Source organism: Apium graveolens, chromosome 7, assembly GCF_009905375.1.
Source record: "Apium graveolens cultivar Ventura chromosome 7, ASM990537v1, whole genome shotgun sequence".
NCBI lineage: Eukaryota > Viridiplantae > Streptophyta > Magnoliopsida > Apiales > Apiaceae > Apium > Apium graveolens.
In genome coordinates this window covers 157,260,325-157,332,413 of record NC_133653.1, presented here as the reverse complement: position 1 = coordinate 157,332,413, position 72,089 = coordinate 157,260,325, and the positions used below count along the sequence as shown (strand labels likewise).

Sequence of the window (72,089 nt, the reverse complement as noted above, 5' to 3'; positions counted from 1 at the left end):
AAAAATGCTCCCATGCCTTCAAATCCCTCCATGCCTAACATGTCTATGTCACCTCTGCATGCTATGCCTGTTATGTCTCACCAGAATCCCCATGCACATTTTGCAAACATGCCATATATTAACAATCCTTATGTTACTGCATTTAGTATGCCTCAAATGCCATACAATGTGCCTACGTGGAATAACATGTTTGCACAACCTATGCCTTATAAAATTCAATCAAATGTGTTAAATGATTCTGTGACTAACCCTATACTTCAACCAACCACATCTGAGACCAAGGTTGACCCAAAGTTACCTAAGTCAAAAGATGCAGGAGGAATGAAGTCTAGGAAAAAGACTAACAAGGCTGGACCCAAGGAAACTTGGGTACCAAAATCAACTTGATTGATTTTGTTGTGTGCAGGGACAAAGAAGGAATCTATGGTACTTGGACAGTGGTTGTTCAAGACACATGACAGGAGATTTCACCCTGCTCACAGAGTTTAAGGAGAGAGCTGGCCCTAGCATAACCTTTGGAGATGACAGCAAAGGATTCACTATGGGATATGGCTTGATTTCAAAAGAAAATGTCGTCATTGATGAAGTTGCATTGGTTGATGGTCTCAAACACAACTTATTGAGCATCAGTCAACTATGTGACAGAGGGAATACTGTTTCCTTCAATTCTGAAGCCTGTATTGTCACAAGTAAAAAGGACAATAAAGTGGTTCTAACTGGAGTTAGAAAAGGGAATGTGTACTTAGCTGATTTCAACTCTACAGATGCAGAATCCATTACTTGTCTTCTCAGCAAAGCAAGTCCAGTTGAAAGTTGGCTATGGCACAAGAAGCTGTCCTATTTGAATTTCAAGACAATGAATGATCTAGTCAAAAAGGACTTAGTTAGAGGAATGCCTCTAGTGGAATTCACAAGGGATGGACTGTGTGATGCTTGCCAGAAAGGAAAGCAAAAGAAAGTATCATTCAGTAAGAAGCTTGAATCTGCAATTGATGAACCACTACAACTTCTACACATGGATCTTTTTGGACCAGTCAATGTATTGTCAATTTCAAGGAAAAGATACTGCCTAGTGATTGTAGATGATTTCTCAAAGTTTTCATTGGTTTATTTTCTTGGATCAAAGGATGAAGCTAGTGAAATCATCATCAATCATATCAAGCAAGTCAACAATCATCCTGATTTCAAAGTAAGGAATATTAGGAGTGACAATGGAACTGAGTTCAAGAATTCAACCATAAAGTTGTTCTGTGAAGAAAGTGGGATCATGCATGAGTTCTCAGCTCCAAGAACTCCACAACAAAATGGTGTGGTGGAAAGGAAGAACAGATCACTAATTGAAGCTGCAAGGACAATGCTTGAAGAGTCAAAACTCCCAACTTATTTTTGGGTTGAGGCTGTTAACTGTGCATGTTACACTCAGAATATTTCTCTAATCAATCAGGCAAAATGTATGACTCCCTATCAATTATTCAAGAGAAGAAAACCAACTTTAAACTTTCTACATGTCTTTGGTTGCAAATGCTACATCTTAAGGATTCAATCTGATCACAAAGGGAAGTTTGATGCAAAGGCTGATGAAGGAATATTTGTTGGTTATTCTGCTGGAAAATCATATAGGGTCTACAATCTAAGAACCAACATTGTTATGGAATCTATACATGTTGTGTTTGATGATAAAAAGATTGATGGACTAACAGATGAGGGACATCATGAAGGACTCAAATTTGACAACAATAAGATATACTGTGATGATAGTGAAGATGAGAATGATGAAGAAGGCATCTCAAGAAGAATTCAGAATCTGCCTTTGGATAATGCACAGAATGCTGCATCCGTTGAAAGTCATAATTCAGCTTCCGTTGAAAGAAGCAATGCAGCATCCGTTGAAAGACACAGTGCATCATTCGTTGAAGTTCATAATGAAGCATCCGTTGATCACAGTCTGTCAACGGATAATCAATTCACTTCATCAGTTGATAGAGCTCCCAATTCCTTTCAAAGGATCAGCAACTCAGGGGGAGTTTCAACAAATCAACATTCTATCTCACATCATGACAATACTGAGGCAACCTCATCTAGGGATAATCTACCACCTCAAAGGAAATGGACCAAGAATCACCCTTTTGAACTGATCATTGGTGATGCTACATCAAAAGTACAAACTAGAAGAGCTACTCAAGATGAATATCTGTATAGTAGCTTTCTATCACAGGAGGAACCTAAGAGAGTGGAAGAAGCTCTATTGGATCCAGATTGGATTTTAGCAATGCAAGAGGAGCTAAACCAATTTGAGAGGAACAAAGTATGGAAGCTGGTATCCATGCCAAAGAACAAGAGTTCTATTGACACAAAATGGGTATTCAAAAACAAGATGGATGAAAATGGCATTGTCATAAGGAATAAAGCCAGATTGGTTGCTAAAGGCTATTCTCAACAAGAGGGAATAGATTTTGATGAAACATTTACTCCAGTTTCCAGACTTGAAGCCATCAGAATCTTTCTAGCCTATGCAGCTAATGCCAATTTCAAAGTCTATCAAATGGATGTCAAGAGTGCATTTCTAAATGGGGAATTGGAGGAAGAAGTTTATGTAAGCCAACCTCCAGGTTTTGAAGATCCAAATTTTCCAGACTATATGTATTATCTGTTGAAAGCACTCTATGGACTAAAGCAAGCACCTAGAACCTGGTATGAGACTTTGTCAAAGTTTCTTCTAGATAATCACTTCACAAGAGGTACTGTTGACAAAACTCTCTTCGTTAGAAATGTTAATGGCTCTAAGATACTTGTACAAATTTATGTAGATGATATTATATTTGGATCTACAGATGATAAGCTTTGTAAAAAGTTTGCTAAATTAATGCAAAGTAAATATGAAATGAGCATGATGGGAGAGCTAACTTACTTTCTTGGTTTACAAGTTAAACAAGTTAGTGGTGGAATTTTCATTAGTCAAACTAAATATATTTATGATCTTTTAAAGAAGTTTGACTTAATGGATTGTTCACCTGCAAAAACTCCCATGGCCACTGCCACTAAGCTTGAATTAAACAAGGCTGAAAAGTCTGTGGATATTACAAGTTATAGAGGCATGGTTGGCTCACTTTTATATTTAACTGCTAGTAGACCTGATATAATATTTTCTACATGTCTCTGTGCTAGATTTCAAGCTGACCCTAAAGAATCTCACTTAGTGGCTATTAAAAGAATTTTCAGATATCTCAAGGGGACTCTAAATCTAGGAATTTGGTACCCTAGAGAGTCTGGTTTTGATCTAATTGGCTATTCAGATGCAGATTATGCAGGTTGCAAAATAGACAGGAAAAGCACAACAGGCACCTGTCAATTTCTAGGGAACAAGCTTGTATCATGGTTCAGCAAGAAGCAGAATTCTGTTTCAACATCAACAGCTGAAGCTGAGTACATTGCTGCTGGTAGTTGCTGTGCACAGATACTATGGATGAGGAATCAACTATTTGACTATGGTCTGACTGTTGACAAAATTCCAATATTATGTGACAACACAAGTGCCATTGCCATTACTGAAAATCCAGTGCAGCACTCAAGAACCAAGCACATTGATATCAAGTACCACTTCATTAGGGAACATGTGATGAAAGGTACAGTGGAACTTCATTTTGTTCCAAGTGAAAAGCAGATTGCAGACATATTTACCAAGCCACTTGATGAATCAACATTCACAAGATTAGTAAGTGAGTTAGGTATGCTTAATTATTCATAATCTATGTCATCTATATAATCTGTCTTGAAGCTTGAAATGAATTTGCTGCAAGAACAAAGCTGGCTTTAATTAAGACTTATCCTATCAACGGATATTCTCTAACCGTTGAAAGCCAAAATTGTTCTATCAACGGATGTTCATTATCCGTTGAAAGACAAATACATTTCTGGTAATTTTATCCTTCAACGGATAAAATGGTGTTGTTCATCAACGGATAACTATTTCCCTTATCCGTTGAAGTGTCACGCCAGTTACTATAAGTGAGTCACAGCCGTTGATTCTTTAACTCAACCGTTAATACAGATATACAGTGTTGTATATATTTGTATTTAAGGTAGTTTTCAGAATTTCTACAGTTTTATTTATTCTTGAACGGCTGTAACTTACTTAAAAGTATCATTTAATCATTTTATTAACATTTTAATTCAAGAAAGTATAAAAGCCCAATTGAACTCTTATTCTCACTTTATGCTTTCTTGCAATTCTTATTCTCTTTCTCTCTAAATTCTCAAGTTTTTCTCTGCAACCTCTACTCACAACAATGGCACCAGTAGTCAAAATTATGTCTCAAACATGATTTGTTTATGAAAAGAATAATTGCATAGCCTTGGTTGAAAAGAATGAAGCCCATTCTGATTATCACAAGATGATGGACTTTATCAAAAACTGCAAACTAAGCTATGCAATGCTGGAAGCCCCAACCATCTACTGTGAAGTGATTGAGGAGATTTGGACAACTGCAGAGTTCAACTCCATAGATATGACTATTGCCTTATCTCTCAAAGGTAAGGACTATTGCATTAATTGTGATGATATACAATCTTGCTTTAAGTTGCCTGAGAATAATGCCATGACACCACACACTGATAAAGATGTCTCTGCTATGCTAGATTCCATAGGCTTTGCTTTTGATTCTGCTAGTTTAGGTAGTATTAGAAGGAAAGGCCTTAGGAAAGAATGGAGCTTTCTTGGAGATGCCTTTATTAAGGTTTTCTCTGGGAATATTAGCAATTTTGATGCTATCACTTCATCTCTTGTTAATATGCTCTATATGCTAGTTTCTGATAGGTACTTTAATTTTAGCAACTGTGTTATGCTAGAATTAGGTTCCAGATTAGGTAACAAAGCTAATAGACCATATAACATCTACTATGCTAGATTCTTTATGTTATTGGCTAACCATGTTGCTGAAGGTTTGGTTATATCCAATGAGAATAATAAACTCAAATGCTGGGCACAAGAGAAAAGGGTCCTTGCAGACCTTTTGAGAATGAACCTCAACAGCCAGGTGCCATTGGTATACTTGCCAATCATGAATGCACCACAGGTAAGTGAGGTAAATACTTCTATAACTCCTACTCTTTCCAACCCCAATGTTTCTTTGCCTTCTAGTGTGGCTATGGAACCTGTGTCTTTGTCCAAACAGGCTCCTACCAAAGCCACCAAATCTAAAGTTTCCAAAGTCAAGTCAAAGAAACCTACCTCTGTTGTTTCTCAAAAGACAACAGTTGTAACAACTACCAAAAACCCTGAAGGGAGTGAACAGGGTGTGAGTGGTGAGGGGAGGGGTGAACATCAAAAAGCCCCCCAGGATAAGGTGGGAGAGGTGAGTGGTACCCAAACCAGCCAAGCCACAGTCTCTCAAAAGACTGTGGTGGTTCAAAAGGAGTCCAACATATCCCTAGTTGCATCCTCCCAAAAGGTTGTAACTATTGAAAATAGTCCCCAACCAGGGACACAGAACAAAAGAGGGAGGGACACTGAAGCCACACATTCACCATTTAAAGCTTTTTCAAGGAAGAAGAAGGCCAAGACCCTAGTTTCCACACAGGGGACACACACAGCACAGATACATCCACCTGTATCTGTGCCTTCTCAAATTCAGCTTGATGTGATTCCAGCAAATGTGGAATCACAGCCCCATTCTCTCAATATAGAAGCACACCATTCATCAAACTCTCCAACACCCTCTCTGGATGTGGATATGATATTCACATCAATTCCTGATTCTCCCTCATTAAAACTCAGGGAGGAGCCCCACTCAAAACCTGGTGATCATCATCTTTTAGATGATTTGTTGGATCATCAGCCAATTCTTTCAGATGTAGTTGCAGAATCTGTGTCACCACAATTAAAATCAATCCACACAGATTCAACAATTATGTCACTTTCTATATCTACATCTTTTCCTTCTTCAACGGATATCTCTCATCCGTTGACAAGTGGTTGTTCTTCAACGGATAAGCTTAATATCAGTTATCCGTTGATACCATCAGTTTCCACTTCAACGGATATTCCCTATCCGTTGATGGTCTCTACACACTTAACAGAAACAATTCCAACTGTAGAGGACATGGCAACTGTACAATCACTTTTAGGTTTGAGGGAAGGGAGTGATCTTTTGAGTGAGAGGCTGGGTTGCTCCCAGGCAAAAGGAGAGGTTGAGAGTCACCATATGCATGCTATTTCTTTCAGCATGGCAAAAGTGAGTGAGAGGAGTGCCACCTTAGAAGGTGAGGGTGAGGGTGTGAGAGTGTGTGTGAGCCAGGGGGAGCCCCTGATGCAAGAACAGAGAGAAATTGAGAGAAAGGCAGGTACAGAAGCTATAAGGGTGGATCCAACCATTGCTAGTGAGTTAATGAAAGTGGATGATGCAGACAAGGGAAGACAATTTCAGCAACATTACAAAGCTGTCATTGATAACATTTCCTTGGATGCTGACACTTTTACTCACCCTATTTCAGCCTATCAATTATTGGCTGCACAGGGCAATGTGGAGGCATAACAGACACTACACATTGTACACACTTCAGAATCTCTTCTCAGAGACAAAGCTGCTGTCAACAGGCTGCCTTCTCAAGCTGGTGAGCCATCTGAAGAATTTGGAGTAAATTCTAATGATGATGACCCTAATTTTTTGAATGAGAACATAAACTTAGGGGGAGTAGCAGGCCCAAGTTCTGTTCTTGATCTTCCTGAATGGGCATGGGCAAAACCATCAACACCAGGAGAGTTTGGTGTCACTTTGGTCAGACAAGTCATGACAATTCAGAAGGCCCTTCAGGAGACTCAAGATGCTGGCACCAAGGTAATTCTTCAAGCTCATCTGGACTCTCTGCATCTCTTGCAATTGCAGCATTACCAGCAAAATCTAAGTGTGGATGAGCTCAAGCAGGAAATTGCTGATCTGAAATCCTATAATGCTGAGAAATTGGATTCAGTTATACCCTATGGTACCATGCAAGATTTGTTGGGGAGACTGAAGAAAGCATCTGATGCTGACAAGAGGCTGGCCAGATTGGAAGATAGGGTTCATATCATTAAAGACTCTATGGTCACCATTCTTCAGAATCAACAAACTCAAACAAATCTACTCATGCAGCTGGCCAAAGCACAAGGCTTGACCCCTACCCTTGATGAGAACAAAAAGGGGGAGAATAAAGGAGAAGGGGAAGGAGAGCCATCTACAACAGTTCAGATTTCTCAAGTGCTAGTTCCTGTCATCACAACTTCTCAAACTATTCAAGTCAAAGGAAAGCTAGATGGAATTGATCTTATCCAGATAACAGCAGCTGAATTGCAAGTCAAAGAGCAAAGGAAGAAGATTGATGAAAAGATGCAACTAATATTTGGTTCTACAACTTCTCAATCACAATCTGTGAAGCATAGCACAAAAGTGGAATCAATTATTATGGAACTCAAGCCAGTAGGGAGGCATAAGGATGGAGAAACTTCTTCCAAAGATCTGCAACCTATGGTTCTCAAGCCCAACAACAGATCCAATAAGGACTCCACAAAGAATCCTCTAAAAGAGGTGGATTTTCCTCTTCCAAAAGCTGATGAGGACAAGCTTTTAGGTAGAAGTATTGCATATCTCAAAGAGACCATGGATGAGGCTGTAAGGAGAAATATGGCTATTATCTTCAGAGAGGGAAAGAGCATATGTGTGATGCAAGGACATCCCAAATTCTCAATAGCCAAGAGGGAAGAAACCAAAAGGTTGAAGGAAGAAGCCAAACAGCTAAAGGCTGACAAAAGAGCACAAGCAAAGCTTGAAAAACAGCTAAAGTCAAGTCAGGCTGAAGAACAGAAAGAAATTGAAGATAAAGGTGAAGATGAAGCTATGAGGGACATGGTTGGTACTGAGATGGAGGAAAGAAGTAAGGAAGAATGGCAGAAAGGGAAAAGAAAGAAGGTCAATGCAAAGAGAAAGAAAGTAGATAAGACTGAAGAAACCCAATCAATATCCAAACCACTACCCTCTATTCCTGAACCCATTGTACCTGGCCCCTTCATGAACATTCATGGTGAAACAATCATTCCCAAGGAGGAACCAATTGATTGGGACACCATCAAATTGCCCACCTTCCTAACCTCTTCTCCACCATCAAAGAAGCAGAAAAGAAGAATCAAATCAACACCCTCTAAAGCCTCAATCAAATTCACACAGAAGCCTAAGCCTAAACCTCAAACCTCTAAAGATGATTATGTTCACATCTGTGACATAAAAGAATTTTTAGACATTGAACTCTATCTGGATGAGCTGGAGGATGTAAGGGGAATAGCTGCCTACAGACAGCTACCAGAAAGACTAGTGTTCAAATACAAAGGAGCTGGTGAAAGAACATGGCCTCTTCACAGAATTCTGAATGAAGGCTACTCTACCTTGATCAGAGTCTACTCAGCCATACAAAGGGATTCTGGCTTTACCAGGACTGCCAAGACTGAGATTCTCAACAAGATTGCCAATATAAGGAAAACTTGGAGGGAGCCCAATGCTTTGCCTAGAACTTTACTCATTCAAGAAAGAGGAATTACAATTCACAAATCACCTCATTGGTTGATGGAGTTCAGAGACAACAAAGGAGTCAGAAGATTTTTCAGAATTGAAGATCAGCTAAAGATTGCCAGTAATGAAACTCTCAAGGATATGCAATCTAAGTTAGATATCAATGAAGAAGATGAAGCTGAATTCTACAGACAACTTCAACTTCAAATAGAGGAGAATGACAGGAGGCTAGGAAAGAAAACCAGGGATCAAAGGAAAAGAAAGTAATTTGCTCAGGCTAAAGGAGCACCCTTGGAAACAATGTAACTCTTCAATTCCATCTCAGCATATACATTTTTGTAGCACTTTTGAATTTCTGCTTTATTATAGTTTATATATTTGTTAAGTGTTTTGTTATCATCAAGCTAACCCAAATTTATGCCTACAGTTCTAGTAGACATAAATAGGGGGAGATTGTTAGGAATATGTGTATTAGGTTGATGATAAGTTAAGCAAAACACTTAAGTAGAAATCTAGTGTTTGTAGCCTCAACGGATAAGACCATCTTGGCTATCCGTTGAATGAGTAGCTTTACTTAGCAATAAGTTTAGTATTGTAGCACATTTCACTCTCTGGTTTCAAGCTGTAATTCTTAGATGTTGTTAGGAAATAATCAGTCATGTTGACTACTAATGGATGTACAAATAGGAGGGCTAATTGTAAATATTTCATGCCTTGTAATTTTGTATAAGTGAAGAAGTGTCAACGGATATTGAAGACCTTCAACGGATAAGAAACAAAGCTTCAACGGATGTCTCTAATGCTTCAACGGATAATATCCATCAACGGATAAGTGCTTCAACGGATAAAGACTTCAACTGATAATGCATCAACGGATAAAGCTTCAACGGATAAAGCCTCAACGGATAAGGCATCAACGGATGAAAGCTTCAACGGATGCTTAGTTCATTAGCAGTTGATAGTGACAATTCACAAGCTGACAGAGGCACATGGATTGACAGAGATATATTGGAATGTGGAAGCCTCTAGGAGGAATCAAGAAAATGCAGCATTTCCATTCTGATGCAAACAAGGAAGTATTCAAAGATTTACAGATTATCCTAGATTGCATTGGATAGAGAAATGAAGAAGAAACATGTGAAGAATCTTTTCAATTGTATTTTACAGTTTCTCTTCACTTGTAAACTTGGTGATATATAAACCAAGTAGCAGCTAGTAATTAGATATGAATTTTCCTGAGCTGTTTAGAAATATCAAAAGAAAAAATCATCTAGTTTGTACTAGAAAGCAGCTGTGATTTAATTCTTTGAATCACAGATTTTCTGAAATAACACATCTCTGGTGGAACAACTAATCCACCAGAAAAGTTTTTAAGTTCTCTGTGCTTATTATATTTGTGTTTGAATATATATCTGTCTGCATCAGCTTCAAGCAATTCACACATATTTTATCACTCAAACACTTAGCCTTAGAAACTGCTCAAAACTTGAAAAAGTTTTGAGATTTACATTCAACCCCCCTTCTGTAAATCTCATTGTTAGTCCACTGGGAATAACAGAAGGACATGAAGAAAGTTAAAAGAGCTTATCATGAGATGTTGTTCATCAATGGAGAGCCATAAATTAATCTTCTAAAAGATAGTGAACCTATCATCAGCACTGATAGTGAGGGGGAACTAGTCTTTCATATTAATAAAGCAAAAAGATTAAGATCAATGATTTCAGAACAAGCGGATTAGAAGCAATACATCAAGCCTTAATGGATGTCAAACTCTCCACATGTAAGAAGGACAACATTATTTTGATCCCAATCATAAAGATACTTGATGAAGTGGTGGAAGAAGAATTAATCAATGACACCAAGAGAGTACGAGGACATCCTAAAAGGATAACAGTCTTCTTAATGTCTAAAAGATTTACAATGTTGTTTGATCTTGTTCCTAAGTGCTCTAAAGTCAAATATCTTCAGATGATGCTTAATGAGCTGAATAATCCACCTCCCATTAATACACTGGAAATAGAAGCTCGTGATTTGGTCCAAGCTAGACTGGATGACCATCTGAATAGAAGCAAATGATCATCTCTCCCAGAATCAACAAAATCAACAGATTCTAAAAAGGAAGCTCCCAAGAGAAAGTCTATTCAGACTCAATCCACTCAAGAAGGAGAATACAATCAAAGAAAGAAGCCCAAGAAGACAAAGACAAAGAAGACCTAGATAATTTGTTCAGGCCAGAGGAACACTTCTTTGTAATTTATAATCTAAGAAATTTGGAATTGAATATGTAATCCAGAATAAATTTAATATCTTTATCTATTTTAAGGTTGTACTTTTTCTTATTGTCAGTTGAGTTATCCTTAGGGATTTGCTTTTCGAACTCTAACAATCAAATAGGGGGAGATTGTAAAGCATAATAAAATGTAACATGTAATCAAGGAATTATAACTCAACATGAAAAGGAAACAGATAAAAAATATTAAATTATGAAGCACAGGAACCCTAATGATGAAGACATGATACATACAAAGAATCAAGAGATGCAAATGACTCTCTAAGTCCACACTCTAGTCATGGGAAGAAGTTCATTAACATGTTTAAGCATCCATAAAGAATAAGAAATCAAAGGACTTCAAGTATTAGTTACATGGCTTGAATTGAAATATTGAAGATCAGGGGTTCAGTGACTGAAGCTAGAAATAACCTTCCAAGATGTATCATCTTTGCAGTGCAAAATGAATTGAATTATATCAACTCATGTTAGTTGCTTGTGAACCAGACCAGTGCACTAAACATCAACAATACAGAAGAGATTTAATTCAGAAACACAAGGAAAAATAGAATTGATACAGCTATTAGAGAAAAAGAAATTTACTAAGGAAAATGTATATAGTCGCAGGTTGACTATATAGTCACAGGTTGAAGTTGTTAGAAATCCTTTTAAGGCAAAATCAATATTGCAGTCGCCAGTTAAATTTCTGAGTCGCAGGTTGAGGTGTGAGTTGTAGGTTAAGATGTTAGTCGCAGGTTAAGGACTTAGTCGCAATATAAGTTCTTAGTCGCAAGTTGAGGAGTTGGTCGCAGGTTGAGAACTTAGTCATAATGTGAGTTCTTAGTCGTAGGTTGATTCCTTAGTCGCAGGTTAACAAATCCTCAGTCGCAGGTTAACAAATCCCCAGTCGCTAGTTAGCACTTCGAGGCTTTTCAGAATTAAAATGAAGCAAATTCAAATGAAACAAGTGGTCCAAATTAAGCCACCTGTCCAAATGAATTTGAAGACTACAAAGCAGCAAAATGAATCTGTATTCATTTGGTTATCTTCTTCAGTTCAATAGAAAGTGTTTACGGGAGCTCAATTAAAGAACCTCACTTATTAAGCTTGTAAACATAGTGGTGTGTTGCTGAATTTATCGTAGCTAATCAATTTATTGATTAAATCTTAGCAACCTCAAGGTTTATATTAATAAGTCAATATAATCCTCGAATTGTTTTGTGTCTATTTTGATTCTGTACGTATAACGAAGAACTTGTAAATAAATCGAAAAAGACTGTAGGTATCGTATTCAACCCCCCCCCCCTTCTACGATAGTTTGGGACTAACATTCTTATTTCGAGTTAATTAATTATGCATTCCTAAAGTTATTTGCATAATCTCGGATTTGCATCGTTATGAACTAAGTGAGAATCTTGGGCGTGACAAGACAATTAGTGTTGTGGAAGAGAGATTTTACTGGCCTCAACTGAAGCTTGAGGTAGAATAGTTTGTTCACAAGTGTTATGTGTGTCAAACAGCAGAGGGACAGTCATATAATCCTTGCCTTTACATGCCTTTACCAGTTCCAAATTCTATCGGGGAGGATCTTGCTATGGATTTTATTTTGGGACTCCCACAAACGTAACGTGGAGTCAATTATGTTTTTGTTATTGTTGATAAATTTTCAAAGTTAAGATATTTTGTTCCTTGCAAAAAGACCTGTGATGCATCACATTTAGCTCAATTATTCTTTCGGGAAGTGTTTCGTTTGCATGGTATTTCAAAGATAATCATATCTGATAGAGATTCAAAATTTCTTAGTCATTTTTGGATCACTATATGGATATACATGGATACGAGTTTGAATTTCAGCATTAAATCACACCCTCAAATAGACAGATAGTAAGAGAACCTTAATCGCACTTTTACAAATCTAATTCGTAGTATTTTTGGTGACAAATAAAAGAAATGGGATGTAGCATTAGTGCAGGAAAAATTTGCATCTAACAATGCAATTCATTCAGCAAAAGGGTTGTCTCCTTTTTCATTGGTTTACAGGAAGCCACCATGACATGCATTGGATTTGGAAAAATTGCCCAAGACCGGTTCGAATGTAGCAGCACAAAATTTGGCAACATAAATATGTGATGTGCATGCTTAAAATCAAAGATTGAGACTCACAATGACAATTATAAGAAAGTGAAACAAAACGGCAAGAAAATATTTTGAGAAGGAGATCATGTGATGATTTTTTTTAAATAGGAGAGGTTTCTCGTAGGGGGTTTCAACAAGTTTAAGCTAAGAAAATATGGTACTTAGAAAATACTGAAGAAAATTGTTACATATTGAATTCTCAATGATCAGAAAAAGTTCAGGATCTGGCTTTTCGGATGTCATTATGATCTAATGTACCGTTAGGAATTTGGCATGTCATCAGTATTTGAAGACAGTCAGCATTAGAGGATTTGTTCTGTTCCTTATAATGTGGGACAGATATCTGTTAGGTCTGAGTTATAGGACTTTATCTGTTTAGTTTAAGATATGTATCAGTTTCAGTTTGTTTTTGATAATGCATATCTTAAATTAATTTGTTGTAGATGTGTAGTATATAAACACAGTTTAGGTCATCACTTAGTATAATACACTTGCAAATTTTTCGACCTAGCAGCTCTCAAGAACATCATTATTTCTTGAGAGAATTTTGTAACAGTTTTTATTAGAAATATAAAAAGTTATTATATTTTATTACTTGTTTAAAACATTTATACAATTTTATCCAACCCCCTTAAACAATTGTATCTTTACTGGGCAACAATTGGTATCAGAGTGCACTGATAAATTTACAATCAAAAATGATCTAAACATGTCTCTGAACAAGTATGAAAGCATTAAAATTCCCATTCTGAAAAAGACTGAATATCCAACATGGAAGGTAAAGATGCTCATGTACTTGGAAGCTACAGATTATCTAGACGTATACAATGATGGACCCTTCATGCCAACAAAACTGGTGCCTGCAACTCCTACGGTTGCTGAACATTATCAACTGAAGGAGAAGACAAAATGGACACCAGAAGAGAAAGTAGTTGTGCTGAAAGATGGAAAGGTAAGAAACATTTTGCATAACAGTCTTGATTCTGTGATGTCAAACAGGGTTATAGCCTACAAGACTGCCAAAGAGATCTGGGATGCTCTTGAAACTCAATGTCAAGGAACCATGGCCATCAAGAAGAACATAAGGGATGTTCTGATTAAAGAATATGAACACTTTGAGGCCAAGCCTGATGAAAGTCTCACTGAGATATATGACAGATTTCTGACCCTGCTAAACAATCTGTCTTTCATGGGAAAGGTGTATGATCGAGATGATTCAAACACTAAGTTTCTGAGAGCCATGATTGAAGAATGGGAGACTCAGACTTTAATCATACGACATCAGTATGATCTGGAAGTAATTAATCTGGATGAAGTCTATGGCATGCTGAAAACTCATGATTTGGAAGTTCAGCAAAGGAGAGAGAGGAAAAGCAATAAAGGGAAATATGTTGCATTAAAAGTGAATGATAAAGCTTCAAGAGAAAAGTCTGTTGGAGCTGCAAGAAAGAAGAACAATTTGCCAGAATCAGATACTAATGATTCATCATCAAAGCCTGATGATGATACTGATTCTGAAAATGATAAGAACATGACAGATTCTGATGTCATACAAATGGCCGCATTACTGGTTAAGGGCTTCAGGAGGATGTAATTCAGGAAGTCTAAGAACAACAGAAGCTTCAGAAAGAAGTTTAATGGAAGTGAAAGGAAGTCAACTGGGAGAAAAGATGGAAAGGACTCTAGAGTTGGGAAGGTAGACTGGACAAAGATCAAATTCTACAACTTTGATGAACCTTGTCACTTTGCCACAGAGTGCAAGAAAACAAAGCATGACAAAGGGAAGAGCAAAGCCTGATCACATCAAGAAAGAATTAGGTGGACTCCTCTGATTCTAAAGATGAAGACACATGCTATGCACTGATGGCCGGTCTTGATGATCCTGCTGGTTCTGAGCCTAAGGTACAAACTCTTTTCTTCTCTCTTGATACTGAAAACATATCTGAATTGAAATCTATTCTTAAATCTTTGCATGGTAATTTTAAGAATAAGACTCTAGAAAATGATAGACTTATAACTGAAATTGTGATCCTGAAGTCTAGGAATGAACAGTTAGAGTCTGACTTAATAAATCAGATAGATTTGAAGAAAGAATGTGAGAGAGATAAACATTCAGTTAAGATTCTTGAGGCTAGATACAGTATGTTAGAAAAGGATCTAGAAAATGAGAGAAAAACTCTTAAAGCCTGGACTATTTCAGGCAAAAAGGTTCATAAAATAATCTCAAAGAAAAACTGGAAAGAATGCTTAGGCTATAAAGATGGAGTTAAGGATGTTGACAATGAAAATAAAATCACTCTTAAAACTCCTGTTAAGTTTATCTCTTCATAAGCTGATGAACCCAAATCCACTTTTGAAAAGGGTTCAACATCAGTATCACAAGAAAAACTGGTAAGTGATAAAACTCTAAGAAAGGAAAGCAAGGAAACTATGATGTCTGTTAAGAAAGAAAAGAACATAGGACTTTTGTCAGCAAGATAATTGAAAAAGAAAATATCTGAGGCTACTGATAAATTTCAAGCAAAAAGTCCTAAAAGAAACAGGAATGGTAAGCAAGTGATTTTTAAGGATTCAAATTACAAGGTTGTTCCCAATGCTCCTAGGAAAACTTGTTTTAACCGTGGAAATACTAATCATCTTGCTATTGATTGCAGGAGGAATAAGAAAAAGAAAACTGCTATTCCTGAGTCTGATGTTAGGGGTAGATCAGTATTTTATAAACCATAAAATCCTTGTTTTCATTGTGGTAGTAGTTTGCATTCGATTTATACTTGTAGTTCTTATCATAAGTTGTATCATAATTATTATGAACCTTTGCATAAGTATAATAAAGTTGCTTTTGTGCTTAATTTTGTTGGTTTTACTAAATTTGCTTCTGACAAGACAAATCCTGAGAAAGGAAAAACTGTCAAAAGTACTCCTGACACACAAAGGCTTAAGTTTTCCAAAAAAAGGGCCCAACAAGTGTTGGTCCTTAAAAATCCTTCTAATTAATTATTCTACTGATTGCAAGGTAACAAGAAAAATACACTTATCTTGGATAATGGATGTTTAGGACACATGACTGGAAATAAATCCCTGCTGTCAGAATTTGAGAAGAAGGCTGGCCCAGATGTATCTTATTCAGATGGAAATGTAGGACATACTCTGGGATATAGCAACTTGATAATTGGAAAGGTAGCAATAGAGAATGTGCCTCTAGTGGATGGACTGAAGCATAATCTTTTGAGCATCAGTCAAATCACTAACAGAGGTTATCATGTGGTATTCTATGACTCACACTGTGAAGTTTTTCATAACAAGTCAAAGAAAATTGTCTTGACATGATATAGACATGGTAACATTTATGAAGCAAGGCTAAATGAAAGTCTTGAAAAGGAAGCTAGTTGCCTTATCTCTAAGGCATCAGTATATGAGAGCTGGAACTGGCATAAGAAGCTCTCACATCTGAACTTCAATTCAATCAATGAACTTGCCAAGAAGGAGCTTGTAAGAGGATTGTCAAACATGCTATACTCAAGTGATGGACTTTGTGATGCTTGCCAAAATTCTAAACAAAGAAGAGTATCTTTCAAAAGCAAAACAGAATTCTCTATCTCTGAGCCATATCATATCCTGCACCTGGACCTTTTTGGACCAGTGAACATAATGTCCATCAACGAGAAAAGGTATACACTTGTAATTGTTGATGATTTCACTAGATATACATGGGTTTATTTTCTACACGGGAAGGATGAAACTCCAGAAATTCTTCTGGACCACATAAGGCAAATTAAAAATGGATCTACTCACAAAATGAAAATCCTGAGAAGTGATAATGGCACTGAATTCAAGAACTCAAAGATGGAGGAATTCTGCAAGTACAAAGGCATAGAGCAACAATTCTCAGCTCCTGGTACACCTCAGCAAAATGGGGTTGTTGAGAGGAAGAACAAAACCTTGATTGAAGCTGGCAGAACTCTGCTAGAAGAAGCAAAACTACCCACTTACTTTTGGGATGAAGCAGTAAACACAGCATGTTATACTCAGAATATCACTCTGATAAACAGACATGGTGTTACTCCTTATCAAATGCTAAAAGAAAAGAAGCCCGGTCTCAAACATCTTCATGCATTTGGATGTAAGTGCTTTGTTTTGAGAACTCATACTGATCAGCTTGGAAAGTTTGAATCAAAGGCTGATGAAGGAATATTTGTTCGATACTCACCATCAAAAGCATACAGAGTGTTCAATCTGAGAACATACACTGTAGTAGTCTTCATAAATGTATCTTTTGATGATAAGAAGATTCCTGGTTTTGAAGAAGACACTCATGAAAGCTTAATCTTTGCAAATGAAAATGCATTGTTGGAATATAGATCAAACTCTAATGAACTGTCAAATCCTAATGATCCAAATCCTGACACTCCTTCAGATTCTGAAGATAATCACTGTACTAATGATCCTGCACATGGTGAGGGGGAGCAACGGTAATGGTCAGCTGATGGTACTAACACTGAAGAATCATCTCAAGATTCTTCTCAATCTAATCTCTCAGAATCCAATGTTGATTCAACATCAGATGAACATGAGTCAAGTCTCAATATCTCATCAGGAGATAATACAACAGATTCAGGGGGAGCCTCAAATGCATTTGAAGAGGCATATAATTCAGGGGGAGCATCTAGCTCCAGAAGGACACTTCCCAGTGCTAGAAAATGGACTAAAGATTATACTCCTGACCTGATAATTGGAAATCCTGATGATGGTGTAAAGACAAGAGGTGCAACTCAGAATGAATGTTTATATCACAGTCTACTTTCAAAAGAAGAGCCAAAGAAGGTAGAAGATGCACTCAAGGATGCATATTAGGTCATGGCTATGCAAGAAGAATTGAATGAATTTGAAAGAAATGAAGTGTGGAAGCTGGTGCCTAGACCTAAGAACAGGTCAATTATGGGCACAAAGTGGGTCTTTCGAAACAAGACTGATTCTGATGGAACAATCATCAGAAACAAGGAAAGGTTGGTGGCTAAAGGATATTTCCAACAGGAAGGCATTGACTATGATGAGACATTTGCTCCTGTTTCTAAGTTGGAAGCAATCAGAAGCTTCTTGGCATATGCTGCTCACAAGAAGTTCATGGTCTTCCAGATGGATGTCAAAGTTGCTTTTCTTAATGGAGAACTTGAAGAAGAAGTCTATGTTGAACAACCACCAGGATTTGTGGATCCCAAACATCCTGACTATGTTTACAGACTTGATAAAGCACTCTATGGACTGAAGCAAGCACCTAGAGCATGGTATGAAACCCTTGCTCAGTTTCTACTTGAAAGTGGATTCAAAAGAGGTACAGTAGATAAAACTCGATTTCATCTGAATGAAGGTAAAGATTTGCTTTTAGTCCAAATTTATATGGATGATATCATTTTTGGATCAAATAATCAAACACTGTGTGATAGGTTTTCAAAGTTGATGCAATTAAGATATCAAATGTGTATGATGGGAGAGATGAGCTACTTTCTAGGCTTGCAGATTAAACAGACTGATAATGGTATCTATATCAATCAGTCCAAGTACACAAGAAATCTACCGAAGAGGTTTAATATGCAAGAAAGTGCAACTGCAAATACTCCTATGTCAACTGCTACAAAACTTGATCCAAATGAAGGTAGCAGTTGATGTCACATCTTACAGAGGTATGATTGGTTCTCTTTTATATCTAACTGCTAGCATGCCAGACATTATGTTTGCCACTTGTTTGTGTGCAAGATTTCAGGCAAAACCAAAGGAGCCACATCTAATTGCAGTAAAGAGAATTTTCAGATACCTCAAGGGTACTGTTTCACTTGGACTTTGGTATGCAAGGGAAGCTGATTTTGCATTATGTGGTTATTCAGATGCTAATTTTGCTGGATGCAAAATAGACAGGAAGAGTACATCAGGAAGCTGTCAGTTCTTGGGAGACAGATTAGTTTCATGGTTCAGCAAGAATCAGAAATCTAATTCTACTTCAACTGCTGAGGCTGAATATATTGCAGCTGGGAGTTGCTGTGCTCAGTTGTTATGGATGAGAAATTAGCTCATGGACTATGGATTATCATTCTCAAAAATTCCTATCTATTGTGATAATCAAAGTGCTATTGCTATGACAGGAAATCTGGTGTAACACTCTCTTATAAAGCATATTAGAATCAGATATCACTTCATAAGAGAGCATGTCATGGAAGGAACCATAGAGCTTCATTTTGTTCCTACTGATCAGCAGCTGGCTGATATCTTCACAAAGCCATTACCTGAAGCAACATTTACAAAGCTTGTGAATGAACTTGGTATGGTTAATTGGGACAAGTAAATTTTTATTTCAATTTATATTTGATCAAATCCTGATGTATATTGATCAAATCCTGATATGTCCTAAATGCTGTGTTTTTAGATATTAAGCCAGAAATATTTGATGTATTCTATTTTATATGCATTATAAATAAAGTTAATTTATTTGCTAATTGTGCATTTCTGAATAAATATATCACTGTCATCATTACACATCAGTCTAGGGAGACACTCCTTTTAAAAAGAAATGTTTTGGTTAAATCATTAAGTTAACTCTACACTTAATAATTAATCAGTCCTCTAGTCCCTTGATATTCCTTTGGCTATTTAACCGTCATTTCATCTCAGTCAAATCATCTTTTATTCTTACACAAAACTATTCTCTCTCTCTCTCCCTCTCTCTCTCTCTCTTATTCCTCACTATTTTCTTCCTTCATAAAAATTGTTCTTGTAAACATCTTTATGAACTATGAAAACTTCAACATCGAGTTCAGTTGTAATGACTGGGAGCAGGAATGGCTCGTCACTGCCATTCCCGATGAGATATGGAACTTGGTTCCACAAGAGATTCAAACAAATCTCTTGTTCTTTGAGATGGACTATCAACTCCATCTTGATCGCTTGGAAGAAGAATGGAGAGAGGCTCTTCTTCAGCAAGAACAGATCATCCATCTTACAATGCTAGTTGTCAACAGCAGGAGTAACTAATCGATAGCCTTCCTTCTTATACCAAGGTTGTTAATATTCACCATCTTAGACTAGGATTATCTTGTAATCTTTTGCATGTAATCTACAAATTTCATGAACTGTACTCTTTTGATATATCAATGAAATTTCTTTTGTTTGCAAGATATAGTCTATGCTTATCTCGAATTATATGCATGTGAATGTTCTTATTGAAGCCTGTTAATCTTTACTTCATCTACTTGAATTGTATTTCTTGATGAATGTTTTGATTAAAATTATGGTTGCTAATAATTTGTGATGCTTTGAAAAACAAATGTTGAATTTGAATCAACATATCCTGAGTTAGTCAAATCCTGACAAAAGAAAGGTCTCAAATCCTGATGACAGGTCAACACGTTCTAATTCAGATTATTAGTGTTAATCAATCTCTGAGTAAGTTTTACTGTTGCATTTAAGTGTCTCACTTAATTAATGATTAATGGTGGATTATCAGATAAACAAATTTCTACGGTTGTGTCTTGATATAACTGTATGTATTTTGTATTTATTTCCGCAATTTACTCCACCATCAAACTCAATTACTCAGTAATTGTATCATGTTCGAAGTCAAATTCACTAAGTTACCTCCTTCATACGAGTGTGTTATACTATTTCTGAATAGTGAAGCTATAAAACCAGAAGAAATTATGTGACACAATTCATCATACACATAGTTTCACTGTGCACATCTCACACTTACTCTCTCTCACAAGCTATTCACATCATGACAACGTCAGAAGTTTCACCACTCTTCAGTCAAACCACAATCATTCATGGAAATACATTTGGCACTAACAATTACTTAGCTCTGCTTACACATCAGCAGCTACCATCATCTTTTCATGATATTCAGGATTTTCTTCTTCTATGTCCAATTGGGGTATGCTCTCACAAATCCTGTTAAGGTGTCATACACGGCTGTCATGCAAGTCTGGAATACAGCTGTGGTAAATTCAACACATACTGGCTTTTCCTTTGAGTATAAGGACTAAAGATATGAAGTTGATGTTGACATTCTGCTTCAAACCTTGAGATTGCCTGCTCTTGATGGTGCTCCTGATACTCATACCAATAAGCAGTTGTTTGATATGCTAAGGACTTTAGGCTATCAAGGAGAAATCACAACCATTGGAAAACTGGTCAGAACTAAACTGAAAAGAGAGTGGAACTTTTTCTTTGACTGCATCAGTAGCCAGTAGGTGTTTCTTGAATAAGACAACAAACTATGATGCTCTTCCATCCACTTCCCTGAGAATTGGGTACTCTCTTCTTAACTCTGGTAATTTTGATTATGGTAATACTATATTACAGTTCATAATTTCTAGGAGAGCAGATGCTTCAGGAGTAATAGGGTATACTAGGTTTTTGCAACTAATTTTCAATTTTCTATGCCCTAATGCTATGTTTGATGATGATGAATTACTCCCTGTTTTTCAAATTTCTGAAAAAGCAATCACTGATCATATTAAAAGGGATGAAAAGAACAAATTTTCAGGACCACCCTTTCTTCCTAGAGAGGTCAGGCAATTTTTATTAAGAAATAGACCTACTCCTACACAAGTGAGTACATCCTGATGCTGACACCTCTGTCACAGTTCCTGATGCTAAGACTCAATAAATCACCCGTCTTGTTTCTAACCCAAGCATTTCTTCTTCCAAACAGTAAACACAACAAGTCTCTAAATCAGCCTCCTCTGTTGTCTCTCAAAAGACATCAGTTGTAACAAAGAAAAGGTTGTTTAAGAAATCTGTCACATCTAGACAGAAAGCTAAACAAGTATCACTGAGTGAGAGTGAGAAGAAAGAAGACTACTTTCCAATCAGGAAAAGAAGACTGATCATAAAAGAAGATTCTTAATCAGATGATCAGATGCCAATAAGGTCCCTGTCAAAAATCAAGAAGTCCATTGATCAAAATCCTGATGACTTGATTGACACTACTGGAACCAAGGAGCCAACTACTGATGTTAATGTTCTACTTGACAAGCTTCCAGTAATTGAAGCAACTGATGAACAGAAGAAAACTACAAAGAGCCAGTTGAAAAGAAAAAGTGAAGAAGTAGTTGGATACATCAGAAAGAAGAAGAAGACTTAGCCTCTTGACAAGGATGTTAGTACACACGAACTTAGGTCTCAAAGGGATTTAGCAACTACAACACATCCAGTCACACAAGAACCATCTTCTCAAAGGGAAGATGCAGACAATGAGGCTACACGGATTATTGTTAATATTGCTCAGAGTAACCTTTTTGCTGACTCTGTTCAACTACTACATGAAAAGCAAACTCATCAGGAGATACTGTCAAAGGTGGATGCAATCATAAATGATCCTATTTTTGAGAAGAGCACACACAAACCTTCACCAAACATTGCTGAAGCAGCTCAAATGTCTCAGACTTCACAAAAACCATCAGTTCAAAGTACTGATGCTGGTGTTTCACCTTCTCCTGACAGATCAAATCCTGATGATACAACAGCTCCTACTGAGTATCATCCTTCAACTGCACTAGCTATAATTTATGATCCATTACTAGTTGCTAGTTTAAAAAAGCTTCCTGATATGTTGTTTGTTCCTCCACTTTCATCACTTCCACTTGAGGAATCACCTTCAGGTATTGCTAACTTCTCATATATTCTCATGTATGATTATAAATAGTCTCTTATTTGAGGTTACCTCTATTTATATGACAAGCATACAACTCTTCTCAGCCATCTCTTATTTCTTTGCTATATGTGTAATTGAGCCTTTCTGTGAGACTGTGTGAAAATATCATATTTAAAATAAAAGAGGAGAAAAAAATATTTTGAGTGGCAGTCTCCTGTACTGGCAAGAGGAGAGGTAGTTTTGAGACAAGAATCTTATAAGTTTTTCTTTACTTATAAAGTTTCTTCTGTGAGAATAATGTTACTCTTAAAAGTAATATGTTGTGTGAGAAGTGATAAGATCACTTGAAAAGAACAGAGAGATTTAGGTGTTACCATGTTTCTGTTTCAGGATCACATCAGCCACATGCATCTCTTGCAAAGAATCTGGATAAAGGCAAGGCAATTATGCCTGGTTCTGCAAATTCTTATTATGGCTTGTCTGATTCTGATAATAAAAGTGATACAAATGATTCTGATACAGCTCAGCTTAAAACTGCGATTGATGCATCTAAGAAGTCCAATATTGGCTTTCTTCGTACTTCACTGAAAATCCTTCTTATTACAATCCCGATGCTGAGTATTTTAGACAGACAGAATGGGATTATAAATGGAGACTTGCAAACACTTCTATCTTGTCTACTATTGGCCTGCAACACATTCATCGTGCCTATGATGAAATTCAAACTCCTAATCTGAAGTTGCATCTTAAGGCCTCAACCATTTCTGTTAAAGGAATTCACTCTGAACTTGATGAAATGAAGAAGTCTCATGTTGGTGTCAAAGAGAAAATTGATGGATTTTTGCTTCACACACCTAACTCAGCTGAAATCAAAAGTGTGAAAAATACCATCAAAGATGTTGTTAAATCTCAAGACAGCATGGCCTCTAGACTTTCCTCCTTAGAAGAGATAGTTTCTTCTATAGGTGACAAACCGGATGCTCTGTTTTCTCTTCTTTCAAATACTGATGCCAAAAAGGGGGAGAAGATAGTTGCTACAAAATTTACACCAAATTCTATTCAGATAAAGGATAAAGATATTGATGATGATGATGGTGATAAGAATAATCCAGTTACAGATGTTCAAATTGCTTCTACTGCTCAACAACTTCAACATTCCAAGAAGAATGATCCTTCAGGACAAAGGAAGTCTACTGGTGGTTATAAAGCCATGCACAAGACTACTGCTGGTGCTCTTGAGGATGATGATATTATAATCTCAAATTTAGCAGATGTCAAAGGGATGTTCTTTCCTTACAGGCATAAGGAAATATGTGAAGAGATTGTCTTGTACAACAAAGACAATAAGTTTGAGCAAAAGAATGCTAGGAGTGCTCTTGGGTATATAACTGAAGAATTTCCTGATCTAACACCTGAAGAAGCAGTTATGCAACAAAAGGAGCTTTTAGCTCAAATTGAAGTCGAAGCTAACACTTCTAAAGAAAGAGGAAAAAGAGGTGGTAGATCTGCAAGAGCAAGATGAAGAGGAAGAGGAAGAGGATGAAGAACTTCTAAATCAAGTCAAGTGACTGCATTCAACTCTACTTTTCTAAATTTTCTATCCAGAGAAGGTAATGTTCCTGTATAAGGAAATGAGGAAGATAAAGAAGTTCAGAATCCAGAAGAGTTGATTATACCAAGAAAGAAAAGATCAGCCACTGACATTGATCAAGCTAATACAGTAAATCAGAATGTAACTCCTAATGCAGACACAAATCATGAGATAAAAGTGGATCCTGATGCTGTGAACCTGATAACTGATTTTAACTCTGATGAAAAAGTGATTAAAGCATTAAATGAGTCAGCTCCTTCTCTAGTAATCACTCCTCATATATCAGAGGCTGATGAAAGAGAAAAGATTGATAGAAGGAAAGCTGATCAAGCATGCAAAGAATATTTGAAAAGAGTTTTAAAATCAAAGAGGGAGCTATGGCATAAGGCAAAAGGGAAGACTGATGATTTTTCTTCAAACTATGCTCCTCTCGGCAAGAAGAATAAAAGATGGAAAGACATCCATGTATTCAATTATTCTAAAGGGTTCAAGCATGTTGAATTTATGTCAGCTGGGTTAAAAGATTCTATCTCAGAATAGGAAAATGTTGATAAGTCCATCAAGAAGCCTTCTTGGGTGGTATACAATAAAAAACTGAAACTTATCAAATCTCGAACCAGAGGAGGCATTGGTCATTCCAATATGGAGATCTTATAATTTGATCTGTTAGATACAGATACTCTGACAGAAAATCTTGGTGAAAGAATTTCTCCTTCATATCTTGAGAAAGGTGAAGCTGTGAAGATTGTTCATAGAAAGATAAATGATAATATTGTCATAGAAGAGATTCTGTACTTTTTCAGGGATAGTAAAGTAAAAAGCTTTACATTGCAGCAACTCTTATTGAAGACTGTGACAGAATTTAAATACATTCACTATCTTCTTAGAGTTGAGAACTAAGTCACCAGAAACTCGTCTTCTATGATACTTGAAGTGATTAGAAGAAGAGTCATGACAAAAGATGATAAATACAATGGTGATTATTTTCCTTAGTACAGAACTTATACTGGTCAAGAAATGCCGATGAAAAAGGGAGCTGCAGTGCTACAAGTTTTTCTCAACAGTCCTCAGTTATCCTTCAATCCTGATCATGAAGATGTAAGTTTGAGCTTCATGTTGATTGGTGATCTTGAGATAAGAAAAAGCTCAATTTCTAAGTTAAGATCAGCTATCTATCAGCTTGGAGAAGACACTGAAGAGAAGAGAGAGTTGAAGAAAAAGCTTGTTAAAGTCCTACGAGATAAGGAGGAAGAAAAATTAAAGAACTTTCTTGGAACAACTGTCAGTTATCTGAAGATACTGAAGTAAGCTTTACTCCTTGTACATTTTGTAGATTAGTTTTAGCATCATTGAGAATGGAATTTATGCTTCATTGTATTAGACATAAATTGGGGGAGATTGTTACATATTGAATTCTCAATGATCGGAAGAAGCTCAGGATCTGGCTGTTCGGATGTCATCAAGATCTGATGTACCGTCAGAATTTGGCATGTCATCAGTATTTGAATGTCATCAGTATTTGAAGACAGTCAGCATTAGAGGATTTGTTCTGTTCCTTATAATGTGGAGAAGATATCTATTATGTCTGAGTTATAGGACTTTATTTGTTTAGTTTAAGATATGTATCAGTTTCAGTTAGTTTTTGATAATGCATATCTTAGATTAATTTGTTGTAGTTGTGTAGTATATAAACACAGTTTAGGTCATCACTTAGTGTAATACACTTGAGTATCACTCGACCTAGCAGCTCTCAAGAGCATCAGTATTTCTTGAGAGGATTTTGTAACAATTTTTATCAGAAATATAAAAAGCTGTTATATTTTATTACTTGTTCAAAACATTTATACAATTGTATCCAACCCCCTTAAATAATTATATCTTTACTGGGCAATAAAAATTAATGATAATGCTTTTGTAGTTGATCTTCCTGAAGATATGAGTATTTTCAACGTAGCGGATCTACATGAGTTTCATGCTGATGTTCCTTTTTACATATGGGAAGGACTGATCTAGAATAAGTGGTCATGGATTTTGAAGAGAAACTTGACATGAAAAGGTCTACAAGAAAAAGGTAGCACAACGACATGATCATGCGTACGAGCTACAAGATCTTTCCAAAATGAGAACAAAGTCCGGTAGCTAAGAGTGGTCGTCTAAGAGTTTGGAGTATAAGCATGCACGCAACTGAATGATCATGCTACTTATATTTAATATTTTATTCTAAATAGGATTTGTTTTTTTAATTATGTTTTAGGGTTTAATATTCCTACATAAATAATATTATGTTGGAAAATTGTTATCTTATTATTATTTTATCAAAACCCTCGAGATTTTTCTATATTTCTGGTAGATATTAGAGTTATCTTTTCAAATTCATGCTTACGGATTCATGTTTGTTCTTAGAGATTAACGTTTGTTAATCCTAGTTTTTCCATTCCGCATCAGGAGATTAATGTTTATTATTAGTTTCTTAGGAGTGTTCTAGTCAAACAAGCTCAAATAATATGCCACGGATGGTGTATAAAGTTGAAACTCCACTTTTACTATTAATAACAAATATTTAAAAGTGGGTTTAAAATATAAGTTTACACATATTTTAAAATATACTTTGTACCCGTGCGATGCATATGATGATTATCATTTTTAGATATTTTTTTGAATATTTTTTCCTTTTTAACAAAATTTTAGTATAATATTTTATTCCCTAAATTTTTTTGATGTTTTTCGAAAATAATATATTTTTCAAAAAGTTATACTTTTTGTACTTATATATTTAGTTATTATTATTTTTTTATATTTGACCTTAATAGCCTAAATATAGCATATGTGTTATAATTTATTTATTTTCTTCGTTGCTTGATTTTTTCACATTATAAATTTGTAAGGAGAATATTTTATATTTTATAATTTTTTTATTCTAGTAATAAATAAAAAAAATACTTTATATCTAATTCTCATAGTACCTTTTTTACTAATCAACTGTTATATAAGTTGATTTTAAACTTAATTGCAGATTCTAGCATCAAATAAGTTGAATTCCATCTTGGAATGACATCTAAGCACAAACGACTTTTACTTTAAATTTTTTTTTCTTCAATACATTCTTCAAATCTTTTAAGCCTTTGTGGAGAAGACCTCACATAACGGACAACATTTCTAATTCTTTGAATAGATAACTCTAGTTCTCTTAACCCGTCATTTATAACAAGATTAAGATATGAGCAACACAACGCAGATGCATAAATTCACTAGACAAGACATTTCTATTACGACTACTTAATTTTCTTTTCAAATAACCGGCAGCCACTTCATTAGAGCTTGCAATATCCACAGTAATAGTAAAGACTTGATTAATGTTCCAAGAATTTAAATATTTTTCAATTTCTCTAACAATATCATCTCCTTTATGACTAGAAATTGGGAAAAAATTCATAATTCTCTTATGCAATTTCCAGTCATCATCAATAAAATGAACAGTGAGACACATATAACTAATGTTTTGCAAAGATGTCCATATATTAGTTGTGAAACAAATTCTTTGAGAACATTTTTGTAAAACCGAAGCTAAATTTTTCCTTTCATCTAAATAAACTTGCAGGGAACCCCTAACCACTGTATGACGTGAAGGCATATTAAATCAAGGTTCACAAAATTTAACAAAATGACGAAAACCCTCTCGTTCCATAAATATGAAATCTAACTCATCAACAACTATCATCTTGTATAATTCTTTTTTTAAGAGCTCTTGATCAAATTTAACATTTAAAGTTGATGCAGTATTACTATCAAAAGCTAGGCATTTTTGTTTTTTATTTGTCCCCCTATTAGGATTTTTCATACATGAATGAAAATGCTTCCATAATGTTATTAGGAATATGTTGTTTACTTGATGATAAGCTAAACAAAACACCTTAGTAGATTTAACTTAGTGAATTTTGTAGCACCCGACAGATGATAAATTATAGTCCTGAAGGATGATTCAATACAGTCCCGACGGATGACTAGTTGATAACCATCGGGTGAGTAGCTTATGTAACAATAAGTCATGTAGCACATTTATGCAAACAACTTTGTATAAGATTCTGTAGTAGCTTATGAATTATGTAGACTACCAGTAGATGTGTAGAATAGGTTGATTAAATGTAAATATAAGATGTCTTGTAATTCTGCACAAATGAAATGGAGTTAAGTGATAAATGGCTACCCGACGGATGATCAACAAAGCTACCCGACGGATGATCAATTCAAATATCTGTTGACAGTGAAAACACAGTCACATGCGTCGAGTGTTTGCAAAAGGAATGTGGCAGCCTGTTTAGCAGGAAAATGAGAACAAAGAAGCATTACCATTTCCATGCTATTATGAAGATATTCAAAGATGTTGGAATAGTGTAGTGAAGCATCATGGAATTAGACTTGATAGGTTTTGTTTTATTATCTTATCTTATTACCATGTAAACTTGGTGATATATAAACCAAGTGTAGCTAGTAAAACAAACTTACTAAGAAAACACATTTTTAGCAGAGAAACATTTATAAGTTGTATTCTGTAGAATTTCTCTGTAGTTTGTTTGTTCACTTGTAAAGCAGCTATGAGCTATTCAAGCTTCACAGGGTTATATTGATATATATATATATGGTGGATACATTCCAATCCACCAGAAAGTTTTAAAGACCTGAGTTTATACTACTTTATGTTTGAATAACTTAACTCTGTATTCCGCACTTTACTAATCAAATAGTTAGATATAAATTGAGTTAGAACCATTTCTCATAAATCTCAAAAAGAAGCCAGAATTACATTCAACGCCCCTTCTGTAATTCTTATTGTATTGTTAGAGAATAACAATTAGTATCAGACAAAAGACTCCGATCTCAAGTTCCTTATATCTTTTCCAAAGGAATGGAAACCAATGACAGTCTCACTGAGAAATTCTGAGGATTACAAGGAGATTACCTTGGAGAGACTGTATGGCATTTTGAAAACTTATGAGCTTGAAATAGAGCAAGATGAGAGGATGGAGAAAGGAAAGAAAAAAGGAGGGTCCATAGCACTGGTTGCTGAGTTGGAAAAGGAGAAGGAAATGAAGGTAGAAGTTGTTGAGTCTACTACAAAGGTCTGTGAAAACAAGGGCAAGGGGCTGGTAGCTGAAAATGAAGATTCTTTGAGCCAAGATGATATGGATGATATTGATGAACATCTTGCATTCCTTTCCAGAAGATTTTCCAAGCTCAAGTTCAAGAAGAACTTTGGAGCAGCTAAGCCAAATATAAACATGGTGGATAAATCAAAATTCAAATATTTCAAATATGGCTTGGCAGGGCATTTTGCCAGTGAGTGTAGAAAGTCAGATTCTAGCAAGAAGAAGTTTGAGCCTGTTGATTATAAATAGAATTATTTTGAGTTGCTCAAACAAAAGGAAAGGGATTTTACTACACAAGAAAATGACTGGGCAACAAATGGTTTGGATGAGGATGGAGATGTCAGCTATGTAAATCTAGCCCTAATGGCCAAATCTGATGAAAAAGAAACAAGTTCTTCAAGTAATCAGGTAATCACCACTAACCTAGAACATTTATCTAAAGCTGAGTGTAATGATGCAATTAATGACATGTCTACAAAATTATATCATTTGTGTGTTACACTTAAGTCTCTCACTAAGGAAAATGCTAAAATTAAAGAAAACAATATGTTTTTAAGTGAGAGGAATAATGTGCTAGAGTCTCAGTTGATTGGATTTGAGAAATTGAGAATATAATGTAAGATTACTAAGGAGGAATTAACTGAGTCCTTGAAGAAAGAAGAGATTTTAAAGAAGCAACTTGAACGAGAACCAGAGGTAATTAAGGCATGGAAATCATCTAGAGATGTTCATGCTCAAATTACCAAAGTTTAAGGTATTGAGTCCTTAATGATGCAGCCTGGAAAATGAGTAAGGAGAAGCTGGAATCCAAATTGGTTGAAGGATTGCTAACAGATATGGACTCGACGGATGATGAGAGTCATCCGTCGGATAATCAAAATGATTATCCGTCGAATGACACAAATCCTTATCCGTCGGCTGTGTGCAAACCTGTGAGCAAAGCCAAACTTGCCAAGTTAAATGAAAAGTATGGATCAGTTTCCAAAAACTTTATTCCAGGAGAATCAAGTCAAGTGAAGAAGGAGAAGAAAGTGAATGTTGGTAATCTGTCTATCAAGCAATTGAATGACAGATTAGAAAAGATTGAGGTTAAAACAGAAACTAAAAAGAAAAATAATAGAAATGGGAAAGTAGGGATTAACAAACATAACAACTACACACCTGATAAATATGCTCCAAGAAAAATCTGTGTTAAGTGTGGTAGTGTTAATCATCTATCTGTTAATTGCAAAATTTCTATGCCTACTCCTATATTTGTACCATCTTCTTTTCCCAACATGAATGCCATGCCTTCTATGCCTATGAATGCTATGTCTGCACAGAACATGAATGCACAATTTACTAATATGCCACTTGCACCTAATCCTTATTATGCTACATTTAGTATGCCTCAAATGCCATTTAGCATGCCTTACTGGAATAACATGTCTACAAACAACATGCCTTTTCCTGTTAATCAAAATATGCATGATAATTCTATTTGAATGACTGGTTTCAAAGGTTCAACTCAGATGACTAAGGATGAATCTGATATCCCCAAGTCAAATGAGATCAAACCTAAGAAACAAAAGAACAAAGCTAACAAGGCAGGACCCATGGAAACTTGGGTACCAAAATCAACTTGATTTGGTTTTGATGTGTGCAGGGAAACAGAAAAAATCTGTGGTACTTAGATAGTGGTTGTTCAAGACACATGACTGGAGATTCTACCCTGCTCACAGAGTTCAAGGAGAAAGCTGGCCCAAGTATTACTTTTGGAGATGACAACAAGGGTTATACTGTGGGATATGACTTGATTTCTAAAGATAATGTCATCATTGAAGAGGTTGCCTTAGTGGATGGTCTCAAGCACAATTTGTTGAGTATCAACCAGCTTTGTGATAAAGGCAATTCAGTAACCTTCAATTCAGAAGCCTGTGTTGTGACAAACAAAAGGAGAAACAAAGTGGTTCTCACTGGAGTGAGAAAAGGAAATGTGTACCTAGCTGACTTCAACTCATCAAATGTAGAATATGTCACTTGTCTTCTCAAAGCAAGTCAAGATGAAAGTTGACTGTGGCACAAGAAGTTGTCCCATCTAAACTTCAAGACCATGAATAAGATTGGCAAGAAAGAACTGGTTAGAGGCATTCCTCAAGTGGAGTTTTCTAAGGATGGACTGTGATGCCTGCCAAAAAGGGAAGTTGATCAAAACATCATTCAGAAAGATTTTGCATCCCAAGGAAAAGATTTTGCAATTGCGACACATGGATCTATTTGGACCAGTCAATGTATTGTCCATCTCAAGGAAAAGATTTTGCCTAGTAATTGTAGATGATTTTTCAAAATTTTCTTGGACATATTTCCTAAAGTCTAAAGATGAGGCTAGTGAAATCATCATCAATCACATAAAGCAAGTCAACAATCATCCTGATTTCAAAGTTAGAAGAATCAGGAGTGACAATGGAACTGAGTTCAAGAATTCTGTTATGAGAGCATTTTGTGAAGATAATGGGATTATGCATGAGTTTTCAGCAACAAGAACTCCACAATAAAATGGAGTAATGGAAAGAAAGAACATATCACTTATGGAAGCTGCAAGGACAATGCTTAAAGAATCAAAGTTACCAATATACTTCTGGGCTGAAGCTGTAAATACTACATGCTATACTCATAATATTTCTTTGGTTAATCAAGCAAAGTGTATGACACCCTACCAATTGTTCAAGAAGAAGAAGCCAACTCTAAATTTTCTTCATGTCTTTGGCTGCAAATGTTATATCTTGAAAAATCAAACTGATCAAAATGGAAAGTTTGATGCTAAAACAGATGAAGGAATTTTTGTTGGATATGTTGTTGGTAAAGCATATAGAGTCTATAATCTAAGAACCAACATTGTTATGGAATCAATACATGTTGTATTTGATGATAAGAAGATTGAAGGACTGCAAGATGGATATTACCATGAGAGCCTCAAATTTGATAATGTGGAGATGATTAGTGATGACAGTGATGATGAAAGTGATCAAGAAACAGTATCAAAGGATAATGCAGAAAAATCTACTACCAATGAAGCACAAAATTCAACATCTGTCGAGTTGCAAAATGCTTCATCAATTGGGAGACAATCTGCTTTAGCCTTCGGGAGACAATCATCTTTATTCGTTGGAACTCAAAATGTACCATCCGTCAGGTCATCAAAAGAAGCTGAAAGTCAGAATAGATCACTTACAGAAAGTACCCCTTTCTCAAATCAAAGATCCATAAACTCAGGGGGAGTTTCTAATAATCAAAACTCAGTTACACATTATGATAACAATGAGGCCTCTTCATCTAGAGCTATTCTACCTCAACAAAGAAAATGGACAAAAGATCACCCCTTTGAGCTCATTATTGGTGATGTATCTTCTAGAGTTCAAACAAGGAGAAAAACTCAAGAAGAATATCTATATAGCAGCTTCCTATCTAAGGAAAAACCAAAGAAGGTAGAAGAAACTTTGTTGGATCCTGATTGGATTCTAGCTATGCAGGAGGAGCTAAACCAATTTGAAAGGAATAAGGTATGGAAGCTGGTACCCAAGCCTAAAGGAAAGAATCTAATTGACACAAAATGGGTATTCAGAAATAAGATGGATGAAAATGGAATAGTGATCGGAAACAAAGCTAGATTGGTTGCTAAGGGCTATTGTCAATAAGAAGGAATAGATTTTGATGAAACTTTTTCTCTTGTTTCTAGACTTGAAGCCATCAGAATTTTCTTAGCCTATGCAGCCCGTGCCAATTTCAAGGTCTATCAAATGGATGTCAAGAGTGCTTTTCTAAATGGAGATTTGGAGGAGGACGTCTATGTCAGTCAACCTCCTGGTTTTGAAGATCCAAATTTCCCAAATCATGTCTACTATCTTTTGAAAGCACTCTATGGACTGAAGCAAGCACTTAGAGCCTGGTATGAAACTTTGTCAAAGTTCCTTTTGGAAAATCACTTCACAAGAGGTACTGTAAATACAAATTTATTCTTTAGAAATGTTAATGGCTCTAGTATACTTGTTCAAATTTATGTAGGTGATATTATATTTGGCTCTACAGATTAAAAACTTTGCAAAAAGTTTGCCAAATTGATGCAAAGTAAGTATGAAATGAGCATGATGGGAGAACTAACTTACTTTCTTGGTTTGCAAGTTAAGCAAGTTAGTGATGGAATATTCATTAGTCAACTTAAATACATTCATGATCTTTTAAAGAAGTTTGAACTAATGGATTGCACATCTGCAAAAACTCCCATGGCCACTGCAACTAAGCTTGAATTAAACACTACTGAAAAGTCTGTGGATATTTCAAGTTATAGGGGCATGGTTGGTTCACTTCTGTACTTAACAGCTAGTAGGCCAGATATAATATTTGCCACTTATCTTTGTGCTAGATTTCAGGCTGATCCTAGAGAATCTCATTTAGTATCTATTAAGAGAATTTTCAGATATCTCAAGGGAACACCAAAACTTGGCATTTGGTACCCTAGAGATTCTGGTTTTGATCTAACTGGTTATTCATATGCAGATTATGTAGGTTGTAAAATAGACAGAAAAAGTACAACAAGAACCTGTCAATTTCTAGGAAGCAAGCTTGTGTCCTGGTTCAGTAAAAAGCAAAATTCAGTTTCTACTTCTACAGCTAAAGCTGAATATATTGCTGCTGATAGTTGCTGTGCACAGATTTTGTGGATGAAAAACCAATTGTTGGACTATGGTCTACAAGTGGATATGATTCCTATTTTCTACACAAGTGCAATTTCCATCACTGAAAATCCAGTACAGCATTCAAGAACAAAGCACATAGACATCAAGTACCACTTCATAAGGGAACATATGATGAATGGTACTGTGGAACTGCATTTTGTTCCAAGTGAAAAATAGCTTGCAGATATATTTACCAAACCACTTGATGAATCCACCTTTTCAAGGTTGGTAAGTGAATTAGGTATGCTTAATTTCTCTTGAATTATTTCAGATATTTTTGCAAGTGGTTATGCAGCCAAAAATTAGATTGATTTTTTTGTTTTGGATGAAATTTTGGCTAAGTCAAAATTTACATCCCGACGGATGACCATTATTTATCGAGTTTGATCATCCGTCGGAATACAATTTGTCAATAAAATCAATTATTTTTCTGGAATATTTTATAACTCGCCAGATAACTGATTTATCCTCATCCGTCGAATTTTCTCAATCCTAGCTGTTAATTCCCTAAACATTATCCATCGAGTATACTTACAGCTTGTAAGCATGACACAACGGATAAGTGATGGAATTTTTACAGTTTAATTATTTTTAAACAGCTATTTTGGGTAATTTTTATTGGTTACTTTATTTTACTTAATTATTTTTATCAGTTAATTTTTGAGATAGTATAAAAGCAAATTCACTTTTATCCATTTCTTTTATCATTCTCAAAATTCAATTGCTCTAATTTCTTTCTTCTCAAAAGCAAACACTCTTTCTTAGAAAATTCCAAATCTCTAACAATGGCACCTGTAGTGAAAATCATGTCTCAAACTGGTTATATCTATGAGAAAAACAACTTCTCAGCTTTGGTGAACAAGGAGATTCAACAGTCTGGTGACTATCACAAAATGATGGATTTTGTGAAGAACTGCAAACTCAACTATGACATGCTGGAATCACCCACCATTTACTGTGAGGTTGGTGAAGAGATATGGACAACTACAGTGTACAACTCGACATACAAGACTATTACATTCAATCTGAAAGGTAAACAGTTTTGCATAAATAGTGATATTGTTAAAGCATGCTTCAAGATTCCTGATAATATTGTAACTGCTCCACACACAGACACTGACATTGTTAATATGCTTAATTCCATGGGTTATGCACTTACTACTTCTAAATTAAGTGAAATTAGGAGGTTGGGTCTTAGGAAAGAATTGAGTTATCTGTGTGATGTAGTAACTAAGGTGTTTTCTGGTAAAATTAGTAACTTTGACTCTATAAACATTTCTATGCTTTACATGCTAGTTACTAATAAGTACTTTAATTTCAGTGATCTGGTTTTGTTTGAGTTAGGCTTTAAGTTAGGAGAGATCAATAAGAGAGGTAAGAGTGTCTATTATGCTAGATTCTTATGATGCTTGCTAACCATCTTATTGAAGATATTGTGATTGAGAACCCAACCAACAAGTTAAATTGTTGGGTTCAAGAAAGAGGGATCATTGCAGATTTAAACAGAGCAAACCATCACAAGGAGGTTCCCTTATACTACTTTCCAGTAATGGAGGGACCTCAGGTAAGTGAGGTAATTTCTTCTGTCTCCACTCTTCCAACCTTACAAATTTCTTTGCTTTCTAGTGTAGATATGGCAATTGTGTCAATGACCCAACAGTTGCCTACCCGAGCTACCAAACCAACAAAAGAATCTAAATCCAAAGCTAAAAAAGCCCCCTCTGATTTCTTTCAAAAGAAATCATTTGTAAAATCCACCAAACCTAAATAGGGGAGTGTGAAGGTGGGCAAGACAAGTGAGGGACAGGGTGAAAATCAAAGAAGCCCTAAGGATAAGGTTGGAGAAGTGAGTGTTTCCCAGCCTAGCCATACTGCAGTTTCTCAATAAACTGCAGTGCTTAAAAAGGATTTAAGCTCATTACTAGTTGCATCCTTCCAAAAGGATGTGACTATTGAACAAAGCTCTCAGCCAAAAGCACAGGCCAAGAGGGTAAGGGACACAAGCTCACCCCAAACTTATACCATAAAGAAGAAACCAAAAACCCTTGGGGATGCATAGGGATCACACTGTGCAAACTGGTGCTAAAGACCCAGTCACTGCACCTTCTCAAACTCAGGTTGATGTGGCTCCAATAAATGTGGAGTCACAGCCAAAATATCTCATAATTGAAGCACCTGATACACCAAATTCCCCCACACACTCATTGGATGTTGACGTGATAAACACATCATTTCCAAATTCTCCATCTTTAACTCTCTTGGAGAAGTCAAAAATCCAAGCAAGTGAGCATCATCTTTTAGATGATTTGTTGGATCACTTGCCTTTTCTTTCTGAGACTGTTGAAACATCTGTGTCAAAATTTTCATCAATCTGCATAGAGTCTACAATAGTCTCCACTCCAAACTCAATTATTTCTTCTATCCCGATGGATATTCATCATCCGTTAAGTAGTGATTGTATCCCGATGGATAAGCTTAACAACAGTCATCCGTCGGATAGTCAAACTGCTAACCCGATGGATATTCCTCATCCACCAGGTGTCTCTGCACAACCTCAAATTTCTTCAATTCTTACAAGTGCAGAAGACTTAGTAGTAGTGCAATCACTCCTAGGACTAAGGGAAGGGAGTGAACTGAGTGAGAGTCTGAGTTGCTCCCAGGAAAAAAGGAGAGCAAAAGAGTGAACCAATGCAGTCCATTTCTTCAAGACTGGTAAAAGTGAGTGAGAGGAGTCCCACCTTAGATGGTGAAGGTGAGGGTGTGAGGGTGGGGAGCCAAGGGGAGCCCTTGATGCAAAAAGAGAGAGAAAATGAGAGAAATGCAGGTACATGAGAAATAAGGGTGGAATTCATTGCAAGTGAGTCAATGAATGCCAATGATGCAGACTTAGAAAATTTATCTCAGCACAATCAAGTTGTTATAAGTTCATTCTCTTTGGATGCTGCGGCATTTACTCCTCCTGTCCCAGCATATCAAATTTTGGCTGGCCAGGCCAATGAGAATGCAGAAAGGATGCTGAACTTGGTGCACACCATTCAGTCAATGCAAAAAGCTAAGGATGCTATTACAGTTATGCCACCTAAAGGTGATGATGATATTGACTATGGAACAGGTGCATATGCTGATTTCTTTGGAGATGATAGTGCAAGTGATGAAATCATGAACATAGGGGGAGAAGTAATCACCAGTTCTAGATCCGGCCTTCCCTCATGGGCATTCTCCAAGGATTGTGATCTTCAACATTTTAAGGTCACTCTCATTCATCAATTCCAGGAAATACATAATGTCATTCAACTACCACAGATGCAAGCACCAAGCAGCTTCTACAAGCACATCTTAATTATCTACATCTGCATCGAATCCAAGGCTTCCAACACAATCAAGATATCACTTCTATCAATACAGAGATCACTCAAGTTAAGAAGGATATACCTGAAACATTAGATGCAAAACTTCCAGAGGCTACAATGCTTGATGTTAAAAGATAATGAAGGAAGAACACTGATCTTGCAACCAAGGTGGACGCCTTGGAGAAAAGAATGACAGCAATGGAAGCCTCTCTAACAGCTATACATCTACATCAGGCACAACAAACAGACTTGCTTCAAATGCTAGTGGTAGCACAAACCTCTTCTTCTACTCAACTTACTGATAACAAAAAAAGGGAGAAAGAAACCTCTTCTAAGGGGGAGAAAGCAAGCTCAATTGTCTCATTCAGTCAAGGGGGGTCAAGAAGTGAGGGGGAGCAAAAAGTGCTAAACATACAAGTCAGCAAAGTGATTGTACCAAAAATTACTTTCACAAAGCCACCAGAGTTGGATAGCATTGATCTAATCCAACTAGCAGCTGAAAAGCTTGAGTCAAAATCAAATCCCAAGATGCATGATATTACAGCTTTAGAGAAGGAAATAAAAGAAAAACGGAGAAAGATAGATGCAGATATCCAACAAAAGTTTGGGCCAATTCAGAAGCCAGACAAAGTCTCCAATCATCACTCTAAAGTCATGAAAATTTCTTAGAATGACATAAGTATGAACAATCTGGAAAGAGGTCAAACTTCCTGTATTAAATCTCCAAAGAAAGATCTCATCATGAAGGCCAAAAGGAACTACTCTAAGTTTTCAGACAAGAATCCTATGGATACAGTGTTTGAAACACCTAGGCCAGATGAGAAGAAGCTGATGGCTAGGTCTATTGCATTCTACAAGGATCCAACTGATTCAGCATTGAAAAGGAGAATTGCTAAAATTTACAGAAATGGTAAGGAGATTTGTGTGGTGGTTGGACACCCACTGTTTGTAGAAGCTAAGAAGGAAGAAAAAGAAAAATTCAGGCTAGAAAAGAAGTAAGCTGCTTTGGATGCTAAGTCCAAAAGCAAAAGAAAGAACAAGCTGCTATCTTGGCCAAGCTTCAAGCTGTAAAAATCACAACAGAACTTCCTGTACAACCAACTGTAATTACTGAACCTAAGGATATGAAAATGCAAGAAGAACCACAACAGAAAAGAAGATTGAGATACAAACTCCATTCCAAGAGGAAAGTCAACTTTAATGATGAGGAATTGGAAGACCAATTTCCCAAAAAGCCTACAACTACAACTCAGACATCAAAACCCTCAGTGGTATTTGAAGAATTCAACGTGGTTGATCCAACAAGAAATATTCATGGTGAACCAATTGTTCCTAAGGATGAGCCAGTAGACTGGGATAGTTTACCAATTCCTGAGCTAAATTTACCCATCTTTAAGACAGAGAAGACAAAGACTAGAGCTAGCAAGAAAGTGAAGCATGTATCTCTCAGATCCAAAGCTCTAACCAAATCCCAACCCACAGTCAACAAGAAGGATCTCATGTACATTTGTGATATCAAGGAATTTTCAGACTTGAATCTCTACTTGGATGAACTGGAAGAAGTGAGAGGAATTGATTCTTACAGACATCTTCCTGAAAGACTGGTATTTAGATACAAGGGAGGGAAAGAGATGGCATGGCCTCTTCACAGGATTCTCCAAGAAAGCCAATATGTTCTGATTAAAGTTTACTCATCCTTCAAAAAGAACTTTGGATACAATGTGACTGCAAGAAGAATAGTTCTAAAGAGGATTGAGAAACTAAGGAGTACTAGAGCCAAAGACGCACTTCCAAAATCTCTATCTATTCCCTTTACAGAAAAAAGAGTGCATCTAAGGCCCTATTGGCTGATGGAATTCATGGATGAAAAAGGTGTTAGAATATTCTTCAGATTAAAGGACTAATTGAGTATATCTAGCAATGAAACTCTTTTGAAAATGCAGGAAATGCTAAATCTCAGAAGCTGATGAACTTGAATTCCACAGACAACTTCATGATCAAATTGAAGAAAACAACAGAAGGCTTGAGAAGAAATCTAGACAATCAAGGAAATAGATCTATCTGCTTAGACTATAGGAGCATCTTAATAATAATTGTGAGCAATTGCTTTGTGTACTTTGCATTGTTCAACTTTCAGCAATTTGTAGCACTTAACAGTCTTATCTACTATATTTTTCTTTCAATCTGTATCTTTATAATATTTTGTTATCATCAAGTTTCTCTTAATTTATGGCTACAATTCCATTAGACATAAATTGGGGGAGATTGTTAGGAATATGTTGTGTACTTGATGATAAGATAAACAAAACACCTTAGCAGATTTAACTTAGTGAATTTTGTAGCACCCGATGGATGATAAATTATACTCCCGGCGGATGATTCCATATAGTCCCAACAGATGACTAATTGAAATCCATCGGGTGAGTATCTTGTGTAACAATAAGTCATGCAACACATTTCTGCAAATAACTTTGTATACAATTCTGTAGTAGCTTATGAATCATGTAGACTACTAGTAGATGTGCAGAATAGGTTGATTAAATGTAAATATAAAATGTCTTGTAATTCTGCACAAATGAAATGGAGTCAAGTGATAAATGGCTACCCGACGGATGATCAACAAAGCTACACGACGGATGATCAACAAGGCTACTCGACGGATAACAAGCATGTACCCGACGGATGATCAATTCAAATATCTGTTGACAATGACAACACAGTCACATGCGTCGAGTGTTTGCAAAAGGAATGTGGCAGCCTATTTAGCAGGAAAATAAGAACAAAGAAGCATTACCATTTTCATGCTATTATGAAGATATTCAAAAATGCTGGAATAGAGTAGTGAAGCAGCATGGAATTAGACTTGATAGGTTTTGTTTTATTATCTTGTCTTATTACCATGTAAACTTGGTGATATATAAACCAAGTGTAGCTAGTAGAACAAACTAACTAAGAAAACATATTTATAACAGAAAAACATTTATAAGTTGTATTCTGTAGAATTTCTCTGTAGTTTGTTTGTTCACTTGTAAAACAGTTGTGAGCTATTCAAACTTCACAGGGTTCTCTTGATATATATATATATATATCTGGTGGATACATTCAAATCCACCAGATAGTTTTAAAGGCCTGAGTTTTACTACTTTATGTTTGAATAACTTAACTCTGTATTCCGCACTTTGCTAATCAAACAGTTAGATATAAATTGAGTTAGAACCATTTCTCATAAATCTCAAAAAGAAGCCAGAATTACATTCAACCCCCCTTCTGTAATTCTTTTTGTATTGTTAGGGAATAACAAATGTACTTGTACCATTTCTGCCACCATCTTTGTAAATTTTTTTAAATACTTGCATCTAGCCTTGATTTCTCTTTTCCCGGGATCTATTAATTTATCAAAGCCTATCCAAACAGCAGAACTATCTTTCTTATTCATTTATGTATCAGTGTCACTATCCTTGGGCTGTGTAGATTCAATTTTAATGTTTGGAGCAGTAGTGTCATCATTTTCGTGAGATGGATTATATTGATCATCATCTCCTTGGGATTGAACATCAACTTCATGAATTAACATCTGTAATCAGCCAGATTAAATAAAATCAGCACAACAATATCAATACACAATATAAAGAACTGGGAATTGAAATTAAAGTAACAATTATTTCGATACAAATGTAAACCAAAATTTTACCTTGTAAAAAGCTATAGACTGTAAATGAAATTGAAGATTTAATTATATAGGAAATGAAAGGGGTAAGATTTCGTGGAATCATGGGAGACGATAGAGATAAGTATAGGAGAGTGGATTGAGGAGAGATCATGTAGTTAACTTATCTGATTTGATATACCTCAGTACCTCACGGCTCAGAAATCATAAGCTTGTCAAAAGTTTGGTTTTGTTTAGATAAGATTAGTATAAACCAATATATATTAATTTATATAATCATATATGCGGTTCGGTTTTATAGCGGGTTTGTTTAATATAAAACCAGAACCAAACCACGAACCTCGGTTTATAAATTATACAAATCGGATCCATGAACCTCGTTCCGGTTTTGGTTCGGATCGGATTTAAATCAGATTGATTTTTATGGATTTTGCGGTTCAAACCGAACCATGATCACCCGTACAACCCACTTTAAGATGACTCTGATTATGTATAGGATATATTAAATAAAAGGAGAGGGTAAACCCTCATGCAAATTGTGGATAGATTGTCATTATTTATGAATGAAAAATTAAAATAAAAATGAGAAATGGAAGTAATATTAATTAGTGAGGCTTGGCCTTTACGGAATGACGGTGCATGGAAGTAAATTGGTGGATGGGATGTAGCTGGGCTAACTACCTGACTAGAGCGAATGTATACCCCCTCGTGATGCCTCTAGCCAGCCTAGATCCACATTCCCGCGTGCCTTAGCTTTTGCATTCAGTATTAAAATACCCCAGCCTGTCCTACTTGCGGTTAATTGTAAACATATTAATATGACTTCCATTTTCTTTGCTTAAAGGGAGTGTTACGCCCAGATTCCTTCAGATGGATGAACAAGCTTCGGTCTTCGTGAAACTTCCTTCGGCTGTGACCTCAAAGAGAAGAGAATACGAGGGATTGTCCCCCCGATTCACCTCCGGTGTGAGATTAAGAATCTGGTTGTAAAGTGGGTAGGGAAATACAATAAAAGTAGAGTGTTTGAGAGAATGAGAATGTTTTTACTTCTTACTTTCCATGGGGTTTTGTACTCACTTCTGTCATTAATGTTCTTCCGTTACTCATTGTTAATGAGGGGAGTGAAAAGGGGGCGTTAGGATTTCATGATCCCAACGGTTGGAGGAGAGATGGGCCTTAGCCTGTTGCACTCCGTGGGCCTTCGTCTCATGGGCCTGGCGGACCTTCGGCCCAGTAGTATACTTGTCAGATGGGCCTTCGTATAATGGGCCTTATTGGGCCCATAACTAACATGTCCCTGTCCTTCGGTTGGATCTTCGATTAGGCCGATGGACATCAGTTTGGCCCATATTGGGGAGCGGAAACCCTAGGGCGACTATTCCAGATTTTGGGGGTGCATTAATGTGACAGCTATCAGCACGTCATTTCATGGATTAATCTCAGTCGTTAAATCCTAACCGTTTCAATCTGGTACGTCCATTTCAAAGCTCCCCAAACGTCGCCCCTTTTTGGCACCTAAGTGCCTATATAAGAGTCAAAATGTAATTCTTTTTGCTTTTATCATTTTCCGGCATCCAAATACAAACAACAATAATTTTTGTCGAGTTTTCCAATCACGGGCAGCAACAACTCCATATTTCCAGATCATCCCATCTTATTTAAACAACATCTCCAGATCAGTAAGTCTCTTTTTTTATTTTTGTGCATTTTAAACTTCCATGCAAGTTTAACAGCTTTGTGTTTTTTGCATGTAAGTTCAGGGGTTCTTTCCTGGGCTTTGTATGTGTTTTGGCATTTTATGGGTAGTTAATAGGAGTTTTCTGGGGTTTTATCTATTTAGGGTCACCCAATGGATTTAAAGATGGCAAGTGAGGTGTTCATGAGTCAAGAACTCTCTTCGGGGGTTCTTGGTTGTAGAACATCCTTTGGGAGCCGACCCAGGGTGTAGGTGTTTTGTCTGGAGTTTAAAGATGGAAGGCTAAGGGTTTCTGGGGGCAAGAACTTCCTTCGGGAAACTTGTCTATTAGACCATTCTTCGGGAGCCGACTCTAGGCACTTTCTTTGTTCGCTCGGTTCTAGGACATGTACTTGGTCTTTCGTCTTTTTTTATTTTTCTTTTTGATCTAATCCGAGTACATGGACTAATGTCTCTCTGTTTTTGAATACAGGGCCATGGACCGAGCGAATCCTCCGGCTGGGACTTGGGACCCGAGGTCAAACAGTTTGGCTGGGACATCTTCTATCCGTCCAGAGAGGACGGGGCGAGCTCTTTACAGTTCCATGGTAAACTACCCGGCGGCAAATAACTGATCGGAATTGTCGAAGGAGCGGGTAGGTCAGATATATTCTAACTTCTTCGTTCCACGGGGCTTCTTCTGGCTTTATGCTACCAAGGAGAACGAACGGATTTACGACACCCCAGGAGTGCCGAAGGGATACGACGGTTGTGCTGCCGGGGTTCCGAAGGCGGCAATCAAATGCGGCTTCAGAGTGCTGGTGTTAAAGATTTTGAGGCATCTCTTCAGCCAGATGGGCATTGCCTTGGGACAGATAGACCCTAACGGGTTAATTCACATCAACTGTTTCCAGAATAGGTGCCTTCATACCGGAATTCATCCATGCACTCGGCTATTCTGGTATCACTATAATTTCGGGAAGAATCGGAAGAGCCCCGGTTTCTACACCATCGCTCATCGGGCTGGGCGAGCGGATTGGACGACCACCAATTCTAGCAACAAGACCACCTTTACCCACTAGTGCTTCGTCAGTGGGCCAAAGCTGGTCGATATGTTGGTGTGGCATGATGTCAACGCTTCGCTTCTCCTTATGCCGAACTTGATGGACGAAGAGAAGGATAAATACGCAGTGTTAGTGGATGTTAATGTGGGCAAGCTCGGTCCCGAGGAGTTTCGGGACAGGGACTGGCTCCTAAGTTTGTGGGGTGGGGGTAACAAACTCTTCCTTCATCTAATTCCTTTCCCTTGTAGTTTTATTATACTTTTATCATTTGCATGGTTACCGTCCTTTATTCGTTCGTCATCTTATTGCTTTTGTCTTCCTTATTTACTTGGTATACTGCAGCATATGTTAAGACTGACTTTTCATTTTTTGGTCATTTTTCAGTGTCTTCTAGTGAGGCCCTGATTGAGAGAAAGAAGGCCAGGGCGGCCGAGAAGAGAACTGAAGAGGAGGCAGCGAAGGAGAAAGTTGCTGGAAAGAAAGCTACTCCGAACCCCTCCGAGGAGACGGAGGAGAGGCCCCAGTCTGAGAGGGTTTCTCCGCTTCACCGGGTCCCGCCTGCTTCGGAGGGCGGCGAGGGGGATGAGCTGGAGTTTATGGGGGAAGGGGCCCCTCCCAAGAGGATCCGAAGCCGAGATGGGGTTGTTTAGATGTACCTCCCTGGGTGTGGCATTCTGACATTCGACCATACTGACTATCTGTCTAGGAAGTCAACAAAGGAGGTGGCCTCTGACCTTTGCCACGATCTTCAGCTCCCTGCCGACCTTCTTCCTTTTGCATCAGCCTCTCCAACCGAAGCTTGTACTGAGCTTCTGTCCTTTCTATCCCTGGTACGTAGTCAAGTTTTACATGTATTCATCTTTTTCCCTCTGTCAGTTTCTCTTCTTTCATTTGACACTTTTGCCCTTGTATATTTTTTGCAGGCTGCTCATTGGGTTGCGGCCGTGGAGGACAAAGTTAGGGACATGGAGGCTCGGATGGCTGAGGTGAGGGAAATGGAGAGGAGGGTCACGGAGGCCGAGGAGGAACTCGAAAGGGTGAGGACCCAAAATGAGGTGCTGGATAGTCATGCCAAGGTATTGAAGGGTGACATGACAAGGTTGGAAGGGGACCTTGACAGGGAAAACAGAAGGATCACCCACCGAAATGTTCAGCTGAAGAAGTCCCGAAAAGAGCTTCGGAAGATGAAGAAACAGCTGGACAGGATGGAGGAGCGCTGCTTCCAGTTCAGCGCTGATTATATCCTGGAGAAGGCTCATGACCTTGTTTATAAGCAGTTGTTGGATGATAGCCTGGAGGATCCCATCAGCCGGCCAGCGGTTGAAGCCCCTGCTATCTCTTTCGATGAAGAAGAAGAGCTCTCGATGAAGACTTTCAGTCTTAAGCTTTCAGCCCCGAGGTGCTTGATATGACTGAAGATGATTTTGTCGCGAAGTTTGTTGATGGTGTTTCCATGGTCATACCCCCAACTCTTACAGCTACTTCATATGCTCATTTTTTTACTTGTAAATTTGTTTTTTGTAATTGATACTCCTGCCTTCGAGCTTTTGTAATTTTACTAGCCTTCGGGCTTTTATATTTTAATACATCTTTCATCTTTTATTAGCATTGTTTTTATTGCATCTTAGAAAATTTCTGCATTTTATCGCATCTTCGGCTTAATCTTTCGCCTTTGAAATATTTAGAAATAATAATTTTGTTATCGTATCTTCGGCTTAATCTTTTGTCTTAGCGATTTTTAGGATTTTCACTCCATGCTTTACTACTTCTTATATCCTTCTTCGGCCCCAAGTGTTAAAATCCGAAGTCCAAGTTCGAAGAGAACCTCAGGCTGTTGACACTACTTAGGGTGTCTGTTGGGAGAAGGAACAAGGATGATGGTCATCTTTAGATTGCCCCTTGACCAGTGTTCCTTCGTTCCTTCGGTCAACATTGGTAAAAAGAAATATTAAGCCAAGAGGAGGTTGGGCTTGTCTTCTTCGGGATCGCCCCTAGACAAGACCTTCATCATTCTTCATTTGTAAAAAATATACGCATTATTTGAGGACGAAGGGTCATGTCTTCTTTGGGATCGCCCCTAGACAGGGTCTGCTTCGTCCCTCTGTAGTATTGTTTTTATTTGAAGTATAAGCGAAGGACGAAAGAGAAAGTCTTTCTTCAGGATTTCCCTTAATGATTCTTCATTCGTCCTTGCCGCATGTTCATTATAAGTTAGATAATAATATTGGAGTGAATGAGTTTTGACTCTCATGGGATTGCCCCTAGATTTTAACCCGTTCACCCTTTATCTTAAACCAAATGTGTTGGCCGAAAGGTTTATCGTCTTCGGGATCACCCCTAGATAATACTACTTTGGCCACTCAGTTTGAATTTATTAAAAGAAATGTGCCAAAGAAATGCATTTTTATTCATCATTAAACTTTTACACTTTTCACATACAGCTCAAAGAGAGGTACAGATTAACAATAAAGAAAATTTTTTACTGATAAAATTTCTGAACACGACTAGCGTGCCAAGTAATTTTGATTGCTTCGCCGGTTAGTGTTTCTAGTCTATATGTTCCTGGACGAACAACTTCGATCACTTCGTACGATCCCTCCCAATTCGGCTGGAGCTTCCCTTGTTTTGCCGGCATGGATGCAGCCAGCTCTTTTAAGACTAGGTCTCCTCCTCTGAACGACCACTTCTTGATGGCGGAGTCATAATATTGGGCTGCCTGTAGGAGATATTTCATGTTCCTCGTGTGGGCAGCCTCTCTTTCCTCTTCTAAGAGGTCCACATTCGCCCTTAGTCCGAAATTATTGGTTTCCACATTATAGACTTCGGTTCAGTACGACTCCAAGCCTACTTTGACTGGAATTAGGGCTTCTATCCTGCCGTAAGCCATCCTGAAAGGAGTTTCCCCCGTTGAAGACCTAGGGGTCATTCTGTAAGCCCACAAGATCCAACAAACTGAGTCCCATTATCAGATATGCAAATCTTTGGAATCCCAAATCGGAGAATAATTTGTTCCAGGAAGAATTTCTTAGTCGCTTCCTCAGTTATAACCGATAATGGTCGGGCTTTGATCCACTTGGTCATGTAGTCGATGGCGATTATGCAGTATTTTGCTTGTTTGGTGCTGGTTGGGAGAATTCCAACTATGTCGAAAACCCAATGGCAAAGGGAATAGGGTTGAGGACATAAGTCATCTCCTCGAGAGGTTGCTTCAGAACTATGGCGAATACCTGACACTGCACGTATTTCTTCGTGTATTCCCTTGCATCGGCTTTCATAGTCGGCCAGAAGAACCCTTGGCGAAGGATTTTGAAGGCGAGGGACCGACCAGCCAAATACTCTCCGCAGATTCCTTCATGTACTGCTTCAAGAGCTTGATGCTGTTCTTCGACATTTAAGCATCTAAGGAGGGGTTGGCTGACAGACCGGCGATACATTCTTCCATTAATGACAGTGCAGCTCGATGCCCTGTAATTTTATTTTTAGTGCTTTCCTTCGGTCTGCAAGTAGGATACCTTTCTCTAGAAAGTTTCTTAATGGAGTCATCCAATCGGCTCCTTGGTGGATTTTCAAACATTCTTTCTTCTCGATCGAAGGCATCTTGGCTTCGGTGAGGTAGATAGAATAGTTAGGCTCTGAGTCTCAGCCGAAGCTAGCCTGGAGAGGGCATCTGCCCATCTATTCTTCTCCCTACCAATTTGACTTAGCTCAAAAGTTTCAAATGACAGGGAAGCATCTTTTACCTTAGTGGCGTAGGCCTTCGTCCGATTATCCCTTTGCTCGTATACTCCTGAGAAGTGCTTTACTAACAGCATGGAATCGCTGAAGGCCCTCAGGTGCTTTATCTCAAGGCTTCGGGCCAACTCCATTCTTGCAAGTAGTGCTTCGTACTCTACTTCATTATTAGTGAGGGGAAAGTAAAATCTTATACCCTGGCAAATCTCAAAGCCTTTAGGGCTGGAAAGTATTAAGCCGGCCCCATATTTTTTCCCTGCTACTGATCCGTCCATAAAGCGTTTCCATTTCCCAGGAGTCCGAATGAGCTGTTCTTCTGGGGTGAGATCATGCGGCCCCGAAAATGTGCATTCGGCAACGAAGTCAGCCAAGGCTTGAGCCTTAATCACCGTCCTGGGGACATATTCAAGATTAAACTCCCCAAGTTCGATGGACCAGGATACCACTCTTCCTGAGGCTTCGGGCCTTGTCAAAATTTTCTTTAGAGGTTGACTTGTGACAACCTGAATCGTTCGGCTTTGGAAGTAGTGTCACAATTTTTGGGAGGCCATAACCAGCCCATATGCGAATTTTTCAGCATTGGGGTATCTTGTTTTTGCATCCTTTAGGACATGAGACACATAGAACATAGGATGTTGATTACCTTCATGATTTTTCACAAGAACTGCCCCTAACGTTTTGTCGGACACAGTTAGGTAAAGCTGAAGCGTTTCCTTCGGAGCAGGCCTCATTAAGAGTGGTGCCTTAATGAGGTATTCTTTTACTTCTTCAAATGCCCTTTGATATTCAAGCCCCACTCAAACTTCTTAGACCCCTTAAGTACGGCGAAGAAAGGGAGCGCCTTCTCGGCTGATCTGGAGATGAAACGCCGAATGGCGGCGAGTCGGCCGGTCAGCTTTTGGATGTCTCTGATGCATCTAGGGGCTTCCATGTTAATGACTGCTTCAATCTTCTCAGGGTTCGCCTCTATCCGACGAGCGCTAACCATATAGCCCAAGAATTTGCCACTGGATACTCTGAAGGTACATTTGTTCGAATTGATCCTCATGTCGTTTCTTCGGAGCATCTTGAAGCACTCCTTCAAATATTCAACGTGGTCTAGGAATAATGATTTTACAATAATATCGTCTACATATGCTTCCATATTTCGACCGATCTGCTCTTTAAACACTTTATTCACCATTCGCTGGAATGTGGCTCCAACATTTTTTAGTTCGAAGGGCATTTTAATAAAAGCATAAGTCCCCTTTAGAGTTATGAACGCTGTCTTGGGCACATCCTTGTCATTTATAGAAATTTGATTGTAGCTAGAAAAAGCATCAAGAAAACTAAGTACCTGGTAGCCAGCCGTTGTGTCTATCAGTTGATCGATGCTAGGCATAAAATAGTGGTCTTTCGTACATGCCTTATTAAGTTCCATGTAGTCCACACACATTCTCCACTTTTTGTTTAATTTTTTGACGACCACCACATTGGCTAACCAGTCTAGGTATACAATTTCCTCTCTGAACTTGGCCTCTAACAATTTTTCTACTCGGCCTCTATTACCTTCTTTCGTTCGACTACAAATCTCCTCTTTTTCTGTTTTACTGGTTTGGCCTCGGGCTGCACGTTCAAGCAGTGCTTAGTCGTCTTGGAATATAAACCAGGTATGTCTTTCGACCCCCAGGAGAACACATCATGGTACTGCCGAATCACAGCGATTACCTTTTCCTTCAGATCTAATTCAATGTTTTTCCCGATCCGAACCATTTTTCCCCAATGACCTGCGTACAGCTCTACTTCTTCGGTTTCCGCCCCGGGTTCGGCGATCGGACTTGAAAGATCTGCCCCGAACTTTTCCAACTCAATATTCAGTGTTTCTCTGCTTTCACTGAGCTCCGCTTTGCTCCTCTTTCTCTTTCTGATTTCATCGGGCTTCTCATAGTCTTGATCTTTCTCCAAGTCTTCCAGCATTATAATTCATGCTGTTTTTTGATCGCCTCTCATTTATACTACCCATTTCTCGGTTAGGAACTTGAGCTTGAGGTGAGGTATATATTTTACTGCTTCAAAGGTTGACAGGAATGGTCTTCCGAAAATGGCATTGTATGGGCTTTTGATCTGAACCACGTAGAACTTCACAGGCTTTTCCACGGTATACGGCAATTTGCCCAGTAGGATAGGAAGAGTGATTGTTCCCTCAAACTGTATGGGGTGACCTCCGAAGGCGTAAAAAGGGGCTTCGTTACAGGGCTCCAACTGCTCTCCTGCTGGGTTCATTTTGCAGTATGTCTTGTGGAACAGTATGTTGGTTGAACTTCCAGTGTCCACCATCACCTTCCAAATTTTGTTCTGACCAATGATAGGGTTAATAATAAGGGGGTCTTCATGTGGGCGAATGACGTCTTCATAATCCTCAGTGCTGAAAGTCATGGGCATGTGGGTCTTCGCCTGGCCGAACTGATAGAGATTGTACGCTTGACGGGCATATTTTTTCTTCGATGTCTTGGTATCATTGTCTAGGATACTGCCTCCAGATATAGTTTTTACTTTGCCCCTTATCCTATCTCTTCGCTCTGGCTCTTCGGTTTCGGCTTCTTCTTGGTTATCCTTCGGTCCCAGTCTGTCCCTCAGATCTCGGACAAAATGGTTAAGTTTGCCTTCTTTGAACATACGCTCAATCAGCTTTTTGAGATGGTAGCATTCATCAGTATTATGCCCTTTATCCCTGTGATAGTCGTAGTATATTTCGGGATTCTTGTTATGATTTTGGACCTTCATCTTGGCGGGCCGATCGAACCCCGGCTTGCCCTTGATCTCATGGAGAATCTTGGAGATTGGCGTATTCAGAGGGAAGAATGCGGCCGAATCTCTATCTCGATGTCGTTCAGCCCCACGATCCGTCTCATTTCTCCCTTCTTTCCTTCCATCCCTTCGGTCAGAACCAGATCTTGAGCTTTCGTATCTGTCGGCTCACTTTGATCGGTCATCCCTTCGGGAGTCCTTATATCCCCCGATACTTTCCATTCGGCGAATATTCTCGCCCCTCACATATATTTCATTTAGGGACTTGGGGGAAAATCGTAAAGAGAGGAGCAAAGCTTTTTACCTTTATAGAAGTCTAACCCCACCATCAAGAAGCACATTGCTTTGACCTTGTCCAGATTAGTGACCATTCCAGCTTCCTCCTTAAACTGAGCCAAATAATCTCCCAACTCTTCATTCGCCCTATGTTTGCAGTGGACCTGGGCTTCAGTATCCTTCGCCTTCCGATATAAGTGCGAGTAGTACTTCAGGAACTTTCTTTGTAGCTATTCATACGACCCGATGGACCTGGGTTTGAGGGACTTGTACCACATCGAGGCAGATCCCTTCAAATAGGTCTTGAACATTTTGTAGAGCATGATATCATTATGCCTCATTCCAATCATCAGCAACTCGTATTTTTTGCAATGGTCCTCGGGGTCTCCCTTTCCGTTAAACTCACTCATCTTGGGGAACTACCTCTCCTCGTCGGGCGAGGGTCGATATTTTTCAATTTCTTCTACCACGATTGGCTCTCAGTCGACCCTCCTGTCACCGAACATGGCCTTTTTCTAGGTGAGTGAGCCTGATTCGGGACCCGTCGGGTTCTTCGTCCGAATCAGATGAAAAGGGTTGCTTCGTCCTCTTTCTTCGAGGATGCGAATCAGAGTCAGACTCGTCTTCTTCGTCGTGCACCCTACGGTCTTTCCTGTGCTTAGTCGTTCTTTATGGCTCATCGGCCTGCAGTGCCTCACGCGATGCTTTTTCTTGTAGCTCAATTTCCTCTCTCTGCAGCTGTAAGGCTTTCAGCCGTAACGTATCTACCTCTCTTCGCTTCGCGCGGGCCTCCGCCTCCTTCTCTGCTTGGTCATCTTTGGCCTTGCCCTTCTCCGAAGGTAGCTTTTCCGCTCGGATCTTCAGGAGCAAGGCTTCTTTCTCGGGGGTTAACTTGATGACTCCATCGGCGTTCATAAGGGAGGACGTCTGCCCTACATCGTGTGGAGGGAACCCTGGTGGCGGTGAGTGCACATGAATTATGTTTATCATTATCTCGATATCTCGTCCTCTGATTCTCGTATTTCACACAGACGGCGCCAAATGTTACGCCAAGATTCCTTCAGATGGATGAACAAGCTTTGGTCTCTGTGAAACTGCCTTCGGCTGTGACCTGAAAGAGAAGAGAATGTGAGGGATTGTCCCCCTGATTCACCTCCTGTGTGAGAATAAGAATCTGGTTATAAAGTGGGTAGAGAAATACAAGAAAAGTAGAGTGTTTGAGAGAATGAGAATGTTTTTACTTCTTACTTTCTAAGGGGTTTTATACCCAGTTCTGTCATTAATGTTCTTCCGTTACTCATTGTTAATGAGGGAAGTGAAAAGGGGGTGTTAGGATTTCATGATCCCAACGGTTGGAGGAGAGATGGGCCTTAACCTGTGGCACTCCGTGGGCCTTTGGCTCATGGGCCATGCGGACCTTCGGCCCAGTAGTATACTTGTCAGATGGGCCTTCGTTCACTGGGCCGTATTGGGCCCATAGCCAACAGGGAGCAATACAATACCAGTTGCATAATTTAGTTCCCCGTCCGTCCTAATAAACTAGTCGTTTATAAAACAATAACCATCACGCTGATATGCATCCACACCATAATGGCCTTAAAATGATTATGTCGGATACCTTGTGCTCAAATATTGTATTATTTTTAAAATGTTCAGATTTAAATTCGAGATTATATTATTTAAATATAAATTAATTTCGGATATATAAATACCTGATTAAAATTAAATATGAGTCGATATTTTTTTAATCAAATAGTTTATCATCCGCATGATACGAGTCAAATATAATTCACTAACATTAAATATTATTTTTGTTTCACATATTCAGATGATTATCATTTACTCTAAAATAAATATAAAAATATAAAAATAAAAACAATACAAGTCATATTTTGTAGTAAATTAAATATAAGATATTAATAATTATAAAATAATTAATTACGTAAAATATAATGATTTAAAACTATATACTACATATGGAGCCCAATCGAATATGAACCATGTATCATATTTTTATAATCGGGTAGGATCATTTTTTAGAAAATATTATGAGAGCTAATTTGAGACGGTATATAAGTGCTTATATCAGGTATTATATTTTATCCGCTAAATTTTCAGCCAAATTTGAATTATTTATAAAACGAATATGAAATGTATTATATGTATCATATTTTGAAGTCAAATATAACGTGAGATACTAAATAGTCCGGATATACGACCCTAAATTTATTGTTATAAATCATTGTGTCTATCTTTCACTTACATCATAACCAGTTAGTTGGTGAAATGAATTAAAGTTTATTAGTTTAGTTACATTTTTTCAAATATATGATTAAAAATGAACTATTTAATTGAATCTATCTTTTATAATTCTTTTTTAAGATTAAATTTCACATGTTATTTTTAATCACATTGAATGAAATTATCTATTTATATTATTATATAATAGACAAAATATTAAAAATTTGGTTAGTATAATTGTTTGTTAAATGACTTAAATATCCCGACTTAATTATTTCAAAATTTTACTTAATTATCTTTATTTAATATAGCAAATGCCTCTTGCTTAATGATAATACTAAAAAACCTTTACTTAATGGTAATTACTAAATAACCCTTGCTCGATTATATTCGCTATATTTACTAATTTATCGTTAGTTCATGTCCTTCGCCTTCCTATTAAATTAAATATTAGGCATCTTCGTTAGTCGTTAAGCTTTGGTTCTTAGCATTGTTCGATTTATTTATCCATCTATAGTATACTATTATAAAGCAAACATGTTTTTGTTTGATCGATTGGTTAACAGCTTCCTAAAAAATATGGTAACACCTTCCAAAATTAAGTTTAAATACATATAATTTTACAAAAAAAATAAATCAAGTATCTAATATATATACAAACTCTATTAATTCTTATCCAACTTAATATCTAATTGCACTCAGTTTCTTTCTTACCTATTTTATAGGAAACCAAACACTTTCAAAATTAATTTTAGTAATTCAAATTATAATATAATAATAATATAATTAATAAATCAAGAAAAAAATAAAAAGTATATTTAAAAAAAAATATCAACCTATCTATCTATACTATACTATTATAAGCGAAATATGATTTTATTTGGTTGATTGATTAACACTTTAAAAAAATAGCCTAAATCTTATCATTTTTCATTAAACAAATAAAATAAAATTCTACGCTATAGAATACGCTGACTCAATATATGCATTTCCTTCTCACCAAAAACATTTTTGTTCATCCGGGTGACTAAAAATATATATATAATTAATTTAAAAAATGTCATATAAACAAACTATACATAATTAATCATTGTACATCATTAGTCCTGCCAAAGTTCTCACACTCACGTTGTCAGAGGACTCACTACTAAAAACCTCCTCCATTGGTCTTTATATCATAAACATACTTGGATCGCACAATTAATAAATAAATTTGAAAAAAAAAACTAGATTTAATAACTTATATTAAAATTAATATCATAAATTAAAAAAACTTATTTATTTTATTTCATAATTTACCTTTTATAATAAAAAGTAAATATAATATTGATAATAATATGATAATAAATATTAAAATTAAACCATGCATCGTGTAGGTTATATGTTATTTTAAGCGTAATACGCTATTTTAAGCGTAATAGATTATGATTGGCTGTTTGTTTAATACCTCCTAAAAATAGTTAACACGACTTTCAAAAATATTATTAATATTAAAAAAAACATGTATTTTTGACTCTTCTAATTCAAACTATAATTATCTCCGAGTCGGAGACCAAATAATCCCGCAATCAGTTAATTCTTAATAATTAATACACATCAGATGAACACTAATACTATATTTAAAAATTAAATTAAGAATACATGAAATTGAAAAAAACACAAAAGTTGCATTCTTTTACGGTTTTACATAGGCCAACATGAAATAAAATTCCTTATGTTGAAATAGGATTCCTTATGTTTACGAAACACCAATAACTAAATAATGGATGTTTTCGAAATAAAAAAGAAAATTTGAATTTAGGGTTTGTACACTAAAATTTTAGTTATAACCAAACATTTTTTTGGTGTAAGTATTATAATATGAGTAGCCATGTCACGATTTTAATATCTTTCGATTTTTATAATATAATATTGATATGTGATGGTATTATTAAACTTTAAAATAAATATATGAGAATTGCTATATTCAATATAAATAATATTCTAAATCTTAATATTTTAAATATCCAAATTTGAAACCACCAAAGTTATAATATAAAAAATACATGTATCATTAGTTTCAATTATATATAATTATTATATTTTATTTTATTATTTTTATATATTTTATTATTTTTATAAAAATTATTTTATCAATAATAATATTATGTTATAATCTGCCCGTGCATGACACCGGTTATAACCTAGTATTAATATATAAACCTATTATGTTTTAAACACATTATAGATAATTCGTTATTCGGTAGGTCTTTGGACAACAAAACAATATATATTATTAGCCACCAATAAAAAAATTATACTATGGAACTAGGTTTTAAATATACTTAAAAATAAGAAAATAATGTGTGGCTTCATATAAAGGTGTGGTGATAAATCAAAACAATATAAAAGATTTATCTCGGCAAATAAAATTAGCCATATTTGGTCATAAGAGTATAATGAGTCTCTGATTTCAATAAATTTATTGAGTCAGCTAAAGTTATTACACTATCGAATCGGGATTTTCAAAATCAAAATACAAATTATTGGTCGTTAAAATAACATCGGAAATTATTCATCCGACCTAAAACCAATATAATACTCAATCCAGTTAAAGTAAAATTAAAAGCAATTAATTTTTATAATATTGAAAAAACCATAACATCACACGGGTTTCAAACTAGTAGATATCAAAAAGAGCCATGATTTTCAAATTGAAATAAACAATTTTAACTTATTTAACAATTACTACATAATTATTTACAAAGAAATTAAATGCGACAGAGGTCAAAGATTGCAATTATTTACAAAAACTTCTTGGCCAATTTTGGAAACAACATATCCATGCTATTATATTAAAAATGAAATAATAAAAGTCTGGTTGATAGTTAATCTTGTCACATGTAATTATAATAATATTAAAACTAAAACACTTTGATAGATAAATTAATATTCATAATATAATTATATAAATAAAAAATAATAATTAAAATACGTATAATCGTCTCGGGCTTAAACAAAATAATACATACAGATTCACCCGTACTAAATAAAATTATACTATTGATCCAATTTTAAATAAAAAAATTAAATTTGGTGTCTCGCGCTAAAACATAATAATAAATATTGTTGATTCGGCTAAAAAATATACTATTTAATTAGACTGAAAAAAATAAAAATTTGAAAGGTAGTTCGTTGGTGGATATAACATCATCAACTTAAAACAAAATAATAATACCTCTATCCCCTTATTTTTTTACATTTTTTCACATGTTTGACACACATTTTAAGTCAACTATAAAGTATAATTTTGAAATTTATTTTTAATTTTTTTTATAAAAATTTAAACATTCTATTTTTATTTAGAAGAAAAAAAATTTAAAAAAAATATATGCAACTACATTTAATAAGAGTATTAAAATACGTGCCAAATTTTCGTACCAATGCAAAGAATTGAGGGGATGGATGGATTATATATTATTTATTCGGCCGAAAACAAAATAGTATTCATCAAATTTAAAATAAACTTAATATAATTAACTGGATTTAATTGAAATAACGAGCATGAAGGTTTAATAAAATAATGTATAATATTGATCTGCGTTAAAACCCAAATTAAATTAAACATAAATATATATTACTTGTAATAGTGAACCAGTCTAAAAAAAATAAAATTAAAGTCTACCGATTTTGTTGGTAGATATAATGCAGGCTTAAAATGATTGGGATAAAGGGTCTCGGGCTGAGCAAAATCGAACCGAAACTGAAAAACTGGACTGAACTGTGTTAATCGATTCAGTTTAGTCCTAATTTTTCAAAAATTCGGTTCAGACCGAATAGACTGAATGGGTCAAATAATAAATATCATAATTTGTATACTGTAAATATTTAACATATACATATGAAAAATTATAATTATAATTTTTAATTTGTACTTGTATCTACACACTCTTAGAGTTTTCAATATCATATTAATTTAATAATGTTTTAAGTTTTTAAATTTTTGTTTTAAATTTAATAATTTTTTAAAAAAAATTCGGTTCTTTTTAGTTCAAAACTGGACCGAACCAAATTATTTCGGTTTAGTTTGGTTCGGGCCATAATACAACTTCGGATTGGTTTTGTCCTGTAACATCTCAGTTTTCAATTGTATGCTCATCCCAGATTTCCGCCCCCAATAGCCGAATATTAAAAATTTGATAGTCTGTCTGTACAATATTTGAGTCTATAAGATTACCGACTTTTTTCAATTTATATAATATCTATACTATTTTTATTATAATGGAACTATAAATAATTCGTTAGTAACTATAAACATGTAACTCTAAAACAAATGAATAGATACTACCTCCGTCCAATCAGGTTCTCTAAATTTACTATTTGCACGTATTTCGAGGATTCTATAAAGTATAGGTTCATAATGTTTTTTTTTTTGTTTTTTTTGAATAAAAGTTTAAACATAAAATTTTTATTCAGAAAAAAATATTTAAAAAAGGGTTTTGGTCCACAACCCCGGGTGGTTATAGTAACCACCTTCCGCATTAAGGCATTGCAGATGTACTTACAGCATTGTTTCATTGCACCACACGCCGCAATGAACAATACGGCAGTACCTGCAGCATTGTTTCATTGCGACCCCACAATGAAACAATGAAGCAGTGATTTAATTTCTTATATAACAAAAAATCATATTTTAATGAATTAATTTATTTCCGATAATAATGGAGTTAAAAATTATATAATTAATTTTAACAACCACTTGTTCTATATTTACTAATTTTATTACTACTTCCCATTTATATTATCAATTGTATAATGAGTTAAGAATTTACAATTAAATTAGATATATAATCGGAAAAATAATTAAAATATTAGTTTTAATGAAAAACATAAAAACCGCAGATGATAACTGAAATGTATTAATGGAGTATTGCTATGATTGTTTATTGATCGAATGGTGTCGTCTGCCGAAGAGCCACAATGTGTCAATGCGGGAGGTGTTAACCAAAGCCACAACATATTTAAAACACGTCGGCCGGTGGTTGAAGAGCCACCTGCCGCATTGTGTCATTGCAACTCCCTCAATGAAATAATGCGGCAGGTGGCCGAGTTATTTTTATATAGTTTGTTACCAAGAATTTTTTTAACATTGTGGGGGTAAGTTGTTTTATATTTTTTTATTGGTAACGAAAATTCGATAAAATTTCATTTTTTTAGTTTTTCACATTTTCAATTTTTAGCATTATATTTGTTTACTATAAATTAAAAATTGATAAATTAAATTAGACAAGTACAAGAAAGATAAAACATTAAATAATTTATTTCATTCAAATATAAATGGAGTACATTCAAATATTTTTTTAAACAAAATACATAATAACTTAAATATTTTATTCTAATGAGAACGATCAAGCTTTAACGGTGTTGGAAGAACCGCATTTATCACCCTTATCGTCGTCCTTCTTTCTCTTCAACTTTTCCGCCTTCGCCTTCGCTTCATTTTCCTTTTTTTTCTTGCGCTCAAGCGCCGTTTGAATACGGCGGAGAGCTAATTGCATATCTTCTTCTCTTTCGGGCCCGTCGTAAGCAACACCATCGATAATTATCTTGTCATTGTCAAAATCATAGTAGAAAACCATTTTTAGGAAAACAGAGAAGAAAATGTTGAAAAGAAAATGTAGAATGAAAAGAAATGAGATTACAAGAGCGCTATTTATAGGCTGAAATTTGAAATTTTAAAAACCAAAAATTAATTTTAGTGTAACACCCCCAGATCCGGAGTCGGGGATCCGGGTCGACACGGTCTTTCTTTCCATAATATCACTTAACTTAATTAAAAATAAATAACCTCATGTTATGACCCCACACTAATACACACCACAACACGTTATAGTCTCAGAGATGAAATTGAAATAAGTACAAGTCCTTGAATCCACAAATTAAAAGTTATTACAACCCAAAATGATTACATAATAAGTTTACAGTTAATTGCCATTCTCTGCCACGAGTTATAATTATACATAATTGATTCCCAAAAGTAAAATGCCTGATCTACATATAGATCTACCTCTGCAGCTATAGCAGCTATGATATCAACGGGAAGACGCGGGACGCTTCCCACACTCTTACGCTGGGTCTGCTTGAGTCTGACCATCTTTCCTAACTGTTGTTGTGTGAAGAAGAAATGAAGCAAGAGTGAGCATTATAGCTCGCAAGATAATATATAGTGTAATCAATAATGCAAGTATCTAACTAGATAACTTACTGGAATCTTTATCAAATGTAAAATAATTACTTACTGGATATAAGTTTAAAGGGAGATGAAGTTACCAATTACTTCACTATACTTATATCATTTTAGAAAACTACTTGAACTATTACCGTTCAAAGTATAATAAGTTTTCAAAGGTTCATCACAATGATGGGACCTCAACTTAAGACCTGAATAGATTCAATCTTTGAACTATTTATTAAAAAGAAATGAAGTTACGAGATACTTCATTAAGTCCCGATATATATATATACCTATATACATCGCTCATACATTCCCTGAAAAACTCTGCCATGAAAAGTATAAACAGAGTTGTCATATCCAATAAATTTGGAAAAAAGAGAATTTTGGCATAAACCTGATATCTTGCTGACCAGGAAAAGATACCAATAAGTAACCTTTTCTACTAGTAGATGGATGAATCTCCCACCGGTCATCACCCTGGCCGGATTAGGACCTTATGCTGGACCGCCACCCGGCCTCTTACGCGTTGATGGACTGCCACCCAGCCACTTACACTTTGATAGTCCGTACCCCGGCCTGTCGCTTATGCCGACTCAATTAGATGGACTTATTTCCCGAACGTTGGGAAAGTAATCAAATTCTTTTATGAAAACAGCAACCTCGTTGCGAACATAAAATACACCACAGAACCGGATCCCTCAGATTTTTAAGCGAGTATTTAAATCCCCTTCGGAAGGAAGATCTTAAATTTGAAAACGAGTTTTGGGATCCGCTCTAACTTTTAATATCATTTTGAAGACTCAAAAATATTTTAAAGAATGTTTAGAGTAATGATGATTTAAAATAAATCAATCCCGATATATTAGGAAATATCTGAATATTATTATTTAAATAATATTCCCATAAGGATAATCTTTATAAAAATATCTGAAGTAGAAGTTTTAAAACTCATACTTGAAATGAATAATAAATAACAAAAGATATACTTAAACGAAAGTACGATCTTTATTTGAATAATCGAAAATAAGTTTGATTATTATTCAAAACTATCGAATATACCTTATTCGATTACTAGTTATAGAAAACTATATATAATATATATATAATATATATATATATATTATACTCGGGAATATCGACTCCCGGTTTAGAAAAATGTTCACCTTCGGGTCCCTTATACTAAGGGTATACACAACTACTACTTATCTCTAGCATAGGTATTATGCAACTTATAAGTATTTGAATTGATAATAGAATATCAAGATTACGAAACAGGGGTGCATATAAATATCATATCACATGCTCCAATATATTGCAAGACTTTGCTAATAATAACCATGCCCTTATCTCAAGATAATGCATCAATATAATACATCACAACAACACTATAATGGGCAGAAAACTTGCCTGAGTGACTGGGGGTGGTAAAAGGCCCGGGAGAGTCTGGTAACCTATAAACAACATATAAGTTGGAATTAAACCACGGTCGCTTAAGAAAATAGTCTTTAACCAATTAGACCATAACGTTCGCTTTTGCGCTTAACGATTCACATAAGTCGCTCGAGTACCCTCGGCTCCACCATTTTTAATAAATTAACCGTTATGAATTTTAAGGCGACTCTTTCGCGAATACTCTACCAACTGACCTATTAACCTTACATAATAGTTTCATACTCCAAGTAGTCATTTAAGGACCTTAACCAAGGTTTCAAAGTAAGGCGAGGGGAAATAGTTCGTTCGCGAAATACCGTTACTTAAAACGGTTGTTTCTCCTACACCGTACATCGGATTCAAGAGAACCACATATAAAAACGAAGCTTACGATATATTCTAGCTAAACATGGAAAAGTCACAGATTCTACAGTTATCTCTATGTCCCGAACACTAAGAACAAGCAGTTGTATGAAATTGGGCATTACGACGGCTATGTTTACGCGATTACCAAGTTTTAAACCACTCCAAACAACCACAATTTCACTCACAACCAACAATACAACCAACCCTCATCCAAAGCTTACTACATCAGTCCCCAAATCTCAAGATTTTCCAATTCAATCAACCCCAAATATGAACTACTAACTATACTTAAGTTTCATTAACTATAAACAAGATTCCAACATCCAAATCACTACAAATCCAATCCAAACTCTAAACACACAAGCATCATGCTTCTCATTTACTATAACAATCAAAACCAATCCTAATACTCAAAGTAATGTTAGGGTTTGGAGGTATTATACCTTCCTTGGAGTGATTAAAGTAGCTAGGAAGCCTTAATAAGCCTTGAGATAGCCTAGGAATGCTTGGATCTTAAAGGAAAAACAAGGAAAACAAAGTTAGTTACTTGAAAACACTATTCATCATCTTCTTCGTTGATTTATTGAAAGAGATTGAGAAGGAATTTGGAGCTTAAACTCCTAGGGTAGCCATAACTAATCATGAGGGACCTTGGATAATTACCTTGTAATTTAACAAATCTTGGATCTTGATTTTTGGAATTTTTCTTCATGAAAAATGAAGAAGGCCGAGAGCTTCTTCTTGAGAGAGCAAGTCAACTTCTCTTCATTTTGCTCTATGAATTATGTGCGGTTGCTTCTTCTTTTGTCTTGGAAATTGATTAAATTTTTACCATGGTAAAATTTACATGGCCAAGAATCAACGAACAACACCCTTCTCCTTGTCATGCTTATTTCATCAAGCTTGTGTCATCTTTTTACACTTGTCTTCCCTTTGTGGTGTGATGACATCATCATCTACTAACCTCTTTTATTAATCCCTTAATTACTTGGCTAATGACCGCTTATCTGTTATACAGTTCGCTTAACTTTCGTTCTCATTTGTCGTTTGAGGGATCATATCCGGGATCTTATTACTTGGGTTCCCCTAAACCTTTCTCAATATTTTATATTCCTTTTTATAATCCTCTCTTATAATCCTTAAATTTAAATCCTTTTAATCATGTTACCTTATACTCAATTCTTTCGGTATCTAGTGGATTTTCGGGAAAAATCAAGGTGTTCGAATTTGGATTCTGACGATCTTTACATACACTTATATACCATATGGAGTACTAATAAGATCTCAGAATATCAATAAAAGAACTCTTACATAGTGTGGCATGAAAAATTTTCTTAATCAGCAAAATCACTATTCATAAGGGTTACAAAAAGTCCAAAATTTTTGGGGTTATTACAGTCTCCCCTCCTTAAAAGAATTCTGTCCCGAAATCAGATAAAAAACAAATGGGGGTACTTTTCTAGCATTGCGCTCTCTAGTTCCCAAGTTGACTCTTCCACATTATGATTCTTCCATAGCACTCTGACTAGCTTAATCACTTTGTTCTGAAGCACCTGCTCCTTTTTATCCATAATCTTCACTGGTTTCTCCACGTAAGTCAGGTCTGGTTGCACGTCCATCTGCTCGTATTCCACTATGTGCCTGGCATCCCGATGATACTTCCTTAGCATTGACACATGGAACACATTATGAACTTGTTGTAGGTTCGGGGGTAGGGTTAGCTCGTAAGCTAACTTCCCAATCCATCTTAGTATCTCAAAAGGTCTAATGTATCTTGGGCTTAGTTTCCCTTTCTTTCCGAACCTCATCAATCCCTTCCAAGGGGATACTTTTAGCAGGACTAAGTCCCCTACTTCATACTCCTTGTCCTTTCGGGCTAGGTCTGCATACTTCTTCTGTCGGTCTTGGCCTGCTACAAGCCGTCCTCTGATGAGATCCACTATGTCTTTGGTCCTTTGTACCACTTCGGGTCCGAGCATCTTTCGCTCCCCCACTTAATCCCAGTATAAGGGAGATCGACACCTTCTTCCACACAGGGCCTCGTAAGGCGGCATTCCGATGCTGGCATGAAAACTATTGTTATAAGAAAACTCGATCAACGGCAAGTGATCATCCCAACTTCCTTTAAAGTTTATTGCACAGACTCTCAACATATCCTCTAGTGTCTGGATGGTCCTTTCACTTTGCCCGTCCGTTTGGGGATGGTAAGCGGTACTCATGTTTAATTTGGTTCCCGCACATTCTTGAAAGCTCCTCCAAAATCTGGAGTTGAATCTGGGGTCTCGGTCTGAGACAATGGACGCTGGACTCAATATCGCATCACTATTTCCTTAAGGTAAATGTCCACCAATCTATCGACTATGTATCTCTCATTAATAGGAATGAAGTGAGCTGACTTTGTCAGTCGGTCTATAATTACCCATATAGCATCATGGTTGGCTTTTGTCCTTGGCAAGCACACAACAAAATCCATAGCTATCTGTTACCATTTCCATTCGGGAATCTCCAGGGGTCGTAAAAGTCCACTTGGTCTCTGGTGCTCCGCCTTTACTCTTTGGCAAGTCAAACACTTGCTTACCATTCTGCTACGTCCATCTTCATTTTGGGCCACCAGTAATATTCCTTTAAATCCCTATACATCTTGGTACTCCCCGGGTGAATGGAATACCTTGAACTATGGCTTTCATCCAAAATCTCGTCTTTAAGCTCTTGAACATTCGGAACCCAAATCCTGTAGGAATACCTCATTATCCCCTTATCATCTCTCTCAGTATGGATCTCTTCTCCAGTTATTGACTCTCTTCCTTCATTCATTACTTTTTCTTAGCATAATCTAATCTTTTCCAATAACTCTGGCTGCATTGAGATCTCAAACAGCTTTTCAGTTCCGGCTCCGGTTACCTTTACTTCTATTTCCATTTTCTCGAAATCCTTTATCAATTCCTCCGAAGTCATTATCATTTTGAGTCTTTCATTCCTACTAAGGGCGTCAGCCACCACATTGGCTTTCCCTGGATGATAGAGAATCTCACAATCATAGTCCTTGATTAGTTCTAACCATCTTCTCTGACGCATGTTGAGCTCTTTCTGTGTGAATATGTACTTGAGGCTCTTATGGTCTGTGAAAATCTCGCACTTCTCTCCATACAAGTAGTGCCTCCAAATTTTTAAGGCAAAAACTATTTCCGCGAGCTCAAGGTCATGACTAGGATATTTAGTCTCGTATTCCTTCAGTTGTCTTGACGCATACGCAATCACCTTACCATGCTGCATAAGCACACACCCTAATCCTTTGTGCGATGCGTCACTATATATCACAAAATCTCCTTTTACGCCTGGCAACGCCAACACTGGGGCCGTTACCAACCTTTTCTTCAATTCTTGAAAACTATTCTCGCATTGTTCTGTCCATTCAAACTTCTCTGTCTTACGGATAAGTCGTGTTAAAGGGGCTGCGATCTTCGCAAAATCCTGTACAAATCTACAATAGTAGCCGGCCAATCGTATGAAACTCATTACCTCAGTAGGTGTGGTTGGCCTTTCCCAGTTTGAGACCGCCTCTATCTTAGAGGGGTTGACCAATACGTCTTCCTTATTGATCACATGTCCTAAAAACTGTACTTCATTCCGCCAGAATTCACACTTCGGGAATTTGGAAAACAACTGTTCTTCTCTGAGTATTCCTAGAGCTATCCTCAAATGCTCTACATGTTCTGCCTCGGTCCTTGAGTAGATTAAAATATCATCGATAAAAACTATCACACACTTGTCCAAGTACTTCTTGAATACTCTGTTCATTAAATCTATGAAAGCCGATGGGGCGTTGGTTAATCCAAAGGATATTACCAAGAACTCATAGTGCCCATACCTGGTTCGGAACACAGTCTTTGGAATATCTTCGGGTTTAATCTTTAGTTGGTGATATCCAGTTCTCAGGTCAATCTTGGAAAAGTAGACAACATCATTTAGCTGGTCGAACAGATCATCTATTCTGGGTAATGGGTACCTGTTCTTTATGGTTAGCTTGTTCAACTCTCGGTAGTCGATGCACAACCTCATGCTCCCATCTTTCTTCTTAACAAATAATACTGGTGCTCCCCACGGAGACACACTGGGTCTTATCATACCCTTATCCAAAAGTTCTTGTAATTGGGTAGCCAGTTCCTTCATTTCTAATGGGGCTAACCGATATAGTGCCTTTAAAACTGGCGTCGTCCCTGGGGCCAACTCAATAGCAAATTCAATCACTCTATCGCGTGGTAGTCCCGGAAGGTCTTGTGGGAATACATCCTCAAATTCATTGACTACCAGAATGTCTTGCAAGTTGGGCACCTCCTTCTGCGTGTCCACCATATAGGTTAGGAAAGCTCATTTCCTTTTCGTAGCATCTTATTTGCCTGGGCCATGGTCAAAAATTTATACGTCTGCCTCTTCCCTCTAAATATACCTCCTTTCTTCCCTGGAATATCCAACTTAACTTTCTTCCCCTTATAGTCTATCTGAGCATCATTGCTAGATAGCCAGTCCATTCCCAAAATTACATCGAATTCCCCTAATTTAAAAGGAATTAGATCAACACTAAAAGATTACTCCCCTAAGCCTAACTCACAGGCGGGGTGAATCTGGTTAACAGGGATAATTTCATGGTTGGCTATTTCCACTTGTAAGGGTTCTAACAAGGGTTTAGCCTTAAGTCTTAATTTATGTGCAAAGTCCCTCGATATAAAAGATTTAGTTGCTCCCGAATCAAATAAAACATTTGTACTGACTGAATTTAGAGAAAGGGTACCTGCTACCACATCTGAGTCTTTCATAGCATCTTGAACTGTCATGTTGAAAGTCCTCACAGTAGGTGGCCTATTGGAGGCAGCCCTGCTTGGTCCTGAAGCTGCCGGTTTGTTCATTGGGCATTCCCTCTTCCAATGACCCGGGCGTCCACACTGATGATAAGTGGTGGTTGGGCGGGTAATGGGGGTTTCTGAAGTGCACTTGTCCGAATAGTAACCTTCTCGACCACACTTGAAGCAGATTACCGGCTTTCCTTTACACTCCCCGGAATGTATCCTTCCACAAGTGTTACAGGCTGGTAATGGGGGTCGACACTTGTTGGAATAGGACATTCTTGACTTATGGTCGCTCTGGCTCACATTCACACTCACGGGCCGCTTAAACCCAGTACTCCTTCCCGGTAGGGACACTGCTCCTCGATTAAATCTAGTTGGGAAGCTCCCTCCTGCGGAACCCCCGCCCATGCTCATACTTTTCCTTTTTATTCCTTTCTTCTCTCTTTCCTTCTGCATCTATTCACTTCCGGCTTCTACAATTGTTGCCTTTTGCACCAGAGTAGCATAATCTGTAAGCTCAAAGGATTGCCACCCTATTCTGAATCCACGGTTTCAGTCCCTGCTGAAACCTCCTAGCTTTCTTTTCCTCGGTGCTCACAAATTCCGACACAAACCTTGATAACACAGTAAATTTTTCCTCATACTCTGCTACAGATAAGTTATTCTGCTTTAGCTCCAAGAACTTGAGCTCCATCTGGTTCTCCATAAACCTCGGGAAATATTTCCCCAAAAACAACTGACTGAACCTCTCCCAGGTTATGATAACATCTATCTCCATGTTTTTCTTGGCCTCCCACCAGTAGTTGGCCTCTCCTTTCATAAGGTAGGCAGCAAATAGAGTCTTTTGTGCCTCATCGGTACTTAGAATCTCAAAGGATTTCTCCATTTCCTTTAGCCATGCCCTTGCTTCAACTGGGTCGGCTGATCTGTGGAACTCAGGGGGATTAAAGGACTTGAAAACCCTGAAAGAGTTTTCCACAGCATTGTTATTTCCTTGAGGGGGTGGGTTAGGTTGACGTTCCAAGTTCTGCCTTAATAGTTGCATGAACTGCCCCATGGGATCCATGCCTGGGTTTGGTACTTGTTGCTCAACCTCAGTTTCTCCTTCTTCAGCCTCTATCTCAAATCCTTCCACATCAAATGTTTCCTCCTCCTCTTCATACTGGGAGTCATCCTGTTCGACATAATCCTCGTCTTCCTCTTCAATGTGTTCTTAGTTCCTACCATCCTGGTTATGGCTTCCATGGTCCTCAAATCAAAGGTTCGCCCTAGTTCCAATCCTTCTTGGCGGCATGATACTGATAAATTTTGGAAAATTCAACGTTAGGTCACAATCATACATAAGATTGTGCCTTGCACAGTTTTTATAGTGGGGAGAACGTATCTCGCAATTCTATTATATTATGACAGTTCTAATAAGAAGTGCATTAATAATAACGATAAAAACAGTGATCTCGTCACTAAGGAACTGAACTGAAAGGAAACAAATATATACATAATGCGATAAATACATAGTTCGATCTAGTCAAAAGTACAACAGTGCTATAGTCACCTGCCCAAAAGTGAAATACATGAGTCTATTTGTCTAGTCAGAGAAAGGGATACTATATACAAGTCAACTATCCTGGAAAATTAGCTCTTACTATGGCCTCGACGGTTGGGAACCACGGACTTAGGGTGTTACTACGTTTTACAATAAAAGATTACGAAAAGAGGATTACCTTGTTAATGGTTGATTCCAAGCTCTTCTATTATATTCCCAAATTCCCTTGAGCGAAGTGTGGCCTCCGTCTTCTCAAGTTATCCTCTCTTCTTGCTCCTTGGTGGCTACAATATGTTTTCACACAATTCCAAGCAAGAAGAGAATAAGAATATATATAGGCTACAATAGGGACCATGGATAATTATGCTGGACCTTCTAATTACATCTTGAGCCTAGCCCAATGTAATTAAATATTAATTCAATCCACTAAAAAATTAATATTTGCACTACCTTTCCTAATACCGTAATTTAATTAATTCGGTTCCAATATTATTTGCTTATTAAATTCCCCATGTTTAAAATATCATATGTCCATTAATTAAATAAATTATTGATAATTTATTTAATTAATATCTTTTATCCTTGATCATCCACTCAACCTTTATTTAATTATGCCAGAATAAATTCCACCTGCAGGGTTTCACATAATTAAATCTTTTTGAGCTTTCAAGGGGACATCATTAACCCGAATATTATCAGGACATGGATTCCTTCAATAAATAATATCCACCATGTATATAATTCCATCACCCAAAATATAATGATATAATTCAAAAGAATTATTTCATATATAAATCAAAGCATGTAAATAATATACACGTGTCAATTACTATTTCCGGATTAAGAACCTAAGCATTAATAATAACATAGAATCTTAGTTCTCCTTCTTAATCAGTATTAAGGGAACAATTCTAAATTTGATCTTGTTCAATATACACAAAGTATACTAGTATTATTTATTAGTCAATATAAACTAATCTAAATAATACTACAGCCATACCAGTGGATTGTCCAACACCACATGTGCTGTGAACCTTATTATATTATATAACCGTATTTAACAATCTAATATTCTGTATCCCATTTGATACTAGATTGTTCACAATATATAATATTAGACAACATGTAAACATTCAAATGATTCTCAAATAAACTGGCCAGAAATAAATGTACATACTTCAAATAAATATATTCAGTATACAGTAACAATCTCCCACTTATACTCAAAATATTCTATGTGTACATCAGTGTTTATTTAATCCACTATTACATAAAAATCTATGTGTTCATCCTTCTGACTCCTATCGCTTCCACATGCTTGTCAAAAACCTTGGTTAGCAAGCTCTTTGTGAAAGGATCTGCTCGGTTGTCTTCTGATGATATGTGAGCCACAAATATATCCCCTCGCTTTACGATTCCTCGTATGAGATGATACTTACGTTCAATATGTTTAGCGGCTTTGTGGTCTTGCGGTTCCTTTGAATTTGCCACAGCACCAATGTTATCACAATACACCGTCAAGCTCCTAGGCAAATTAGGTACCACATCTAAGTCCAAAAGGAAGTTTCTGAACCATACAGCCTCCTTGGTAGCCTCAGAGGCCGCCACGTACTCGGCCTTCATGGTGGAGTCTGCAATGTATTTCTGCTTTACACTCCTTCATATAACGGCTCCACCTCCCAAAGTAAAAACATATCCCGAGGTTGATTTCCTCTTATCCCTATCTGATTGGAAATCTGAATCAGTATATCCCAAAGGAAATAGATCCGAGGCCTTGTAAATTAACATATACTCCTTAGTCCTTCTCAGGTACTTGAGTATAGTTTTTACTGCATTCCAATGTTCCTGACCTGGGTTCGACTGATATCTACTAACCATGCCTACAGCAAAGCAGATGTCAGGCTTCGTACATAACATAGCATACATTAAGCTTCCACATGCTGAAGCATAAGGAACTGCTTTCATGCTCTCTATATCCTTAGGTGTCGAAGGACACTGCTTCTTAGATAGAGCAACTCCATGCTTAAAAGGTAGAAAACCTTTCTTGGAGTTCTGCATGTTAAAATGAGCTAATACTTCATCAATGTAGGGCTCTTGAGATAAACCCAACATCCTTTTCTTGCGATCCCTTCTAACTTTGATCCCAAGGATGTATGCCGCTTCACCTAAGTCCTTCATGTCAAATTGTTTGAACAACCATGCCTTTACTGATGACAACATCTCAACATTATTTCCAATGAGTAAAATATCATCTACATATAGTACTAGAAAAACCACTGCATTACCTTCACTTCTCTTATACATGCACGATTCGCTTGGACTTTGATCAAATCTATATGACTGGACTGCCTGATCAAAACAAATATTCCAGTCTCTAGAAGCTTGTTTAAGTCCATAGATAGACCTCTTAAGCTTACATACCAGATGCTTTTGGCCTTCCTTAATGAATCCTTTTGGTTGCTCATATAGATGGTTTCTTCAAGACTTCCATTAAGAAAAGCTGTCTTGACATCCATTTGCCAAATCTCATAATCGAGATGAGCTGCTATAGATAAAAGAATACGGATTGACTTAAACATGACTACCGGTGAAAAGGTTTCCTCATAATCGATACCTTCTTTCTGAGTATACCCTTTCGCAACAAGTCTTGTTTTCCAGGCTTTCACCTTTTTATCTAATCCCCTCTTTTTCTTGTAGATCCACTTACATCTAATAGGTTTTATACCTTTGGGTGGTTCCACGAGCTCCCAGACCTGATTAGAATACATTGATTCTATCTCAGATTCCATCGCCTTTTGCCAAAGATCTGCATCTTTGTCTTGTGCTGCCTCTTCGTATGTACGGGGATCATCATCATGTTCACCAGAGACCAAGTCTGAAGACTCACCCAAAACATGAATCTATCAGGCTGTTGAACAACCCTCCCACTACGACGAGGCACTGGTGCGGTATTAGTGACAGGTTGTACATTATGTTGTGGTTGTTCTACTTGTACTACAGCTTCATGGGTATTATTTGTCCCTCCCACTAGTTCCTCTAAAACGACACTACTCATGGGTTTGTGATTCATTATATATTCCTCCTCTAAGAATCTTGCATTGGTGCTAACAATGACATCCCGATTCTTTGGACTATAAAATAAATATCCTTTCGTTCCCATGGGGTAGCCTACAAACAACCTTACTTCTGTACGAGATTCTAACTTAGTCGCGTTCTTGTTCAGCACATGTGCTGGACAACCCCATATTCGAATATGTCTTAGACTCGGTTTATCCCCGGTCCACAATTCTAAGGGGGTTTTAGGAACCGACTTAGAAGGTACTAAGTTCAGAAGATAAGCTGCTGTCTCTAAGGCATGTCCCCAAAATGACTTGGGTAAATCCGAATAACTCATCATCGATCTAACACTCTCTAAAAGAGTCTGGTTCCTTCTCTCTGCTACACCGTTCTGCTGGGGTGTGCCTGGTGCAGTTAACTAGGATTCTATCCCATTTTCTGATAAATATTCCTTAAATTCTCCAAGCAAGTATTCGCCACTACGATCTGATCGTAGTGACTTGATACTTTTATTAAGTCGCTTCTCCGTTTTACCTTTGTACTCTTTGAACTTATCAAAGCACTCAGACTTACGGTGCAACAAATAAACGTACCCATATCTAGAATAATCATCAATGAAAGTGATGAAATATTCATAACCACCTCTTGCTTGGATATTCATGGGTCCACATAAATCAGAGTGAACCAATTCTAACAGTTGTTTGGCTCTATTCCCTTTTGCCTTGAAAGGCCTATTAGTCATTTCACCTTCCAAGCAGGATTCACAAACTGGAAATGGCTCCACTGCCAATGAGCTTAAAGGCCCGTCTACTACCAGTCTATGAATCCTCCTCAAGTTAATATGACCTAATCTCAAGTGCCAAAGATATGTTTGGTTCAAACTAGAAGGTTCCTTTTTTTTAGTAGAGTTAGAAGATGTGTTGTTCAATTCCCTAAATTGCAGTTGCAGTGCAGGTTGACTAGGATTAATTATATACAAATTGTCTTGCAATGTACCAGAACATATAATTCGTTTATTCATCATAATAGAAACATTACGATCCAAACAAACATTATAACCATCCAAAGCAAGTTTAGAAACCGAAATTAAATTTCTTCTAAAAGAAGGTACATAGAGACAATTGTTCAAAACCAAAATCCTATCAGAACCAAAAGATAAATGAATAACTCCTATTGCAACTACTGCTACTTTTGTAGCATCTCCCATGAACACGTATATCTCACCATCTCTAAGCATTCTGGATAGTTGGAACCCCTGCATAGAATTACAAACATGATCAGTGGCTCCTGTATCTACACACCAAGTGCTCGTAGATATAGCCGCTATAGATGTTTCTGTAACTAGAGAAAGAGACATACCAATATTGTTTGTCTTCTTAGGAAGAGAACAATCCTGTTTCCAGTGACCTGACTGTTTGCATCTGAAGCACTTTCCCTTAGGCTTTTTCACACCACCCTGAACTCCCACTGCCTTCACAGCTTTCTGTTTCTGAGCCTTTTTCTTCTTCTTAATACCTTTCAGCTTAGAGGAAGAACCTTTCTCAGCCACATTCACTTGAACACTCTGCCAAAATAATCCTTCAGCTGCCTGAAGTTCTGTCAGCAGTTCCGCGAGACTATACTGCCTCTTGGTCATGTTGTAATTCAAGCGGAACTGCTCAAAACTCTTGGACAAGCTCATAAGGATAATGTCAATCTGGGTTTCCCCATCAAGTTCAGCACCAAGGATCTCTATCTCATTCAGATGTGACATCATCTTGAGAACATGATCCTTTACAGGTGTGCCTTCAGCCATCTGAGTGTTCATTAAAGC

General features: G+C 36.9%; 2 protein-coding genes across 2 annotated transcripts; both read right to left on the bottom strand.

The window, feature by feature from the left end:
• Positions 1-47,351: 47,351 nt before the first annotated feature.
• LOC141674150 (uncharacterized) lies at positions 47,352-48,248 on the bottom strand. The gene is made up of 2 exons (XM_074480873.1): positions 48,072-48,248; positions 47,352-48,020 (listed from the first exon to the last, which is right to left on the bottom strand). Exons 1-2 carry the CDS (start codon positions 48,246-48,248, stop codon positions 47,352-47,354), a joined length of 846 nt encoding a protein of 281 aa, XP_074336974.1.
• A 1,258-nt stretch (positions 48,249-49,506) lies between these two features.
• LOC141674149 (uncharacterized) lies at positions 49,507-50,280 on the bottom strand. Its single transcript, XM_074480872.1, has one exon. The coding sequence runs from the start codon at positions 50,278-50,280 to the stop codon at positions 49,507-49,509; it is 774 nt and encodes a 257-aa protein (XP_074336973.1).
• Positions 50,281-72,089: the final 21,809 nt, after the last annotated feature.

Coding starts and splice junctions, on each gene's coding strand:
- LOC141674150 (XM_074480873.1), bottom strand. CDS start 48,248: ATGAGGCCTGCTCCGAAGGAAACGCTTCAGCTTTACCTAACTGTGTCC. Junction 48,021..48,071: donor AAAAATTCGCATATGGGCTG/GTTATGGCCTCC, acceptor CGAACGATTCAG/GTTGTCACAAGTCAACCTCT.
- LOC141674149 (XM_074480872.1), bottom strand. CDS start 50,280: ATGAAGGTCCAAAATCATAACAAGAATCCCGAAATATACTACGACTAT.